Below are 72,089 nucleotides of genomic sequence, written 5' to 3'. Positions count from 1 at the left end.
GTTCTAAGATATTTCCTTCTAAATCGAGTAACGTTTCTATGGAAACGACAGGATTTTCTTTTGGGATACGACAATCACATTTCCGATCCACTAATCCTTCTTTACTGCATCCCTCACTCCCAAACATTGACGAATTCACACGGAAATTGCGTCGCTGTGAAATACGAGTACTATGTGTTCTAAGACATTTCCTTCTAAATCGAGTAACGTTTCTATGGAAAAAACAGGATTTTCTTTTGCGATAGGACAATCTCATTTCCGATCCACTAATCCTTCTTTACTGCATCCCTCACTCCCAAACATTGACGAATTCACACGGAAATTGCGTCGCTGTGAAATACGAGTACTATGTGTTCTAAGACATTTCCTTCTAAATCGAGTAACGTTTCTATGGAAACGACAGGATTTTCTTTTGCGATACGACAATCTCATTTCCGATCCACTAATCCTTTTTTACTGCATCCCTCACACCCAAACATTGACGAATTCACACGGAAATTGCGTCGCTGTGATATACGAGTACTATGTGTTCTAAGACATTTCCTTCTAAATCGAGTAACGTTTCTATGGAAACGACAGGATTTTCTTTTGCGATACGACAATCACATTTCCGATCCACTAATCCTTCTTTATTGCATCCCGCACTCCCACACATTGAAGAAATCACACGGAAATTGCGTCGCTGTGATATACGAGTACTTTGTGTTCTAAGCCATTTCCTTCTAAATCGAGTTACGTTTCTATGGAAACGACAGGATTTTCTTTTGGGGTACGACAATCTCATTTCCGATCCACTAATCCTTCTTTACTGCATCCCTCACTCCCAAACATTGACGAATTCACACGGAAATTCTGTCGCTGTGAAATACGAGTACTATGTGTTTAAAGACATTTCCTTCTAAATCGAGTAACGTTTCTATGGAAACGACAGGATTTTCTTTTGGGATACGACAATCTCATTTCCGATCCACTAATCCTTCTTTAGTGCATCCCTCACTCCCACACATTGAAGAATTCACACGGAAATTGCGTCGCTGTGAAATACGAGTACTATGTGTTCTAAGACATTTCCTTCTTAATCGAGTAACGTTTCTATGGAAACGACAGGATTTTCTTTTGGGATACGACAATCTCATTTCCGATCCACTAATCCTTCTTTACTGCATCCCTCACTCCCAAACATTGACGAATTCACACGGAAATTCCGTCGCTGTGAAATACGAGTACTATGTGTTCTAAGACATTTCCTTCTAAATCGAGTAACGTTTCTATGGAAACGACAGGATTTTCTTTTGGGATACGACAATCACATTTCCGATCCAGTAATCCTTCTTTACTGCATCCCTCACTCCCTCACATTGAAGAATTCACACGGAAATTGCGTCGCTGTGAAATACGAGTACTATGTGTTCTAAGATATTTCCTTCTAAATCGAGTAACGTTTCTATGGAAACGACAGGAATTTCTTTTGGGATACGACAATCACATTTCCGATCCACTAATCCTTCTTTACTGCATCCCTCACGCCCACACATTGAAGAATTCACACGGAAATTGCGTCGCTGTGAAATACGAGTACTATGTGTTCTAAGACAATTCCTTCTAAATCGAGTAACGTTTCTATGGAAACGACAGGATTTTCTTTTGGGATACGACAATCACATTTACGATCCACTAATCCTTCTTTACTGCATCCCTCACTCCCAAACATTGACGAATTCAAACGGAAATTGCGCCGCTGTGAAATACGAGTACTATGTGTTCTAAGACATTTCCTTCTTAATCGAGTAACGTTTCTATGGAAACGACAGGATTTTCTTTTGGGATACGACAATCACATTTCCGATCCACTAATCCTTCTTTACTGCATCCCTCACTCCCACACATTGAAGAATTCTCACGGAAATTGCGTCGCTGTGAAATACGAGTACTATGTGTTCTAAGACATTTCCTTCTAAATCGAGTAACGTTTCTATGGAAACGACAGGATTTTCTTTTGGGATACGACAATCACATTTCCGATCCACTAATCCTTCTTTACTGCATCCCTCACTCCCAAACATTGACGAATTCACACGGAAATTGCGTCGCTGTGAAATACGAGTACTATGTGTTCTAAGACATTTCCTTCTAAATCGAGTAACGTTTCTATGGAAACGACAGGATTTAGTTTTGGGGTACGACAATCTCATTTCCGATCCACTAATCCTTTTTTACTGCATCCCTCACTCCCAAACATTGACGAATTCACACGGAAATTGCGTCGCTGTGAAATACGAGTACTATGTGTTCTAAGACACTTCCTTCTAAATCGAGTAACGTTTCTATGCAAACGACAGGATTTTCTTTTGGGATACGACAATCACATTTCCGATCTACTAATCCTTCTTTACTGCATCCCTCACTCCCACACATTGAAGAATTCACACGGAAATTGCGTCGCTGTGAAATGCGAGTTCTACGTGTTCTAACACATTTCCTTCTAAATCGAGTAACGTTTCTATGGAAACGACAGGATTTTCTTTTGGGATACGACAATCTCATTTCCGATCCACTAATCCTTCTTTACTGCATCCCTCACTCCCAAACATTGACGAATTCACTCGGAATTTCCGTCGCTGTGAAATACGAGTACTATGTGTTCTAAGACATTTCCTTCTAAATTGAGTAACGTTTCTATGGAAACGACAGGATTTTCTATTGGGATACGACAATCACATTTCCGATCCACTAATCCTTATTTACTGCATCCCTCACTCCCACACATTGAAGAATTCTCACGGAAATTGCGTCGCTGTGAAATACGAGTACTATGTGTTCTAAGACATTTCCTTCTAGATCGAGTAACGTTTCTATGGAAACGACAGGATTTTCTTTTGGGATACGACAATCACATTTCCGATCCACTAATCCTTCTTTACTGCATCCCTCACTCCCACACATTGAAGAATTCACACGGAAATTGCGTCGCTGTGAAATACGAGTACTATGTGTTCTAAGACATTTCCTTCTAAATCGAGTAACGTTTCTATGGAAACGACAGGATTTTCTTTTGGGATACGACAATCTCATTTCCGATCCACTAATCCTTCTTTACTGCATCCCTCACTCCCAAACATTGACGAATTCACACGGAAATTGCGTCGCTGTGAAATACGAGTACTATGTGTTCTAAGACATTTCCTTCTAAATCGAGTAACGTTTCTATGGAAACGACAGGATTTTCTTTTGGGATACGACAATCACATTTCCGATCCACTAATCCTCCTTTACTGCATCCCTCACTCCCACACATTGAAGAATTCACACGGAAATTGCGTCGCTGTGAAATACGAGTACTATGTGTTCTAAGACATTTCCTTCTAAATCGAGTAACGTTTCTATGGAAACGACAGGATTTTCTTTTGGGATAGGACAATCTCATTTCCGATCCACTAATCCTTCTTTACTGCATCCCTCACTCCCAAACATTGACGAATTCACACGGAAATTGCGTCGCTGTGAAATACGAGTACTATGTGTTCTAAGACATTTCCTTCTAAATCGAGTAACGTTTCTATGGAAACGACAGGATTTTCTTTTGGGATACGACAATCTCATTTCCGATCCACTAATCCTTTTTTACTGCATCCCTCACACCCAAACATTGACGAATTCACACGGAAATTGCGTCGCTGTGATATACGAGTACTATGTGTTCTAAGACATTTCCTTCTAAATCGAGTAACGTTTCTATGGAAACGACAGGATTTTCTTTTGGGATACGACAATCACATTTCCGATCCACTAATCCTTCTTTATTGCATCCCTCACTCCCACACATTGAAGAATTCACACGGAAATTGCGTCGCTGTGATACACGAGTACTTTGTGTTCTAAGCCATTTCCTTCTAGATCGAGTTACGTTTCTATGGAAACGACAGGATTTTCTTTTGGGATACGACAATCTCATTTCCGATCCACTAATCCTTCTTTACTGCATCCCTCCCTCCCAAACATTGACGAATTCACACGGAAATTCCGTCGCTGTGAAATACGAGTATTATGTGTTTAAAGACATTTCCTTCTAAATCGAGTAACGTTTCTACGGAAACGACAGGATTTTCTTTTGGGATACGACAACCTCATTTCCGATCCACTAATCCTTCTTTAGTGCATCCCTCACTCCCACACATTGAAGAATTCACACGGAAATTGCGTCGCTGTGAAATACGAGTACTATGTGTTCTAAGACATTTCCTACTAAATCGAGTAACGTTTCTATGGAAACGACAGGATTTTCTTTTGGGATACGACAATCACATTTCCGATCCACTAATCCTTCTTTACTGCATCCCTCACTCCCAACATTGAAGAATTCACACGGAAATTGCGTCGCTCTGAAATACGAGTACTATGTGTTCTAAGACATTTCCTTCTAAATCGAGTAACGTTTCTATGGAAACGACAGGATTTTCTTTTGGGATACGACAATCTCATTTCCGATCCACTAATCCTTTTTTACTGCATCCCTCACACCCAAACATTGACGAATTCACACGGAAATTGCGTCGCTGTGATATACGAGTACTATGTGTTCTAAGACATTTCCTTCTAAATCGAGTAACGTTTCTATGGAAACGACAGGATTTTCTTTTGACATACGACAATCACATTTCCGATCCACTAATCCTTCTTTATTGCATCCCGCACTCCCACACATTGAAGAAATCACACGGAAATTGCGTCGCTGTGATATACGAGTACTTTGTGTTCTAAGCCATTTCCTTCTAAATCGAGTTACGTTTCTATGGAAACGACAGGATTTTCTTTTGGGGTACGACAATCTCATTTCCGATCCACTAATCCTTCTTTACTGCATCCCTCACTATCAAACATTGACGAATTCACACGGAAATTCCGTCGCTGTGAAATACGAGTACTATGTGTTTAAAGACATTTCCTTCTAAATGGAGTAACGTTTCTATGGAAACGACAGGATTTTCTTTTGGGATACGACAATCTCATTTCCGATCCACTAATCCTTCTTTAGTGCATCCCTCACTCCCACACATTGAAGAATTCACACGGAAATTGCGTCGCTGTGAAATACGAGTACTATGTGTTCTAAGACATTTCCTTCTTAATCGAGTAACGTTTCTATGGAAACGACAGGATTTTCTTTTGGGATACGACAATCTCATTTCCGATCCACTAATCCTTCTTTACTGCATCCCTCACTCCCAAACATTGACGAATTCACACGGAAATTCCGTCGCTGTGAAATACGAGTACTATGTGTTCTAAGACATTTCCTTCTAAATCGAGTAACGTTTCTATGGAAACGACAGGATTTTCTTTTGGGATACGACAATCACATTTCCGATCCACTAATCCTTCTTTACTGCATCCCTCACTCCCTCACATTGAAGAATTCACACGGAAATTGCGTCGCTGTGAAATACGAGTACTATGTGTTCTAAGATATTTCCTTCTAAATCGAGTAACGTTTCTATGGAAACGACAGGAATTTCTTTTGGGATACGACAATCACATTTCCGATCCACTAATCCTTCTTTACTGCATCCCTCACGCCCACACATTGAAGAATTCACACGGAAATTGCGTCGCTGTGAAATACGAGTACTATGTGTTCTAAGACAATTCCTTCTAAATCGAGTAACGTTTCTATGGAAACGACAGGATTTTCTTTTGGGATACGACAATCACATTTACGATCCACTAATCCTTCTTTACTGCATCCCTCACTCCCAAACATTGACGAATTCAAACGGAAATTGCGCCGCTGTGAAATACGAGTACTATGTGTTCTAAGACATTTCCTTCTTAATCGAGTAACGTTTCTATGGAAACGACAGGATTTTCTTTTGGGATACGACAATCGCATTTCCGATCCACTAATCCTTCTTTACTGCATCCCTCACTCCCACACATTGAAGAATTCTCACGGAAATTGCGTCGCTGTGAAATACGAGTACTATGTGTTCTAAGACATTTCCTTCTAAATCGAGTAACGTTTCTATGGAAACGACAGGATTTTCTTTTGGGATACGACAATCACATTTCCGATCCACTAATCCTTCTTTACTGCATCCCTCACTCCCACACATTGAAGAATTCACATGGAAATTGCGTCGCTGTGAAATACGAGTACTATGTGTTCTAAGACATTTCCTTCTAAATCGAGTAACGTTTCTATGGAAACGACAGGATTTTCTTTTGGGATACGACAATCTCATTTCCGATCCACTAATCCTTCTTTACCGCATCCCTCACTCCCAAACATTGACGAATTCACACGGAAATTGCGTCGCTGTGAAATACGAGTACTATGTGTTCTAAGACATTTCCTTCTAAATCGAGTAACGTTTCTATGGAAACGACAGGATTTTCTTTTGGTATACGACAATTACATTTCCGATCCACTAATCCTTCTTTACTGCATCCCTCACTCCCACACATTGAAGAATTCACACGGAAATTGCGTCGCTGTGAAATACGAGTACTATGTGTTCTAAGACATTTCCTTCTAAATCGAGTAACGTTTCTATGGAAACGACAGGATTTTCTTTTGAGATAGGACAATCTCAATTCCGATCCACTAATCCTTCTTTACTGCATCCCTCACTCCCACACATTGAAGAATTCACACGGAAATTGCGTCGCTGTGAAATACGAGTACTATGTGTTCTAAGACATTTCCTTCTAAATCGAGTAACGTTTCTATGGAAACGACAGGATTTTCTTTTGGGATACGACAATCTCATTTCCGATCCACTAATCCTTCTTTACTGCATCCCTCATACCCAAACATTGACGAATTCACACGGAAATTGCGTCGCTGTGATATACGAGTACTATGTGTTCTAAGACATTTCCTTCTAACTCGAGTAACGTTTCTATGGAAACGACAGGATTTTCTTTTGGGATACGACAATCACATTTCCGATCCACTAATCCTTCTTTATTGCATCCCTCACTCCCACACATTGAAGAATTCACACGGAAATTGCGTCGCTGTGATATACGATTACTATGTGTTCTAAGCCATTTCCTTCTAAATCGAGTTACGTTTCTATGGAAACGACAGGATTTTCTTTTGGGATACGACAATCTCATTTCCGATCCACTAATCCTTCTTTACTGCATCCCTCACTCCCAAACATTGACGAGTTCACACGGAAATTCCGTCGCTGTGAAATACGAGTATTATGTATTTAAAGACATTTCCTTCTAAATGGAGTAATGTTTCTATGGAAACGACAGGATTTTCTTTTGGGATACGACAATCACATTTCCGATCCACTAATCCTTCTTTACTGCATCCCTCACTCCCACACATTGAAGAATTCACACGGAAATTGCGTCGCTGTGAAATACGAGTACTATGTGTTCTAAGATATTTCCTTCTAAATCGAGTAACGTTTCTATGGAAACGACAGGATTTTCTTTTGGGATACGACAATCACATTTCCGATCCACTAATCCTTCTTTACTGCATCCCTCACTCCCACACATTGAAGAATTCACACGGAAATAGCGTCGCTGTGAAATACGAGTACTATGTGTTCTAAGACATTTCCTTCTAAATCGAGTAACGTTTCTATGGAAGCGACAGGATTTTCTTTTGGGATACGACAATCTCATTTCCAATCCACTAATCCTTCTTTACTGCATCCCTCACTCCCAAACATTGACGAATTCACACGGAAATTCCGTCGCTGTGAAATACGAGTACTATGTGTTCTAAGACATTTCCTTCTAAATCGAGTAACGTTTCTATGGAAACGGCAGGATTTTCTATTGGGATACGTCAATCACATTTCCGATCCACTAATCCTTCTTTACTGCATCCCTCACTCCCACACATTGAAGAATTCACACGGAAATTGCGTCGCTGTGAAATACGAGTACTATGTGTTCTAAGACATTTCCTTCTAAATCGAGTAACGTTTCTATGGAAACGACAGGATTTTCTTTTGGGATACGACAATCTCATTTCCGATCCACTAATCCTTCTTTACTGCATCCCTCACTGACACACATTGAAGAATTCACACGGAAATTGCGTCGCTGTGAAATACGAGTACTATGTGTTCTAAGACATTTCCTTCTAAATCGAGTAACGTTTCTATGGAAACGACAGGATTTTCTTTTGGGATACGACAATCTCATTTCCGATCCACTAATCCTTCTTTACTGCATCCCTCATACCCAAACATTGACGAATTCACACGGAAATTGCGTCGCTGTGATATACGAGTACTATGTGTTCTAAGACATTTCCTTCTAACTCGAGTAACGTTTCTATGGAAACGACAGGATTTTCTTTTGGGATACGACAATCACATTTCCGATCCACTAATCCTTCTTTATTGCATCCCTCACTCCCACACATTGAAGAATTCACACGGAAATTGCGTCGCTGTGATATACGATTACTATGTGTTCTAAGCCATTTCCTTCTAAATCGAGTTACGTTTCTATGGAAACGACAGGATTTTCTTTTGGGATACGACAATCTCATTTCCGATCCACTAATCCTTCTTTACTGCATCCCTCACTCCCAAACATTGACGAGTTCACACGGAAATTCCGTCGCTGTGAAATACGAGTATTATGTATTTAAAGACATTTCCTTCTAAATGGAGTAACGTTTCTATGGAAACGACAGGATTTTCTTTTGGGATACGACAATCACATTTCCGATCCACTAATCCTTCTTTACTGCATCCCTCACTCCCACACATTGAAGAATTCACACGGAAATTGCGTCGCTGTGAAATACGAGTACTATGTGTTCTAAGATATTTCCTTCTAAATCGAGTAACGTTTCTATGGAAACGACAGGATTTTCTTTTGGGATACGACAATCACATTTCCGATCCACTAATCCTTCTTTACTGCATCCCTCACTCCCACACATTGAAGAATTCACACGGAAATAGCGTCGCTGTGAAATACGAGTACTATGTGTTCTAAGACATTTCCTTCTAGATCGAGTAACGTTTCTATGGAAACGACAGGATTTTCTTTTGGGATACGACAATCTCATTTCCAATCCACTAATCCTTCTTTACTGCATCCCTCACTCCCAAACATTGACGAATTCACACGGAAATTCCGTCGCTGTGAAATACGAGTACTATGTGTTCTAAGACATTTCCTTCTAAATCGAGTAACGTTTCTATGGAAACGGCAGGATTTTCTATTGGGATACGTCAATCACATTTCCGATCCACTAATCCTTCTTTACTGCATCCCTCACTCCCACACATTGAAGAATTCACACGGAAATTGCGTCGCTGTGAAATACGAGTACTATGTGTTCTAAGACATTTCCTTCTAAATCGAGTAACGTTTCTATGGAAACGACAGGATTTTCTTTTGGGATACGACAATCTCATTTCCGATCCACTAATCCTTCTTTACTGCATCCCTCACTCCCAAACATTGACGAATTCACACGGAAATTGCGTCGCTGTGAAATACGAGTACTATGTGTTCTAAGACATTTCCTTCTAAATCGAGTAACGTTTCTATGGAAACGACAGGATTTTCTTTTGGGATACGACAATCACATTTCCGATCCACTAATCCTTCTTTACTGCATCTCTCACTCCCACACATTGAGGAATTCACACGGAAATTGCGTCGCTGTGAAATACGAGTACTATGTGTTCTAAGACATTTCCTTCTAAATCGAGTAACGTTTCTATGGAAACGAAATAATTTTCTTTTGGGATACGACAATCTCATTTCCGATCCACTAATCCTTTTTTACTGCATCCCTCACTCCCAAACATTGACGAGTTCACACGGAAATTCCGTCGCTGTGAAATACGAGTATTATGTATTTAAAGACATTTCCTTCTAAATGGAGTAACGTTTCTATGGAAACGACAGGATTTTCTTTTGGGATACGACAATCACATTTCCGATCCACTAATCCTTCTTTACTGCATCCCTCACTCCCACACATTGAAGAATTCACACGGAAATTGCGTCGCTGTGAAATACGAGTACTATGTGTTCTAAGATATTTCCTTCTAAATCGAGTAACGTTTCTATGGAAACGACAGGATTTTCTTTTGGGATACGACAATCACATTTCCGATCCACTAATCCTTCTTTACTGCATCCCTCACTCCCACACATTGAAGAATTCACACGGAAATAGCGTCGCTGTGAAATACGAGTACTATGTGTTCTAAGACATTTCCTTCTAGATCGAGTAACGTTTCTATGGAAACGACAGGATTTTCTTTTGGGATACGACAATCTCATTTCCAATCCACTAATCCTTCTTTACTGCATCCCTCACTCCCAAACATTGACGAATTCACACGGAAATTCCGTCGCTGTGAAATACGAGTACTATGTGTTCTAAGACATTTCCTTCTAAATCGAGTAACGTTTCTATGGAAACGGCAGGATTTTCTATTGGGATACGTCAATCACATTTCCGATCCACTAATCCTTCTTTACTGCATCCCTCACTCCCACACATTGAAGAATTCACACGGAAATTGCGTCGCTGTGAAATACGAGTACTATGTGTTCTAAGACATTTCCTTCTAAATCGAGTAACGTTTCTATGGAAACGACAGGATTTTCTTTTGGGATACGACAATCTCATTTCCGATCCACTAATCCTTCTTTACTGCATCCCTCACTCCCAAACATTGACGAATTCACACGGAAATTGCGTCGCTGTGAAATACGAGTACTATGTGTTCTAAGACATTTCCTTCTAAATCGAGTAACGTTTCTATGGAAACGACAGGATTTTCTTTTGGGATACGACAATCACATTTCCGATCCACTAATCCTTCTTTACTGCATCTCTCACTCCCACACATTGAGGAATTCACACGGAAATTGCGTCGCTGTGAAATACGAGTACTATGTGTTCTAAGACATTTCCTTCTAAATCGAGTAACGTTTCTATGGAAACGACATAATTTTCTTTTGGGATACGACAATCTCATTTCCGATCCACTAATCCTTTTTTACTGCATCCCTCACTCCCAAACATTGACGAATTCACACGGAAATTCCGTCGCTGTGAAATATGAGTACTATGTGTTCTAAGACATTTCCTTCTAAATCGAGTAACGTTTCTATGGAAACGACAGGATTTTCTTTTGGGATACGACAATCACATTTCCGATCCACTAATCCTTCTTTACTGCATCCCTCACTCCCAAACATTGACGAATTCACACGGAAATTGCGTCGCTGTGAAATACGAGTACTATGTGTTCTAAGACATTTCCTTCTAAATCGAGTAACGTTTCTATGGAAACGGCAGGATTTTCTATTGGGATACGACAATCACATTTCCGATCCACTAATCCTTCTTTACTGCATCCCTCACTCCCACACATTGAAGAATTCACACGGAAATTGCGTCGCTGTGAAATACGAGTACTATGTGTTCTAAGACATTTCCTTCTAAATCGAGTAACGTTTCTATGGAAACGACAGGATTTTCTTTTGGGATACGACAATCACATTTCCGATCCACTAATCCTTCTTTACTGCATCCCTCACTCCCACACATTGAAGAATTCACACGGAAATTGCGTCGCTGTGAAATACGAGTACTATGTGTTCTAAGACATTTCCTTCTAAATCGAGTAACGTTTCTATGGAAACGACAGGATTTTCTTTTGGGATACGACAATCTCATTTCCGATCCACTAATCCTTCTTTACTGCATCCCTCACTCCCAAACATTGACGAATTCACACGGAAATTGCGTCGCTGTGAAATACGAGTACTATGTGTTCTAAGACATTTCCTTCTAAATCGAGTAACGTTTCAATGGAAACGACAGGATTTTCTTTTGGGATACGTCAATCACATTTCCGATCCACTAATCCTTCTTTACTGCATCCCTCACTCCCACACATTGAAGAATTCACACGGAAATTGCGTCGCTGTGAAATACGAGTACTATGTGTTCTAAGACATTTCCCTCTAAATCGAGTAACGTTTCTATGGAAACGACAGGATTTTCTTTTGGGATACGACAATCACATTTCCGATCCACTAATCCTTCTCTACTGCATCCCTCACTCCCACACATTGGAGAATTCACAAGGAAATTGCGTCGTTGTGAAATACGAGTACTATGTGTTCTAAGACATTTCCTTCTAAATCGAGTAACGTTTCTATGGAAACGACAGGATTTCCTTTTGGGATACGACAATCTCATTTCCGATCCACTAATCCTTCTTTACTGCATCCCTCACTCCCAAACATTGACGAATTCACACGGAAATTCCGTCGCTGTGAAATACGAGTACTATGTGTTCTAAGACATTTCCTTCTAAATCGAGTAACGTTTCTATGGAAACGACAGGATTTTCTTTTGGGATACGACAATCACATTTCCGATCCACTAATCCTTCTTTACTGCATCCCTCACTCCCACACATTGACGAATTCACACGGAAATTGCGTCGCTGTGAAATACGAGTACTATGTGTTCTAAGACATTTCCTTCTAAATCGAGTAACGTTTCTATGGAAACGGCAGGATTTTCTATTGGGATACGACAATCACATTTCCGATCCACTAATCCTTCTTTACTGCATCCCTCACTCCCACACATTGAAGAATTCACACGGAAATTGCGTCGCTGTGAAATACGAGTACTATGTGTTCTAAGACATTTCCTTCTAAATCGAGTAACGTTTCTATGAAACGACACGATTTTCTTTTGGGATACGACAATCACATTTCCGATCCACTAATCCTTCTTTACTGCATCCCTCACTCCCACACATTGAAGAATTCACACGGAAATTGCGTCGCTGTGAAATACGAGTACTATGTTTTCTAAGACATTTCCTTCTAAATCGAGTAACGTTTCTATGGAAACGACAGGATTTTCTTTTGGGATACGACAATCTCATTTCCGATCCACTAATCCTTCTTTACTGCATCCCTCACTCCCAAACATTGACGATTTCACACGGAAATTGCGTCGCTGTGAAATACGAGTACTATGTGTTCTAAGACATTTCCTTCTAAATCGAGTAACGTTTCTATGGAAACGACAGGATTTTCTTTTGGGATACGACAATCACATTTCCGATCCACTAATCCTTCTTTACTGCATCCCTCACTCCCACACATTGAAGAATTCACACGGAAATTGCGTCGCTGTGAAATACGAGTACTATGTGTTCTAAGATATTTCCTTCTAAATCGAGTAACGTTTCTATGGAAACGACAGGATTTTCTTTTGGGATACGACAATCACATTTCCGATCCACTAATCCTTCTTTACTGCATCCCTCACTCCCACACATTGAAGAATTCACACGGAAATAGCGTCGCTGTGAAATACGAGTACTATGTGTTCTAAGACATTTCCTTCTAGATCGAGTAACGTTTCTATGGAAACGACAGGATTTTCTTTTGGGATACGACAATCTCATTTCCAATCCACTAATCCTTCTTTACTGCATCCCTCACTCCCAAACATTGACGAATTCACACGGAAATTCCGTCGCTGTGAAATACGAGTACTATGTGTTCTAAGACATTTCCTTCTAAATCGAGTAACGTTTCTATGGAAACGGCAGGATTTTCTATTGGGATACGTCAATCACATTTCCGATCCACTAATCCTTCTTTACTGCATCCCTCACTCCCACACATTGAAGAATTCACACGGAAATTGCGTCGCTGTGAAATACGAGTACTATGTGTTCTAAGACATTTCCTTCTAAATCGAGTAACGTTTCTATGGAAACGACAGGATTTTCTTTTGGGATACGACAATCTCATTTCCGATCCACTAATCCTTCTTTACTGCATCCCTTACTCCCAAACATTGACGAATTCACACGGAAATTGCGTCGCTGTGAAATACGAGTACTATGTGTTCTAAGACATTTCCTTCTAAATCGAGTAACGTTTCTATGGAAACGACAGGATTTTCTTTTGGGATACGACAATCACATTTCCGATCCACTAATCCTTCTTTACTGCATCTCTCACTCCCACACATTGAGGAATTCACACGGAAATTGCGTCGCTGTGAAATACGAGTACTATGTGTTCTAAGACATTTCCTTCTAAATCGAGTAACGTTTCTATGGAAACGACATAATTTTCTTTTGGGATACGACAATCTCATTTCCGATCCACTAATCCTTTTTTACTGCATCCCTCACTCCCAAACATTGACGAATTCACACGGAAATTCCGTCGCTGTGAAATATGAGTACTATGTGTTCTAAGACATTTCCTTCTAAATCGAGTAACGTTTCTATGAAAACGACAGGATTTTCTTTTGGGATACGACAATCACATTTCCGATCCACTAATCCTTCTTTACTGCATCCCTCACTCCCAAACATTGACGAATTCACACGGAAATTGCGTCGCTGTGAAATACGAGTACTATGTGTTCTAAGACATTTCCTTCTAAATCGAGTAACGTTTCTATGGAAACGGCAGGATTTTCTATTGGGATACGACAATCACATTTCCGATCCACTAATCCTTCTTTACTGCATCCCTCACTCCCACACATTGAAGAATTCACACGGAAATTGCGTCGCTGTGAAATACGAGTACTATGTGTTCTAAGACATTTCCTTCTAAATCGAGTAACGTTTCTATGGAAACGACAGGATTTTCTTTTGGGATACGACAATCACATTTCCGATCCACTAATCCTTCTTTACTGCATCCCTCACTCCCACACATTGAAGAATTCACACGGAAATTGCGTCGCTGTGAAATACGAGTACTATGTGTTCTAAGACATTTCCTTCTAAATCGAGTAACGTTTCTATGGAAACGACAGGATTTTCTTTTGGGATACGACAATCTCATTTCCGATCCACTAATCCTTCTTTACTGCATCCCTCACTCCCAAACATTGACGAATTCACACGGAAATTGCGTCGCTGTGAAATACGAGTACTATGTGTTCTAAGACATTTCCTTCTAAATCGAGTAACGTTTCTATGGAAACGACAGGATTTTCTTTTGGGATACGTCAATCACATTTCCGATCCACTAATCCTTCTTTACTGCATCCCTCACTCCCACACATTGAAGAATTCACACGGAAATTGCGTCGCTGTGAAATACGAGTACTATGTGTTCTAAGACATTTCCCTCTAAATCGAGTAACGTTTCTATGGAAACGACAGGATTTTCTTTTGGGATACGACAATCACATTTCCGATCCACTAATCCTTCTCTACTGCATCCCTCACTCCCACACATTGGAGAATTCACAAGGAAATTGCGTCGTTGTGAAATACGAGTACTATGTGTTCTAAGACATTTCCTTCTAAATCGAGTAACGTTTCTATGGAAACGACAGGATTTCCTTTTGGGATACGACAATCTCATTTCCGATCCACTAATCCTTCTTTACTGCATCCCTCACTCCCAAACATTGACGAATTCACACGGAAATTCCGTCGCTGTGAAATACGAGTACTATGTGTTCTAAGACATTTCCTTCTAAATCGAGTAACGTTTCTATGGAAACGACAGGATTTTCTTTTGGGATACGACAATCACATTTCCGATCCACTAATCCTTCTTTACTGCATCCCTCACTCCCACACATTGACGAATTCACACGGAAATTGCGTCGCTGTGAAATACGAGTACTATGTGTTCTAAGACATTTCCTTCTAAATCGAGTAACGTTTCTATGGAAACGGCAGGATTTTCTATTGGGATACGACAATCACATTTCCGATCCACTAATCCTTCTTTACTGCATCCCTCACTCCCACACATTGAAGAATTCACACGGAAATTGCGTCGCTGTGAAATACGAGTACTATGTGTTCTAAGACATTTCCTTCTAAATCGAGTAACGTTTCTATGAAACGACACGATTTTCTTTTGGGATACGACAATCACATTTCCGATCCACTAATCCTTCTTTACTGCATCCCTCACTCCCACACATTGAAGAATTCACACGGAAATTGCGTCGCTGTGAAATACGAGTACTATGTTTTCTAAGACATTTCCTTCTAAATCGAGTAACGTTTCTATGGAAACGACAGGATTTTCTTTTGGGATACGACAATCTCATTTCCGATCCACTAATTCTTCTTTACTGCATCCCTCACTCCCAAACATTGACGAATTCACACGGAAATTGCGTCGCTGTGAAATACGAGTACTATGTGTTCTAAGACATTTCCTTCTAAATCGAGTAACGTTTCTATGGAAACGACAGGATTTTCTTTTGGGATACGACAATCACATTTCCGATCCACTAATCCTTCTTTACTGCATCCCTCACTCCCACACATTGAAGAATTCACACGGAAATTGCGTCGCTGTGAAATACGAGTACTATGTGTTCTAAGACATTTCCTTCTAAATCGAGTAACGTTTCTATGGAAACGACAGGATTTTCTTTTGGGATACGACAATCACATTTCCGATCCACTAATCCTTCTCTACTGCATCCCTCACTCCCACACATTGGAGAATTCACAAGGAAATTGCGTCGCTGTGAAATACGAGTACTATGTGTTCTAAGACATTTCCTTCTAAATCGAGTAACGTTTCTATGGAAACGACAGGATTTTCTTTCGGGATACGACAATCACATTTCCGATCCACTAATCCTTCTTTACTGCATCCCTCACTCCCACACATTGAGGAATTCACACGGAAATTGCGTCGCTGTGAAATACGAGTACTATGTGTTCTAAGACATTTCCTTCTAAATCGAGTAACGTTTCTATGGAAACGACAGGATTTTCTTTTGGGATACGACAATCACATTTCCGATCCACTAATCCTTCTTTACTGCATCCCTCACTCCCACACATTGAAGAATTCACACGGAAATTGCGTCGCTGTGAAATACGAGTACTATGTGTTCTAAGACATTTCCTTCTAAATCGAGTAACGTTTCTATGGAAACAACAGGATTTTCTTTTGGGATACGACAATCTCATTTCCGATCCACTAATCCTTCTTTACTGCATCCCTCACTCCCAAACATTGACGAATTCACACGGAAATTGCGTCGCTGTGAAATACGAGTACTATGTGTTCTAAGACATTTCCTTCTAAATCGAGTAACGTTTCTATGGAAACGACAGGATTTTCTTTTGGGATACGACAATCACATTTCCGATCCACTAATCCTTCTTTACTGCATCCCTCACTCCCACACATTGAAGAATTCACACGGAAATTGCGTCGCTGTGAAATACGAGTACTATGTGTTCTAAGACATTTCCTTCTAAATCGAGTAACGTTTCTATGGAAACGACAGGATTTTCTTTTGGGATACGACAATCACATTTCCGATCCACTAATCCTTCTCTACTGCATCCCTCACTCCCACACATTGGAGAATTCACAAGGAAATTGCGTCGTTGTGAAATACGAGTACTATGTGTTCTAAGACATTTCCTTCTAAATCGAGTAACGTTTCTATGGAAACGACAGGATTTTCTTTTGGGATACGACAATCTCATTTCCGATCCACTAATCCTTCTTTACTGCATCCCTCACTCCCAAACATTGACGAATTCACACGGAAATTCCGTCGCTGTGAAATACGAGTACTATGTGTTCTAAGACATTTCCTTCTAAATCGAGTAACGTTTCTATGGAAACGACAGGATTTTCTTTTGGGATACGACAATCACATTTCCGATCCACTAATCCTTCTTTACTGCATCCCTCACTCCCACACATTGACGAAATCACACGGAAATTGCGTCGCTGTGAAATACGAGTACTATGTGTTCTAAGACATTTCCTTCTAAATCGAGTAACGTTTCTATGGAAACGGCAGGATTTTCTATTGGGATACGACAATCACATTTCCGATCCACTAATCCTTCTTTACTGCATCCCTCACTCCCACACATTGAAGAATTCACACGGAAATTGCGTCGCTGTGAAATACGAGTACTATGTGTTCTAAGACATTTCCTTCTAAATCGAGTAACGTTTCTATGAAACGACAGGATTTTCTTTTGGGATACGACAATCACATTTCCGATCCACTAATCCTTCTTTACTGCATCCCTCACTCCCACACATTGAAGAATTCACACGGAAATTGCGTCGCTGTGAAATACGAGTACTATGTTTTCTAAGACATTTCCTTCTAAATCGAGTAACGTTTCTATGGAAACGACAGGATTTTCTTTTGGGATACGACAATCACATTTCCGATCCACTAATCCTTCTTTACTGCATCCCTCACTCCCACACATTGAAGAATTCACACGGAAATTGCGTCGCTGTGAAATACGAGTACTATGTGTTCTAAGACATTTCCTTCTAAATCGAGTAACGTTTCAATGGAAACGACAGGATTTTCTTTTGGGATACGACAATCACATTTCCGATCCACTAATCCTTCTCTACTGCATCCCTCACTCCCACACATTGGAGAATTCACAAGGAAATTGCGTCGCTGTGAAATACGAGTACTATGTGTTCTAAGACATTTCCTTCTAAATCGAGTAACGTTTCTATGGAAACGACAGGATTTTCTTTCGGGATACGACAATCTCATTTCCGATCCACTAATCCTTCTTTACTGCATCCCTCACTCCCAAACATTGACGAATTCACACGGAAATTCCGTCGCTGTGAAATACGAGTACTATGTGTTCTAAGACATTTCCTTCTAAATCGAGTAACGTTTCTATGGAAACGACAGGATTTTCTTTTGGGATACGACAATCACATTTCCGATCCACTAATCCTTCTTTACTGCATCCCTCACTCCCACACATTGAGGAATTCACACGGAAATTGCGTCGCTGTGAAATACGAGTACTATGTGTTCTAAGACATTTCCTTCTAAATCGAGTAACGTTTCTATGGAAACGACAGGATTTTCTTTTGGGATACGACAATCTCATTTCCGATCCACTAATCCTTTTTCACTGCATCCCTCACTCCCAAACATTGACGAATTCACACGGAAATTCCGTCGCTGTGAAATACGAGTACTATGTGTTCTAAGACATTTCCTTCTAAATCGAGTAACGTTTCTATGGAAACGACAGGATTTTCTTTTGGGATACGACAATCACATTTCCGATCCACTAATCCTTCTTTACTGCATCCCTCACTCCCAAACATTGACGAATTCACACGGAAATTGCGTCGCTGTGAAATACGAGTACTATGTGTTCTAAGACATTACCTTCTAAATCGAGTAACGTTTCTATGGAAACGACAGGATTTTCTTTTGGGATACGACAATCACATTTCCGATCCACTAATCTTTCTTTACTGCATCCCTCACTCCCACACAATGAAGAATTCACACGGAAATTGCGTCGCTGTGAAATACGAGTACTACGTGTTCTAAGACATTTCCTTCTAAATCGAGTAACGTTCCTATGGAAACGACAGGATTTCCTTTTGGGATATGACAATCTCATTTCCGATCCACTAATCCTTCTTTACTGCATCCCTCACTCCCAAACATTGACGAATTCACTCGGAAATTCCGTCGCTGTGAAATACGAGTACTATGTGTTCTAAGACATTTCCTTCTAAATCGAGTAACGTTTCTATGGAAACGACAGGATTTTCTTTTGGGATACGACAATCACATTTCCGATCCACTAATCCTTCTTTACTGCATCCCTCACTCCCACACATAGAGGAATTCACACGGAAATTGCGTCGCTGTGAAATACGAGTACTATGTGTTCTAAGACATTTCCTTCTAAATCGAGTAACGTTTCTATGGAAACGACAGGATTTTCTTTTGGGATACGACAATCTCATTTCCGATCCACTAATCCTTTTTCACTGCATCCCTCACTCCCAAACATTGACGAATTCACACGGAAATTCCGTCGCTGTGAAATACGAGTACTATGTGTTCTAAGACATTTCCTTCTAAATCGAGTAACGTTTCTATGGAAACGACAGGATTTTCTTTTGGGATACGACAATCACATTTCCGATCCACTAATCCTTCTTTACTGCATCCCTCACTCCCAAACATTGACGAATTCACACGGAAATTGCGTCGCTGTGAAATACGAGTACTATGTGTTCTAAGACATTACCTTCTAAATCGAGTAACGTTTCTATGGAAACGACAGGATTTTCTTTTGGGATACGACAATCACATTTCCGATCCACTAATCTTTCTTTACTGCATCCCTCACTCCCACACAATGAAGAATTCACACGGAAATTGCGTCGCTGTGAAATACGAGTACTACGTGTTCTAAGACATTTCCTTCTAAATCGAGTAACGTTCCTATGGAAACGACAGGATTTTCTTTTGGGATATGACAATCTCATTTCCGATCCACTAATCCTTCTTTACTGCATCCCTCACTCCCAAACATTGACGAATTCACTCGGAAATTCCGTCGCTGTGAAATACGAGTACTATGTGTTCTAAGACATTTCCTTCTAAATCGAGTAACGTTTCTATGGAAACGACAGGATTTTCTTTTGGGATACGACAATCACATTTCCGATCCACTAATCCTTCTTTACTGCATCCCTCACTCCCACACATAGAGGAATTCACACGGAAATTGCGTCGCTGTGAAATACGAGTACTATGTGTTCTAAGACATTTCCTTCTAAATCGAGTAACGTTTCTATGGAAACGACAGGATTTTCTTTTGGGATACGACAATCTCATTTCCGATCCACTAATCCTTTTTCACTGCATCCCTCACTCCCAAACATTGACGAATTCACACGGAAATTCCGTCGCTGTGAAATACGAGTACTATGTGTTCTAAGACATTTCCTTCTAAATCGAGTAACGTTTCTATGGAAACGACAGGATTTTCTTTTGGGATACGACAATCACATTTCCGATCCACTAATCCTTCTTTACTGCATCCCTCACTCCCAAACATTGACGAATTCACACGGAAATTGCGTCGCTGTGAAATACGAGTACTATGTGTTCTAAGACATTACCTTCTAAATCGAGTAACGTTTCTATGGAAACGACAGGATTTTCTTTTGGGATACGACAATCACATTTCCGATCCACTAATCCTTCTTTACTGCATCCCTCACTCCCACACATTGAAGAATTCACACGGAAATTGCGTCGCTGTGAAATACGAGTACTACGTGTTCTAAGACATTTCCTTCTAAATCGAGTAACGTTCCTATGGAAACGACAGGATTTTCTTTTGGGATATGACAATCTCATTTCCGATCCACTAATCCTTCTTTACTGCATCCCTCACTCCCAAACATTGACGAATTCACTCGGAAATTCCGTCGCTGTGAAATACGAGTACTATGTGTTCTAAGACATTTCCTTCTAAATCGAGTAACGTTTCTATGGAAACGACAGGATTTTCTTTTGGGATACGACAATCACATTTCCGATCCACTAATCCATCTTTACTGCATCCCTCACTCCCACACATTGAAGAATTCACACGGAAATTGCGTCGCTGTGAAATACGAGTACTATGTGTTCTAAGACATTTCCTTCTAAATCGAGTAACGTTTCTATGGAAACGACAGGATTTTCTTTTGGGATACGACAATCACATTTCCGATCCACTAATCCTTCTTTACTGCATCCCTCACTCCCACACATTGAAGAATTCACACGGAAATTGCGTCGCTGTGAAATACGAGTACTATGTGTTCTAAGACATTTCCTTCTAAATCGGGTAACGTTTCTATGGAAACGACAGGATTTTCTTTTGGGATAGGACAATCTCATTTCCGATCCACTAATCCTTCTTTACTGCATCCCTCACTCCCAAACATTGACGAATTCTCAGGGAAATTGCGTCGCTGTGAAATACGAGTACTATGTGTTCTAAGACATTTCCTTGTAAATCGAGTAACGTTTCTATGGAAACGACAGGATTTTCTTTTGGGATACGACAATCTCATTTCCGATCCACTAATCCTTTTTTACTGCATCCCTCACACCCAAAGATTGACGAATTCACACGGAAATTGCGTCGCTGTGATATACGAGTACTATGTGTTCTAAGACATTTCCTTCTTAATCGAGTAACGTTTCTATGGAAACGACAGGATTTTCTTTTGGGATACGACAATCACATTTCCGATCCACTAATCCTTCTTTATTGCATCCCTCACTCCCACACATTGAAGAATTCACACGGAAATTGCGTCGCTGTGATATACGAGTACTATGTGTTCTAAGCCATTTCCTTCTAAATCGAGTCACGTTTCTATGGAAACGACAGGATTTTCTTTTGGGATACGACAATCTCATTTCCGATCCACTAATCCTTCTTTACTGCATCCCTCACTCCCAAACATTGACGAATTCACACGGAAATTCCGTCGCTGTGAAATACGAGTACTATGTGTTTAAAGACATTTCCTTCTAAATCGAGCAACGTTTCTATGGAAACGACAGGATTTTCTTTTGGGATACGACAATCTCATTTCCGATCCACTAATCCTTCTTTAGTGCATCCCTCACTCCCACACATTGAAGAATTCACACGGAAATTGCGTCGCTGTGAAATACGAGTACTATGTGTTCTAAGACATTTCCTTCTAAATCGAGTAACGTTTCTATGGAAACGACAGGATTTTCTTTTGGGATACGACAATCTCATTTCCGATCCACTAATCCTTCTTTACTGCATCCCTCACTCCCAAACATTGACGAATTCACACGGAAATTCCGTCGCTGTGAAATACGAGTACTTTGTGTTCTAAGACATTTCCTTCTAAATCGAGTAACGTTTCTATGGAAACGACAGGATTTTCTTTTGGGATACGACAATCACATTTCCGATCCACTAATCCTTGTTTACTGCATCCCTCACTCCCACACATTGAAGAATTCACACGGAAATTGCGTCGCTGTGAAATACGAGTACTATGTGTTCTAAGATATTTCCTTCTAAATCGAGTAACGTTTCTATGGAAACGACAGGAATTTCTTTTGGGATACGACAATCACATATCCGATCCACTAATCCTTCTTTACTGCATCCCTCACTCCCACACATTGAAGAATTCACACGGAAATTGCGTCGCTGTGAAATACGAGTACTATGTGTTCTAAGACATTTCCTTCTAAATCGAGTAACGTTTCTATGGAAACGACAGGATTTTCTTTTGGGATACGACAATCACATTTCCGATCCACTAATCCTTCTTTACTGCATCCCTCACTCCCACACATTGAAGAATTCACACGGAAATTGCGTCGCTGTGAAATACGAGTACTATGTGTTCTAAGACATTTCCTTCTAAATCGGGTAACGTTTCTATGGAAACGACAGGATTTTCTTTTGGGATACGACAATCTCATTTCCGATCCACTAATCCTTCTTTACTGCATCCCTCACTCCCAAACATTGACGAATTCACACGGAAATTGCGTCGCTGTGAAATACGAGTACTATGTGTTCTAAGACATTTCCTTCTAAATCGAGTAACGTTTCTATGGAAACGACAGGATTTTCTTTTGGGATACGACAATCACATTTCCGATCCACTAATCCTTCATTACTGCATCCCTCACTCCCACACATTGAAGAATTCACACGAAAATTGCGTCGCTGTGAAATACGAGTACTATGTGTTCTAAGACATTTCCTTCTAAATCGAGTAACGTTTCTATGGAAACGACAGGATTTTCTTTTGGGATAGGACAATCTCAATTCCGATCCACTAATCCTTCTTTACTGCATCCCTCACTCCCACACATTGAAGAATTCACACGGAAATTCGTCGCTGTGAAATACGAGTACTATGTGTTCTAAGACATTTCCTTCTAAATCGAGTAACGTTTCTATGGAAACGACAGGATTTCCTTTTGGGATACGACAATCTCATTTCCGATCCACTAATCCTTCTTTACTGCATCCCTCACTCCCAAACATTGACGAATTCACACGGAAATTCCGTCGCTGTGAAATACGAGTATTATGTGTTTAAAGACATTTCCTTCTAAATCGAGTAACGTTTCTATGGAAACGACAGGATTTTCTTTTGGGATACGACAATCTCATTTCCGATCCACTAATCCTTTTTCAGTGCATCCCTCACTCCCACACATTGAAGAATTCACACGGAAATTGCGTCGCTGTGAAATACGAGTACTATATGTTCTGAGACATTTCCTTCTAAATCGAGTAACGTTTCTATGGAAACGACAGGATTTTCTTTTGGGATACGACAATCTCATTTCCGATCCACTAATCCTTCATTACTGCATCCCTCACTCCCTAACATTGACGAATTCACACGGAAATTCCGTCGCTGTGAAATACGAGTACTATGTGTTCTAAGACATTTCCTTCTAAATCGAGTAACGTTTCTATGGAAACGACAGGATTTTCTTTTGGGATACGACAATCACATTTCCGATCCACTAATCCTACTTTACTGCATCCCTCACTCCCACACATTGAAGAATTCACACGGAAATTGCGTCGCTGTGAAATACGAGTACTATGTGTTCTAAGACATTTCCTTCTAAATCGAGTAACGTTTCTATGGAAACGACAGGATTTTCTTTGGGATACGACAATCTCATTTCCGATCCACTAATCCTTCATTACTGCATCCCTCACTCCCAAACATTGACGAATTCACACGGAAATTCCGTCGCTGTGAAATACGAGTACTATGTGTTCTAAGACATTTCCTTCTAAATCGAGTAACGTTTCTATGGAAACGACAGGATTTTCTTTTGGGATACGACAATCACATTTCCGATCCACTAATCCTTCTTTACTGCATCCCTCACTCCCACACATTGAAGAATTCACACGGAAATTGCGTCGCTGTGAAATACGAGTACTATGTGTTCTAAGATATTTCCTTCTAAATCGAGTAACGCTTCTATGGAAACGACAGGATTTTCTTTTGGGATACGACAATCACATTTCCGATCCACTAATCCTTCTTTACTGCATCCCTCACTCCCACACATTGAAGAATTCACACGGAAATTGCGTCGCTGTGAAATACGAGTACTATGTGTTCTAAGACATTTCCTTCTAAATCGAGTAACGTTTCTATGGAAACGACAGGATTTTCTTTTGGGATACGACAATCTCATTTCCGATCCACTAATCCTTTTTTACTGCACCCCTCACTCCCAAACATTGACGAATTCACACGGAAATTGCGTCGCTGTGAAATACGAGTACTATGTGTTCTAAGACATTTCCTTCTAAATCGAGTAACGTTTCTATGGAAACGACAGGAATTTCTTTTGGGATACGACAATCACATTTCCGATCCACTAATCCTTCTTTACTGCATCCCTCACTCCCACACATTGACGAATTCACACGGAAATTGCGTCGCTGTGAAATACGAGTACTATGTGTTCTAAGACATTTCCTTCTAAATCGAGTAACGTTTCTAAGGAAACGACATTATTTTCTTTTGGGATACGACAATCACATTTCCGATCCACTAATCCTTCTTTACTGCATCCCTCACTCCCACACATTGAAGAATTCTCACGGAAATTGCGTCGCTGTGAAATACGAGTACTATGTGTTCTAAGACATTTCCTTCTAAATCGAGTAACGTTTCTATGGAAACGACAGGATTTTCTTTTGGGATACGACAATCACATTTCCGATCCACTAATCCTTCTTTACTGCATCCCTCACTCCCACACATTGAGGAATTCACACGGAAATTGCGTCGCTGTGAAATACGAGTACTATGTGTTCTAAGACATTTCCTTCTAAATCGAGTAACGTTTCTATGGAAACGACAGGATTTTCTTTTGGGATACGACAATCTCATTTCCGATCCACTAATCCTTTTTCACTGCATCCCTCACTCCCAAACATTGACGAATTCACACGGAAATTCCGTCGCTGTGAAATACGAGTACTATGTGTTCTAAGACATTTCCTTCTAAATCGAGTAACGTTTCTATGGAAACGACAGGATTTTCTTTTGGGATACGACAATCACATTTCCGATCCACTAATCCTTCTTTACTCCATCCCTCACTCACAAACATTGACGAATTCACACGGAAATTGCGTCGCTGTGAAATACGAGTACTATGTGTTCTAAGACATTACCTTCTAAATCGAGTAACGTTTCTATGGAAACGACAGGATTTTCTTTTGGGATACGACAATCACATTTCCGATCCACTAATCCTTCTTTACTGCATCCCTCACTCCCACACAATGAAGAATTCACACGGAAATTGCGTCGCTGTGAAATACGAGTACTACGTGTTCTAAGACATTTCCTTCTAAATAGAGTAACGTTCCTATGGAAACGACAGGATTTTCTTTTGGGATATGACAATCTCATTTCCGATCCACTAATCCTTCTTTACTGCATCCCTCACTCCCAAACATTGACGAATTCACTCGGAAATTCCGTCGCTGTGAAATACGAGTACTATGTGTTCTAAGACATTTCCTTCTAAATCGAGTAACGTTTCTATGGAAACGACAGGATTTTCTTTTGGGATACGACAATCACATTTCCGATCCACTAATCCTTCTTTACTGCATCCCTCACTCCCACACATAGAGGAATTCACACGGAAATTGCGTCGCTGTGAAATACGAGTACTATGTGTTCTAAGACATTTCCTTCTAAATCGAGTAACGTTTCTATGGAAACGACAGGATTTTCTTTTGGGATACGACAATCTCATTTCCGATCCACTAATCCTTCTTCACTGCATCCCTCACTCCCAAACATTGACGAATTCACACGGAAATTCCGTCGCTGTGAAATACGAGTACTATGTGTTCTAAGACATTTCCTTCTAAATCGAGTAACGTTTCTATGGAAACGACAGGATTTTCTTTCGGGATACGACAATCACATTTCCGATCCACTAATCCTTCTTTAATGCATCCCTCACTCCCAAACATTGACGAATTCACACGGAAATTGCGTCGCTGTGAAATACGAGTACTATGTGTTCTAAGACATTACCTTCTAAATCGAGTAACGTTTCTATGGAAACGACAGGATTTTCTTTTGGGATACGACAATCACATTTCCGATCCACTAATCCTTCTTTACTGCATCCCTCACTCCCACACATTGAAGAATTCACACGGAAATTGCGTCGCTGTGAAATACGAGTACTACGTGTTCTAAGACATTTCCTTCTAAATCGAGTAACGTTCCTATGGAAACGACAGGATTTTCTTTTGGGATATGACAATCTCATTTCCGATCCACTAATCCTTCTTTACTGCATCCCTCACTCCCAAACATTGACGAATTCACTCGGAAATTCCGTCGCTGTGAAATACGAGTACTATGTGTTCTAAGACATTTCCTTCTAAATCGAGTAACGTTTCTATGGAAACGACAGGATTTTCTTTTGGGATACGACAATCACATTTCCGATCCACTAATCCATCTTTACTGCATCCCTCACTCCCACACATTGAAGAATTCACACGGAAATTGCGTCGCTGTGAAATACGAGTACTATGTGTTCTAAGACATTTCCTTCTAAATCGAGTAACGTTTCTATGGAAACGACAGGATTTTCTTTTGGGATACGACAATCACATTTCCGATCCACTAATCCTTCTTTACTGCATCCCTCACTCCCACACATTGAAGAATTCACACGGAAATTGCGTCGCTGTGAAATACGAGTACTATGTGTTCTAAGACATTTCCTTCTAAATCGGGTAACGTTTCTATGGAAACGACAGGATTTTCTTTTGGGATAGGACAATCTCATTTCCGATCCACTAATCCTTCTTTACTGCATCCCACACTCCCAAACATTGACGAATTCTCAGGGAAATTGCGTCGCTGTGAAATACGAGTACTATGTGTTCTAAGACATTTCCTTGTAAATCGAGTAACGTTTCTATGGAAACGACAGGATTTTCTTTTGGGATACGACAATCTCATTTCCGATCCACTAATCCTTTTTTACTGCATCCCTCACACCCAAAGATTGACGAATTCACACGGAAATTGCGTCGCTGTGATATACGAGTACTATGTGTTCTAAGACATTTCCTTCTAAATCGAGTAACGTTTCTATGGAAACGACAGGATTTTCTTTTGGGATACGACAATCACATTTCCGATCCACTAATCCTTCTTTATTGCATCCCTCACTCCCAAACATTGAAGAATTCACACGGAAATTGCGTCGCTGTGATATACGAGTACTATGTGTTCTAAGCCATTTCCTTCTAAATCGAGCAACGTTTCTATGGAAACGACAGGATTTTCTTTTGGGATACGACAATCTCATTTCCGATCCACTAATCCTTCTTTAGTGCATCCCTCACTCCCACACATTGAAGAATTCACACGGAAATTGCGTCGCTGTGAAATACGAGTACTATGTGTTCTAAGACATTTCCTTCTAAATCGAGTAACGTTTCTATGGAAACGACAGGATTTTCTTTTGGGATACGACAATCTCATTTCCGATCCACTAATCCTTCTTTACTGCATCCCTCACTCCCAAACATTGACGAATTCACACGGAAATTCCGTCGCTGTGAAATACGAGTACTTTGTGTTCTAAGACATTTCCTTCTAAATCGAGTAACGTTTCTATGGAAACGACAGGATTTTCTTTTGGGATACGACAATCACATTTCCGATCCACTAATCCTTCTTTACTGCATCCCTCACTCCCACACATTGAAGAATTCACACGGAAATTGCGTCGCTGTGAAATACGAGTACTATGTGTTCTAAGATATTTCCTTCTAAATCGAGTAACGTTTCTATGGAAACGACAGGAATTTCTTTTGGGATACGACAATCACATATCCGATCCACTAATCCTTCTTTACTGCATCCCTCACTCCCACACATTGAAGAATTCACACGGAAATTGCGTCGCTGTGAAATACGAGTACTATGTGTTCTAAGACATTTCCTTCTAAATCGAGTAACGTTTCTATGGAAACGACAGGATTTTCTTTTGGGATACGACAATCACATTTCCGATCCACTAATCCTTCTTTACTGCATCCCTCACTCCCACACATTGAAGAATTCACACGGAAATTGCGTCGCTGTGAAATACGAGTACTATGTGTTCTAAGACATTTCCTTCTAAATCGAGTAACGTTTCTATGGAAACGACAGGATTTTCTTTTGGGATACGACAATCTCATTTCCGATCCACTAATCCTTCTTTACTGCATCCCTCACTCCCAAACATTGACGAATTCACTCGGAAATTCCGTCGCTGTGAAATACGAGTACTATGTGTTCTAAGACATTTCCTTCTAAATCGAGTAACGTTTCTATGGAAACGACAGGATTTTCTTTTGGGATACGACAATCACATTTCCGATCCACTAATCCATCTTTACTGCATCCCTCACTCCCACACATTGAAGAATTCACACGGAAATTGCGTCGCTGTGAAATACGAGTACTATGTGTTCTAAGACATTTCCTTCTAAATCGAGTAACGTTTCTATGGAAACGACAGGATTTTCTTTTGGGATACGACAATCACATTTCCGATCCACTAATCCTTCTTTACTGCATCCCTCACTCCCACACATTGAAGAATTCACACGGAAATTGCGTCGCTGTGAAATACGAGTACTATGTGTTCTAAGACATTTCCTTCTAAATCGGGTAACGTTTCTATGGAAACGACAGGATTTTCTTTTGGGATAGGACAATCTCATTTCCGATCCACTAATCCTTCTTTACTGCATCCCACACTCCCAAACATTGACGAATTCTCAGGGAAATTGCGTCGCTGTGTAATACGAGTACTATGTGTTCTAAGACATTTCCTTGTAAATCGAGTAACGTTTCTATGGAAACGACAGGATTTTCTTTTGGGATACGACAATCTCATTTCCGATCCACTAATCCTTTTTTACTGCATCCCTCACACCCAAAGATTGACGAATTCACACGGAAATTGCGTCGCTGAGATATACGAGTACTATGTGTTCTAAGACATTTCCTTCTAAATCGAGTAACGTTTCTATGGAAACGACAGGATTTTCTTTTGGGATACGACAATCACATTTCCGATCCACTAATCCTTCTTTATTGCATCCCTCACTCCCAAACATTGAAGAATTCACACGGAAATTGCGTCGCTGTGATATACGAGTACTATGTGTTCTAAGCCATTTCCTTCTAAATATAGCAACGTTTCTATGGAAACGACAGGATTTTCTTTTGGGATACGACAATCTCATTTCCGATCCACTAATCCTTCTTTAGTGCATCCCTCACTCCCACACATTGAAGAATTCACACGGAAATTGCGTCGCTGTGAAATACGAGTACTATGTGTTCTAAGACATTTCCTTCTAAATCGAGTAACGTTTCTATGGAAACGACAGGATTTTCTTTTGGGATACGACAATCTCATTTCCGATCCACTAATCCTTCTTTACTGCATCCCTCACTCCCAAACATTGACGAATTCACACGGAAATTCCGTCGCTGTGAAATACGAGTACTTTGTGTTCTAAGACATTTCCTTCTAAATCGAGTAACGTTTCTATGGAAACGACAGGATTTTCTTTTGGGATACGACAATCACATTTCCGATCCACTAATCCTTCTTTACTGCATCCCTCACTCCCACACATTGAAGAATTCACACGGAAATTGCGTCGCTGTGAAATACGAGTACTATGTGTTCTAAGATATTTCCTTCTAAATCGAGTAACGTTTCTATGGAAACGACAGGAATTTCTTTTGGGATACGACAATCACATATCCGATCCACTAATCCTTCTTTACTGCATCCCTCACTCCCACACATTGAAGAATTCACACGGAAATTGCGTCGCTGTGAAATACGAGTACTATGTGTTCTAAGACATTTCCTTCTAAATCGAGTAACGTTTCTATGGAAACGACAGGATTTTCTTTTGGGATACGACAATCACATTTCCGATCCACTAATCCTTCTTTACTGCATCCCTCACTCCCACACATTGAAGAATTCACACGGAAATTGCGTCGCTGTGAAATACGAGTACTATGTGTTCTAAGACATTTCCTTCTAAATCGAGTAACGTTTCTATGGAAACGACAGGATTTTCTTTTGGGATACGACAATCTCATTTCCGATCCACTAATCCTTCTTTACTGCATCCCTCACTCCCAAACATTGACGAATTGACACGGAAATTGCGTCGCTGTGAAATACGAGTACTATGTGTTCTAAGACATTTCCTTCTAAATCGAGTAACGTTTCTATGGAAACGACAGGATTTTCTTTTGGGATACGACAATCTCATTTCCGATCCACTAATCCTTCTTCACTGCATCCCTCACTCCCAAACATTGACGAATTCACACGGAAATTGCGTCGCTGTGAAATACGAGTACTATGTGTTCTAAGACATTTCCTTCTAAATCGAGTAACGTTTCTATGGAAACGACAGGATTTTCTTTTGGGATACGACAATCACATTTCCGATCCACTAATCCTTCTTTAATGCATCCCTCACTCCCAAACATTGACGAATTCACACGGAAATTGCGTCGCTGTGAAATACGAGTACTATGTGTTCTAAGACATTACCTTCTAAATCGAGTAACGTTTCTATGGAAACGACAGGATTTTCTTTTGGGATACGACAATCACATTTCCGATCCACTAATCCTTCTTTACTGCATCCCTCACTCCCACACATTGAAGAATTCACACGGAAATTGCGTCGCTGTGAAATACGAGTACTACGTGTTCTAAGACATTTCCTTCTAATTTCGAGTAACGTTCCTATGGAAACGACAGGATTTTCTTTTGGGATATGACAATCTCATTTCCGATCCACTAATCCTTCTTTACTGCATCCCTCACTCCCAAACATTGACGAATTCACTCGGAAATTCCGTCGCTGTGAAATACGAGTACTATGTGTTCTAAGACATTTCCTTCTAAATCGAGTAACGTTTCTATGGAAACGACAGGATTTTCTTTTGGGATACGACAATCACATTTCCGATCCACTAATCCATCTTTACTGCATCCCTCACTCCCACACATTGAAGAATTCACACGGAAATTGCGTCGCTGTGAAATACGAGTACTATGTGTTCTAAGACATTTCCTTCTAAATCGAGTAACGTTTCTATGGAAACGACAGGATTTTCTTTTGGGATACGACAATCACATTTCCGATCCACTAATCCTTCTTTACTGCATCCCTCACTCCCACACATTGAAGAATTCACACGGAAATTGCGTCGCTGTGAAATACGAGTACTATGTGTTCTAAGACATTTCCTTCTAAATCGGGTAACGTTTCTATGGAAACGACAGGATTTTCTTTTGGGATAGGACAATCTCATTTCCGATCCACTAATCCTTCTTTACTGCATCCCTCACTCCCAAACATTGACGAATTCTCAGGGAAATTGCGTCGCTGTGAAATACGAGTACTATGTGTTCAAGGACATTTCCTTGTAAATCGAGTAACGTTTCTATGGAAACGACAGGATTTTCTTTTGGGATACGACAATCTCATTTCCGATCCACTAATCCTTTTTTACTGCATCCCTCACACCCAAAGATTGACGAATTCACACGGAAATTGCGTCGCTGTGATATACGAGTACTATGTGTTCTAAGACATTTCCTTCTAAATCGAGTAACGTTTCTATGGAAACGACAGGATTTTCTTTTGGGATACGACAATCACATTTCCGATCCACTAATCCTTCTTTATTGCATCCCTCACTCCCACACATTGAAGAATTCACACGGAAATTGCGTCGCTGTGATATACGAGTACTATGTGTTCTAAGCCATTTCCTTCTAAATCGAGTCACGTTTCTATGGAAACGACAGGATTTTCTTTTGGGATACGACAATCTCATTTCCGATCCACTAATCCTTCTTTACTGCATCCCTCACTCCCAAACATTGACGAATTCACACGGAAATTCCGTCGCTGTGAAATACGAGTACTATGTGTTTAAAGACATTTCCTTCTAAATCGAGCAACGTTTCTATGGAAACGACAGGATTTTCTTTTGGGATACGACAATCTCATTTCCGATCCACTAATCCTTCTTTAGTGCATCCCTCACTCCCACACATTGAAGAATTCACACGGAAATTGCGTCGCTGTGAAATACGAGTACTATGTGTTCTAAGACATTTCCTTCTAAATCGAGTAACGTTTCTATGGAAACGACAGGATTTTCTTTTGGGATACGACAATCTCATTTCCGATCCACTAATCCTTCTTTACTGCATCCCTCACTCCCAAACATTGACGAATTCACACGGAAATTCCGTCGCTGTGAAATACGAGTACTTTGTGTTCTAAGACATTTCCTTCTAAATCGAGTAACGTTTCTATGGAAACGACAGGATTTTCTTTTGGGATACGACAATCACATTTCCGATCCACTAATCCTTCTTTACTGCATCCCTCACTCCCACACATTGAAGAATTCACACGGAAATTGCGTCGCTGTGAAATACGAGTACTATGTGTTCTAAGATATTTCCTTCTAAATCGAGTAACGTTTCTATGGAAACGACAGGAATTTCTTTTGGGATACGACAATCACATATCCGATCCACTAATCCTTCTTTACTGCATCCCTCACTCCCACACATTGAAGAATTCACACGGAAATTGCGTCGCTGTGAAATACGAGTACTATGTGTTCTAAGACATTTCCTTCTAAATCGAGTAACGTTTCTATGGAAACGACAGGATTTTCTTTTGGGATACGACAATCACATTTCCGATCCACTAATCCTTCTTTACTGCATCCCTCACTCCCACACATTGAAGAATTCACACGGAAATTGCGTCGCTGTGAAATACGAGTACTATGTGTTCTAAGACATTTCCTTCTAAATCGAGTAACGTTTCTATGGAAACGACAGGATTTTCTTTTGGGATACGACAATCTCATTTCCGATCCACTAATCCTTCTTTACTGCATCCCTCACTCCCAAACATTGACGAATTCACACGGAAATTGCGTCGCTGTGAAATACGAGTACTATGTGTTCTAAGACATTTCCTTCTAAATCGAGTAACGTTTCTATGGAAACGACAGGATTTTCTTTTGGTATACGACAATCACATTTCCGATCCACTAATCCTTCTTTACTGCATCCCTCACTCCCACACATTGAAGAATTCACACGAAAATTGCGTCGCTGTGAAATACGAGTACTATGTGTTCTAAGACATTTCCTTCTAAATCGAGTAACGTTTCTATGGAAACGACAGGATTTTCTTTTGGGATAGGACAATCTCAATTCCGATCCACTAATCCTTCTTTACTGCATCTCTCACTCCCAAACATTGACGAATTCACACGGAAATTCCGTCGCTGTGAAATACGAGTATTATGTGTTTAAAGACATTTCCTTCTAAATCGAGTAACGTTTCTATGGAAACGACAGGATTTTCTTTTGGGATACGACAATCTCATTTCCGATCCACTAATCCTTTTTCAGTGCATCCCTCACTCCCACACATTGAAGAATTCACACGGAAATTGCGTCGCTGTGAAATACGAGTACTATATGTTCTGAGACATTTCCTTCTAAATCGAGTAACGTTTCTATGGAAACGACAGGATTTTCTTTTGGGATACGACAATCTCATTTCCGATCCACTAATCCTTCATTACTGCATCCCTCACTCCCTAACATTGACGAATTCACACGGAAATTCCGTCGCTGTGAAATACGAGTACTATGTGTTCTAAGACATTTCCTTCTAAATCGAGTAACGTTTCTATGGAAACGACAGGATTTTCTTTTGGGATACGACAATCACATTTCCGATCCACTAATCCTTCTTTACTGCATCCCTCACTCCCACACATTGAAGAATTCACACGGAAATTGCGTCGCTGTGAAATACGAGTACTATGTGTTCTAAGACATTTCCTTCTAAATCGAGTAACGTTTCTATGGAAACGACAGGATTTTCTTTGGGATACGACAATCTCATTTCCGATCCACTAATCCTTCATTACTGCATCCCTCACTACCAAACATTGACGAATTCACACGGAAATTCCGTCGCTGTGAAATACGAGTACTATGTGTTCTAAGACATTTCCTTCTAAATCGAGTAACGTTTCTATGGAAATGACAGGATTTTCTTTTGGGATACGACAATCACATTTCCGATCCACTAATCCTTCTTTACTGCATCCCTCACTCCCACACATTGAAGAATTCACACGGAAATTGCGTCGCTGTGAAATACGAGTACTATGTGTTCTAAGATATTTCCTTCTAAATCGAGTAACGCTTCTATGGAAACGACAGGATTTTCTTTTGGGATACGACAATCACATTTCCGATCCACTAATCCTTCTTTACTGCATCCCTCACTCCCACACATTGAAGAATTCACACGGAAATTGCGTCGCTGTGAAATACGAGTACTATGTGTTCTAAGACATTTCCTTCTAAATCGAGTAACGTTTCTATGGAAACGACAGGATTTTCTTTTGGGATACGACAATCTCATTTCCTATCCACTAATCCTTTTTTACTGCACCCCTCACTCCCAAACATTGGCGAATTCACACGGAAATTGCGTCGCTGTGAAATACGAGTACTATGTGTTCTAAGACATTTCCTTCTAAATCGAGTAACGTTTCTATGGAAACGACAGGAATTTCTTTTGGGATACGACAATCACATTTCCGATCCACTAATCCTTCCTTACTGCATCCCTCACTCCCACACATTGAAGAATTCACACGGAAATTGCGTCGCTGTGAAATACGAGTACTATGTGTTCTAAGACATTTCCTTCTAAATCGAGTAACGTTTCTATGGAAACGACATTATTTTCTTTTGGGATACGACAATCACATTTCCGATCCACTAATCCTTCTTTACTGCATCCCTCACTCCCACACATTGAAGAATTCTCACGGAAATTGCGTCGCTGTGAAATACGAGTACTATGTGTTCTAAGACATTTCCTTCTAAATCGAGTAACGTTTCTATGGAAACGACAGGATTTTCTTTTGGGATACGACAATCACATTTCCGATCCACTAATCTTTCTTTACTGCATCCCTCACTCCCACACATTGAAGAATTCACACGGAAATTGCGTCGCTGTGAAATACGAGTACTATGTGTTCTAAGACATTTCCTTCTAAATCGAGTAACGTTTCTATGGAAACGACAGGATTTTCTTTTGGGATACGACAATCTCATTTCCGATCCACTAATCCTTCTTTACTGCATCCCTCACTCCCAAACATTGACGAATTCACACGGAAATTGCGTCGCTGTGAAATACGAGTACTATGTGTTCTAAGACATTTCCTTCTAAATCGAGTAACGTTTCTATGGAAACGACAGGATTTTTTTTTTGGGATACGACAATCTCATTTCCGATCCACTAATCCTTTTTTACTGCATCCCTCACACACAAACATTGACGAATTCACACGAAAATTGCGTCGCTGTTATATACGAGTACTATGTGTTCTAAGAAATTTCCTTCTAACTCGAGTAACGTTTCTATGGAAACGACAGGATTTTCTTTTGGGATACGACAATCACATTTCCGATCCACTAATGCTTCTTTATTGCATCCCTCACTCCCACACATTGAAGATTTCACACGGAAATTGCGTCGCTGTGATATACGATTACTATGTGTTCTAAGCCATTTCCTTCTAAATCGAGTTACGTTTCTATGGAAACGACAGGATTTTCTTTTGGGATACGACAATCTCATTTCCGATCCACTAATCCTTCTTTACTGCATCCCTCACTCCCAAACATTGACGAATTCACACGGAAATTCCGTCGCTGTGAAATACGAGTATTATGTGTTTAAAGACATTTCCTTCTAAATCGAGTAACGTTTCTATGGAAACGACAGGATTTTCTTTTGGGATACGACAATCTCATTTCCGATCCACTAATCCTTTTTCAGTGCATCCCTCACTCCCACACATTGAAGAATTCACACGGAAATTGCGTCGCTGTGAAATACGAGTACTATATGTTCTAAGACATTTCCTTCTAAATCGTGTAACGTTTCTATGGAAACGACAGGATTTTCTTTTGGGATACGACAATCTCATTTCCGATCCACTAATCCTTCTGTACTGCATCCCTCACTCCCTAACGTTGACGAATTCACACGGAAATTCCGTCGCTGTGAAATACGAGTACTATGTGTTCTAAGACATTTCCTTCTAAATCGAGTAACGTTTCTATGGAAACGACAGGATTTTCTTTTGGGATACGACAATCACATTTCCGATCCACTAATCCTTCTTTACTGCATCCCTCACTCCCACACATTGAAGAATTCACACGGAAATTGCGTCGCTGTGAAATACGAGTACTATGTGTTCTAAGACATTTCCTTCTAAATCGAGTAACGTTTCTATGGAAACGACAGGATTTTCTTTTGGGATACGACAATCTCATATCCGATCCACTAATCCTTCATTACTGCATCCCTCACTCCCAAACATTGACGAATTCACACGGAAATTCCGTCGCTGTGAAATACGAGTACTATGTGCTCTAAGACATTTCCTTCTAAATCGAGTAACGTTTCTATGGAAACGACAGGATTTTCTTTTGGGATACGACAATCACATTTCCGATCCACTAATCCTTCTTTACTGCATCCCTCACTCCCAAACATTGACGAATTCACACGGAAATTGCGTCGCTGTGAAATACGAGTACTATGTGTTCTAAGACATTTCCTTCTAAATCGAGTAACGTTTCTATGGAAACGACAGGATTTTCTTTTGGGATACGACAATCACATTTCCGACCCACTAATCCTTCTTTACTGCATCCCTCACTCCCAAACATTGACGAATTCACTCGGAAATTCCGTCGCTGTGAAATACGAGTACTATGTGTTCTAAGACATTTCCTTCTAAATCGAGTAACGTTTCTATGGAAACGACAGGATTTTCTTTTGGGATACGACAATCACATTTCCGATCCACTAATCCTTCTTTACTGCATCCCTCACTCCCACACATAGAGGAATTCACACGGAAATTGCGTCGCTGTGAAATACGAGTACTATGTGTTCTAAGACATTTCCTTCTAAATCGAGTAACGTTTCTATGGAAACGACAGGATTTTCTTTTGGGATACGACAATCTCATTTCCGATCCACTAATCCTTCTTCACTGCATCCCTCACTCCCAAACATTGACGAATTCACACGGAAATTCCGTCGCTGTGAAATACGAGTACTATGTGTTCTAAGACATTTCCTTCTAAATCGAGTAACGTTTCTATGGAAACGACAGGATTTTCTTTTGGGATACGACAATCACATTTCCGATCCACTAATCCTTCTTTAATGCATCCCTCACTCCCAAACATTGACGAATTCACACGGAAATTGCGTCGCTGTGAAATACGAGTACTATGTGTTCTAAGACATTACCTTCTAAATCGAGTAACGTTTCTATGGAAACGACAGGATTTTCTTTTGGGATACGACAATCACATTTCCGATCCACTAATCCTTCTTTACTGCATCCCTCACTCCCACACATTGAAGAATTCACACGGAAATTGCGTCGCTGTGAAATACGAGTACTACGTGTTCTAAGACATTTCCTTCTAAATCGAGTAACGTTCCTATGGAAACGACAGGATTTTCTTTTGGGATATGCCAATCTCATTTCCGATCCACTAATCCTTCTTTACTGCATCCCTCACTCATAAACATTGACGAATTCACTCGGAAATTCCGTCGCTGTGAAATACGAGTACTATGTGTTCTAAGACATTTCCTTCTAAATCGAGTAACGTTTCTATGGAAACGACAGGATTTTCTTTTGGGATACGACAATCACATTTCCGATCCACTAATCCATCTTTACTGCATCCCTCACTCCCACACATTGAAGAATTCACACGGAAATTGCGTCGCTGTGAAATACGAGTACTATGTGTTCTAAGACATTTCCTTCTAAATCGAGTAACGTTTCTATGGAAACGACAGGATTTTCTTTTGGGATACGACAATCACATTTCCGATCCACTAATCCTTCTTTACTGCATCCCTCACTCCCACACATTGAAGAATTCACACGGAAATTGCGTCGCTGTGAAATACGAGTACTATGTGTTCTAAGACATTTCCTTCTAAATCGGGTAACGTTTCTATGGAAACGACAGGATTTCCTTTTGGGATAGGACAATCTCATTTCCGATCCACTAATCCTTCTTTACTGCATCCCTCACTCCCAAACATTGACGAATTCTCAGGGAAATTGCGTCGCTGTGAAATACGAGTACTATGTGTTCTAAGACATTTCCTTGTAAATCGAGTAACGTTTCTATGGAAACGACAGGATTTTCTTTTGGGATACGACAATCTCATTTCCGATCCACTAATCCTTTTTTACTGCATCCCTCACACCCAAAGATTGACGAATTCACACGGAAATTGCGTCGCTGTGATATACGAGTACTATGTGTTCTAAGACATTTCCTTCTAAATCGAGTAACGTTTCTATGGAAACGACAGGATTTTCTTTTGGGATACGACAATCACATTTCCGATCCACTAATCCTTCTTTAATGCATCCCTCACTCCCAAACATTGACGAATTCACACGGAAATTGCGTCGCTGTGAAATACGAGTACTATGTGTTCTAAGACATTACCTTCTAAATCGAGTAACGTTTCTATGGAAACGACAGGATTTTCTTTTGGGATACGACAATCACATTTCCGATCCACTAATCCTTCTTTACTGCATCCCTCACTCCCACACATTGAAGAATTCACACGGAAATTGCGTCGCTGTGAAATACGAGTACTACGTGTTCTAAGACATTTCCTTCTAAATCGAGTAACGTTCCTATGGAAACGACAGGATTTTCTTTTGGGATATGCCAATCTCATTTCCGATCCACTAATCCTTCTTTACTGCATCCCTCACTCCCAAACATTGACGAATTCACTCGGAAATTCCGTCGCTGTGAAATACGAGTACTATGTGTTCTAAGACATTTCCTTCTAAATCGAGTAACGTTTCTATGGAAACGACAGGATTTTCTTTTGGGATACGACAATCACATTTCCGATCCACTAATCCATCTTTACTGCATCCCTCACTCCCACACATTGAAGAATTCACACGGAAATTGCGTCGCTGTGAAATACGAGTACTATGTGTTCTAAGACATTTCCTTCTAAATCGAGTAACGTTTCTATGGAAACGACAGGATTTTCTTTTGGGATACGACAATCACATTTCCGATCCACTAATCCTTCTTTACTGCATCCCTCACTCCCACACATTGAAGAATTCACACGGAAATTGCGTCGCTGTGAAATACGAGTACTATGTGTTCTAAGACATTTCCTTCTAAATCGGGTAACGTTTCTATGGAAACGACAGGATTTTCTTTTGGGATAGGACAATCTCATTTCCGATCCACTAATCCTTCTTTACTGCATCCCTCACTCCCAAACATTGACGAATTCTCAGGGAAATTGCGTCGCTGTGAAATACGAGTACTATGTGTTCTAAGACATTTCCTTGTAAATCGAGTAACGTTTCTATGGAAACGACAGGATTTTCTTTTGGGATACGACAATCTCATTTCCGATCCACTAATCCTTTTTTACTGCATCCCTCACACCCAAAGATTGACGAATTCACACGGAAATTGCGTCGCTGTGATATACGAGTACTATGTGTTCTAAGACATTTCCTTCTAAATCGAGTAACGTTTCTATGGAAACGACAGGATTTTCTTTTGGGATACGACAATCTCATTTCCGATCCACTAATCCTTTTTCAGTGCATCCCTCACTCCCACACATTGAAGAATTCACACGGAAATTGCGTCGCTGTGAAATACGAGTACTATATGTTCTGAGACATTTCCTTCTAAATCGAGTAACGTTTCTATGGAAACGACAGGATTTTCTTTTGGGATACGACAATCTCATTTCCGATCCACTAATCCTTCATTACTGCATCCCTCACTCCCTAACATTGACGAATTCACACGGAAATTCCGTCGCTGTGAAATACGAGTACTATGTGTTCTAAGACATTTCCTTCTAAATCGAGTAACGTTTCTATGGAAACGACAGGATTTTCTTTTGGGATACGACAATCACATTTCCGATCCACTAATCCTTCTTTACTGCATCCCTCACTCCCACACATTGAAGAATTCACACGGAAATTGCGTCGCTGTGAAATACGAGTACTATGTGTTCTAAGACATTTCCTTCTAAATCGAGTAACGTTTCTATGGAAACGACAGGATTTTCTTTGGGATACGACAATCTCATTTCCGATCCACTAATCCTTCATTACTGCATCCCTCACTACCAAACATTGACGAATTCACACGGAAATTCCGTCGCTGTGAAATACGAGTACTATGTGTTCTAAGACATTTCCTTCTAAATCGAGTAACGTTTCTATGGAAATGACAGGATTTTCTTTTGGGATACGACAATCACATTTCCGATCCACTAATCCTTCTTTACTGCATCCCTCACTCCCACACATTGAAGAATTCACACGGAAATTGCGTCGCTGTGAAATACGAGTACTATGTGTTCTAAGATATTTCCTTCTAAATCGAGTAACGCTTCTATGGAAACGACAGGATTTTCTTTTGGGATACGACAATCACATTTCCGATCCACTAATCCTTCTTTACTGCATCCCTCACTCCCACACATTGAAGAATTCACACGGAAATTGCGTCGCTGTGAAATACGAGTACTATGTGTTCTAAGACATTTCCTTCTAAATCGAGTAACGTTTCTATGGAAACGACAGGATTTTCTTTTGGGATACGACAATCTCATTTCCTATCCACTAATCCTTTTTTACTGCACCCCTCACTCCCAAACATTGGCGAATTCACACGGAAATTGCGTCGCTGTGAAATACGAGTACTATGTGTTCTAAGACATTTCCTTCTAAATCGAGTAACGTTTCTATGGAAACGACAGGAATTTCTTTTGGGATACGACAATCACATTTCCGATCCACTAATCCTTCCTTACTGCATCCCTCACTCCCACACATTGAAGAATTCACACGGAAATTGCGTCGCTGTGAAATACGAGTACTATGTGTTCTAAGACATTTCCTTCTAAATCGAGTAACGTTTCTATGGAAACGACATTATTTTCTTTTGGGATACGACAATCACATTTCCGATCCACTAATCCTTCTTTACTGCATCCCTCACTCCCACACATTGAAGAATTCTCACGGAAATTGCGTCGCTGTGAAATACGAGTACTATGTGTTCTAAGACATTTCCTTCTAAATCGAGTAACGTTTCTATGGAAACGACAGGATTTTCTTTTGGGATACGACAATCACATTTCCGATCCACTAATCTTTCTTTACTGCATCCCTCACTCCCACACATTGAAGAATTCACACGGAAATTGCGTCGCTGTGAAATACGAGTACTATGTGTTCTAAGACATTTCCTTCTAAATCGAGTAACGTTTCTATGGAAACGACAGGATTTTCTTTTGGGATACGACAATCTCATTTCCGATCCACTAATCCTTCTTTACTGCATCCCTCACTCCCAAACATTGACGAATTCACACGGAAATTGCGTCGCTGTGAAATACGAGTACTATGTGTTCTAAGACATTTCCTTCTAAATCGAGTAACGTTTCTATGGAAACGACAGGATTTTTTTTTTGGGATACGACAATCTCATTTCCGATCCACTAATCCTTTTTTACTGCATCCCTCACACACAAACATTGACGAATTCACACGAAAATTGCGTCGCTGTTATATACGAGTACTATGTGTTCTAAGAAATTTCCTTCTAACTCGAGTAACGTTTCTATGGAAACGACAGGATTTTCTTTTGGGATACGACAATCACATTTCCGATCCACTAATGCTTCTTTATTGCATCCCTCACTCCCACACATTGAAGATTTCACACGGAAATTGCGTCGCTGTGATATACGATTACTATGTGTTCTAAGCCATTTCCTTCTAAATCGAGTTACGTTTCTATGGAAACGACAGGATTATCTTTTGGGATACGACAATCTCATTTCCGATCCACTAATCCTTCTTTACTGCATCCCTCACTCCCAAACATTGACGAATTCACACGGAAATTCCGTCGCTGTGAAATACGAGTATTATGTGTTTAAAGACATTTCCTTCTAAATCGAGTAACGTTTCTATGGAAACGACAGGATTTTCTTTTGGGATACGACAATCTCATTTCCGATCCACTAATCCTTTTTCAGTGCATCCCTCACTCCCACACATTGAAGAATTCACACGGAAATTGCGTCGCTGTGAAATACGAGTACTATATGTTCTAAGACATTTCCTTCTAAATCGTGTAACGTTTCTATGGAAACGACAGGATTTTCTTTTGGGATACGACAATCTCATTTCCGATCCACTAATCCTTCTTTACTGCATCCCTCACTCCCTAACGTTGACGAATTCACACGGAAATTCCGTCGCTGTGAAATACGAGTACTATGTGTTCTAAGACATTTCCTTCTAAATCGAGTAACGTTTCTATGGAAACGACAGGATTTTCTTTTGGGATACGACAATCACATTTCCGATCCACTAATCCTTCTTTACTGCATCCCTCACTCCCACACATTGAAGAATTCACACGGAAATTGCGTCGCTGTGAAATACGAGTACTATGTGTTCTAAGACATTTCCTTCTAAATCGAGTAACGTTTCTATGGAAACGACAGGATTTTCTTTTGGGATACGACAATCTCATATCCGATCCACTAATCCTTCATTACTGCATCCCTCACTCCCAAACATTGACGAATTCACACGGAAATTCCGTCGCTGTGAAATACGAGTACTATGTGCTCTAAGACATTTCCTTCTAAATCGAGTAACGTTTCTATGGAAACGACAGGATTTTCTTTTGGGATACGACAATCACATTTCCGATCCACTAATCCTTCTTTACTGCATCCCTCACTCCCAAACATTGACGAATTCACACGGAAATTGCGTCGCTGTGAAATACGAGTACTATGTGTTCTAAGACATTTCCTTCTAAATCGAGTAACGTTTCTATGGAAACGACAGGATTTTCTTTTGGGATACGACAATCACATTTCCGACCCACTAATCCTTCTTTACTGCATCCCTCACTCCCAAACATTGACGAATTCACTCGGAAATTCCGTCGCTGTGAAATACGAGTACTATGTGTTCTAAGACATTTCCTTCTAAATCGAGTAACGTTTCTATGGAAACGACAGGATTTTCTTTTGGGATACGACAATCACATTTCCGATCCACTAATCCTTCTTTACTGCATCCCTCACTCCCACACATAGAGGAATTCACACGGAAATTGCGTCGCTGTGAAATACGAGTACTATGTGTTCTAAGACATTTCCTTCTAAATCGAGTAACATTTCTATGGAAACGACAGGATTTTCTTTTGGGATACGACAATCTCATTTCCGATCCACTAATCCTTCTTCACTGCATCCCTCACTCCCAAACATTGACGAATTCACACGGAAATTCCGTCGCTGTGAAATACGAGTACTATGTGTTCTAAGACATTTCCTTCTAAATCGAGTAACGTTTCTATGGAAACGACAGGATTTTCTTTTGGGATACGACAATCACATTTCCGATCCACTAATCCTTCTTTAATGCATCCCTCACTCCCAAACATTGACGAATTCACACGGAAATTGCGTCGCTGTGAAATACGAGTACTATGTGTTCTAAGACATTACCTTCTAAATCGAGTAACGTTTCTATGGAAACGACAGGATTTTCTTTTGGGATACGACAATCACATTTCCGATCCACTAATCCTTCTTTACTGCATCCCTCACTCCCACACATTGAAGAATTCACACGGAAATTGCGTCGCTGTGAAATACGAGTACTACGTGTTCTAAGACATTTCCTTCTAAATCGAGTAACGTTCCTATGGAAACGACAGGATTTTCTTTTGGGATATGCCAATCTCATTTCCGATCCACTAATCCTTCTTTACTGCATCCCTCACTCCCAAACATTGACGAATTCACTCGGAAATTCCGTCGCTGTGAAATACGAGTACTATGTGTTCTAAGACATTTCCTTCTAAATCGAGTAACGTTTCTATGGAAACGACAGGATTTTCTTTTGGGATACGACAATCACATTTCCGATCCACTAATCCATCTTTACTGCATCCCTCACTCCCACACATTGAAGAATTCACACGGAAATTGCGTCGCTGTGAAATACGAGTACTATGTGTTCTAAGACATTTCCTTCTAAATCGAGTAACGTTTCTATGGAAACGACAGGATTTTCTTTTGGGATACGACAATCACATTTCCGATCCACTAATCCTTCTTTACTGCATCCCTCACTCCCACACATTGAAGAATTCACACGGAAATTGCGTCGCTGTGAAATACGAGTACTATGTGTTCTAAGACATTTCCTTCTAAATCGGGTAACGTTTCTATGGAAACGACAGGATTTTCTTTTGGGATAGGACAATCTCATTTCCGATCCACTAATCCTTCTTTACTGCATCCCTCACTCCCAAACATTGACGAATTCTCAGGGAAATTGCGTCGCTGTGAAATACGAGTACTATGTGTTCTAAGACATTTCCTTGTAAATCGAGTAACGTTTCTATGGAAACGACAGGATTTTCTTTTGGGATACGACAATCTCATTTCCGATCCACTAATCCTTTTTTACTGCATCCCTCACACCCAAAGATTGACGAATTCACACGGAAATTGCGTCGCTGTGATATACGAGTACTATGTGTTCTAAGACATTTCCTTCTAAATCGAGTAACGTTTCTATGGAAACGACAGGATTTTCTTTTGGGATACGACAATCACATTTCCGATCCACTAATCCTTCTTTATTGCATCCCTCACTCCCACACATTGAAGAATTCACACGGACATTGCGTCGCTGTGATATACGAGTACTATGTGTTCTAAGCCATTTCCTTCTAAATCGAGTCACGTTTCTATGGAAACGACAGGATTTTCTTTTGGGATACGACAATCTCATTTCCGATCCACTAATCCTTCTTTACTGCATCCCTCACTCCCAAACATTGACGAATTCACACGGAAATTCCGTCGCTGTGAAATACGAGTACTATGTGTTTAAAGACATTTCCTTCTAAATCGAGCAACGTTTCTATGGAAACGACAGGATTTTCTTTTGGGATACGACAATCTCATTTCCGATCCACTAATCCTACTTTAGTGCATCCCTCACTCCCACACATTGAAGAATTCACACGGAAATTGCGTCGCTGTGAAATACGAATACTATGTGTTCTAAGACATTTCCTTCTAAATCGAGTAACGTTTCTATGGAAACGACAGGATTTTCTTTTGGGATACGACAATCTCATTTCCGATCCACTAATCCTTCTTTACTGCATCCCTCACTCCCAAACATTTACGAATTCACACGGAAATTCCGTCGCTGTGAAATACGAGTACTTTGTGTTCTAAGACATTTCCTTCTAAATCGAGTAACGTTTCTATGGAAACGACAGGATTTTCTTTTGGGATACGACAATCACATTTCCGATCCACTAATCCTTCTTTACTGCATCCCTCACTCCCACACATTGAAGAATTCACACGGAAATTGCGTCGCTGTGAAATACGAGTACTATGTGTTCTAAGATATTTCCTTCTAAATCGAGTAACGTTTCTATGGAAACGACAGGAATTTCTTTTGGGATACGACAATCACATATCCGATCCACTAATCCTTCTTTACTGCATCCCTCACTCCCACACATTGAAGAATTCACACGGAAATTGCGTCGCTGTGAAATACGAGTACTATGTGTTCTAAGACATTTCCTTCTAAATCGAGTAACGTTTCTATGGAAACGACAGGATTTTCTTTTGGGATACGACAATCACATTTCCGATCCACTAATCCTTCTTTACTGCATCCCTCACTCCCATACATTGAAGAATTCACACGGAAATTGCGTCGCTGTGAAATACGAGTACTATGTGTTCTAAGACATTTCCTTCTAAATCGAGTAACGTTTCTATGGAAACGACAGGATTTTCTTTTGGGATACGACAATCTCATTTCCGATCCACTAATCCTTCTTTACTGCATCCCTCACTCCCAAACATTGACGAATTCACACGGAAATTGCGTCGCTGTGAAATACGAGTACTATGTGTTCTAAGACATTTCCTTCTAAATCGAGTAACGTTTCTATGGAAACGACAGGATTTTCTTTTGGGATACGACAATCACATTTCCGATCCACTAATCCTTCTTTACTGCATCCCTCACTCCCACACATTGAAGAATTCACACGAAAATTGCGTCGCTGTGAAATACGAGTACTATGTGTTCTAAGACATTTCCTTCTAAATCGAGTAACGTTTCTATGGAAACGACAGGATTTTCTTTTGGGATAGGACAATCTCAATTCCGATCCACTAATCCTTCTTTACTGCATCCCTCACTCCCAAACATTGACGAATTCACACGGAAATTCCGTCGCTGTGAAATACGAGTATTATGTGTTTAAAGACATTTCCTTCTAAATCGAGTGACGTTTCTATGGAAACGACAGGATTTTCTTTTGGGATACGACAATCTCATTTCCGATCCACTAATCCTTTTTCAGTGCATCCCTCACTCCCACACATTGAAGAATTCACACGGAAATTGCGTCGCTGTGAAATACGAGTACTATATGTTCTGAGACATTTCCTTCTAAATCGAGTAACGTTTCTATGGAAACGACAGGATTTTCTTTTGGGATACGACAATCTCATTTCCGATCCACTAATCCTTCATTACTGCATCCCTCACTCCCTAACATTGACGAATTCACACGGAAATTCCGTCGCTGTGAAATACGAGTACTATGTGTTCTAAGACATTTCCTTCTAAATCGAGTAACGTTTCTATGGAAACGACAGGATTTTCTTTTGGGATACGACAATCACATTTCCGATCCACTAATCCTTCTTTACTGCATCCCTCACTCCCACACATTGAAGAATTCACACGGAAATTGCGTCGCTGTGAAATACGAGTACTATGTGTTCTAAGACATTTCCTTCTAAATCGAGTAACGTTTCTATGGAAACGACAGGATTTTCTTTGGGATACGACAATCTCATTTCCGATCCACTAATCCTTCATTACTGCATCCCTCACTCCCAAACATTGACGAATTCACACGGAAATTCCGTCGCTGTGAAATACGAGTACTATGTGTTCTAAGACATTTCCTTCTAAATCGAGTAACGTTTCTATGGAAACGACAGGATTTTCTTTTGGGATACGACAATCACATTTCCGATCCACTAATCCTTCTTTACTGCATCCCTCACTCCCACACATTGAAGAATTCACACGGAAATTGCGTCGCTGTGAAATACGAGTACTATGTGTTCTAAGATATTTCCTTCTAAATCGAGTAACGCTTCTATGGAAACGACAGGATTTTCTTTTGGGATACGACAATCACATTTCCGATCCACTAATCCTTCTTTACTGCATCCCTCACTCCCACACATTGAAGAATTCACACGGAAATTGCGTCGCTGTGAAATACGAGTACTATGTGTTCTAAGACATTTCCTTCTAAATCGAGTAACGTTTCTATGGAAACGACAGGATTTTCTTTTGGGATACGACAATCTCATTTCCTATCCACTAATCCTTTTTTACTGCACCCCTCACTCCCAAACATTGACGAATTCACACGGAAATTGCGTCGCTGTGAAATACGAGTACTATGTGTTCTAAGACATTTCCTTCTAAATCGAGTAACGTTTCTATGGAAACGACAGGAATTTCTTTTGGGATACGACAATCACATTTCCGATCCACTAATCCTTCTTTACTGCATCCCTCACTCCCACACATTGAAGAATTCACACGGAAATTGCGTCGCTGTGAAATACAAGTACTATGTGTTCTAAGACATTTCCTTCTAAATCGAGTAACGTTTCTATGGAAACGACATTATTTTCTTTTGGGATACGACAATCACATTTCCGATCCACTAATCCTTCTTTACTGCATCCCTCACTCGGACACATTGAAGAATTCTCACGGAAATTGCGTCGCTGTGAAATACGAGTACTATGTGTTCTAAGACATTTCCTTCTAAATCGAGTAACGTTTCTATGGAAACGACAGGATTTTCTTTTGGGATACGACAATCACATTTCCGATCCACTAATCTTTCTTTACTGCATCCCTCACTCCCACACATTGAAGAATTCACACGGAAATTGCGTCGCTGTGAAATACGAGTACTATGTGTTCTAAGACATTTCCTTCTAAATCGAGTAACGTTTCTATGGAAACGACAGGGTTTTCTTTTGGGATACGACAATCGCATTTCCGATCCACTAATCCTTCTTTACTGCATCCCTCACTCCCAAACATTGACGAATTCACACGGAAATTGCGTCGCTGTGATATACGAGTACTATGTGTTCTAAGACATTTCCTTCTAAATCGAGTAACGTTTCTATGGAAACGACAGGATTTTTTTTTTGGGATACGACAATCTCATTTCCGATCCACTAATCCTTTTTTACTGCATCCCTCACACACAAACATTGACGAATTCACACGAAAATTGCGTCGCTGTTATATACGAGTACTATGTGTTCTAAGAAATTTCCTTCTAACTCGAGTAACGTTTCTATGGAAACGACAGGATTTTCTTTTGGGATACGACAATCACATTTCCGATCCACTAATCCTTCTTTATTGCATCCCTCACTCCCACACATTGAAGATTTCACACGGAAATTGCGTCGCTGTGATATACGATTACTATGTGTTCTAAGCCATTTCCTTCTAAATCGAGCTACGTTTCTATGGAAACGACAGGATTTTCTTTTGGGATACGACAATCTCATTTCCGATCCACTAATCCTTCTTTACTGCATCCCTCACTCCCAAACATTGACGAATTCACACGGAAATTCCGTCGCTGTGAAATACGAGTATTATGTGTTTAAAGACATTTCCTTCTAAATCGAGTAACGTTTCTATGGAAACGACAGGATTTTCTTTTGGGATACGACAATCTCATTTCCGATCCACTAATCCTTTTTCAGTGCATCCCTCACTCCCACACATTGAAGAATTCACACGGAAATTGCGTCGCTGTGAAATACGAGTACTATATGTTCTAAGACATTTCCTTCTAAATCGTGTAACGTTTCTATGGAAACGACAGGATTTTCTTTTGGGATACGACAATCTCATTTCCGATCCACTAATCCTTCTTTACTGCATCCCTCACTCCCTAACGTTGACGAATTCACACGGAAATTCCGTCGCTGTGAAATACGAGTACTATGTGTTCTAAGACATTTCCTTCTAAATCGAGTAACGTTTCTATGGAAACGACAGGATTTTCTTTTGGGATACGACAATCACATTTCCGATCCACTAATCCTTCTTTACTGCATCCCTCACTCCCACACATTGAAGAATTCACACGGAAATTGCGTCGCTGTGAAATACGAGTACTATGTGTTCTAAGACATTTCCTTCTAAATCGAGTAACGTTTCTATGGAAACGACAGGATTTTCTTTTGGGATACGACAATCTCATATCCGATCCACTAATCCTTCGTTACTGCATCCCTCACTCCCAAACATTGACGAATTCACACGGAAATTCCGTCGCTGTGAAATACGAGTACTATGTGTTCTAAGACATTTCCTTCTAAATCGAGTAACGTTTCTATGGAAACGACAGGATTTTCTTTTGGGATACGACAATCTCATTTCCGATCCACTAATCCTTTTTTACTGCACCCCTCACTCCCAAACATTGACGAATTCACACGGAAATTGCGTCGCTGTGAAATACGAGTACTATGTGTTCTAAAACATTTCCTTCTAAATCGAGTAACGTTTCTATGGAAACGACAGGAATTTCTTTTGGGATACGACAATCACATTTCCGATCCACTAATCCTTCTTTACTGCATCCCTCACTCCCACACATTGAAGAATTCACACGGAAATTGCGTCGCTGTGAAATACGAGTACTATGTGTTCTAAGACATTTCCTTCTAAATCGAGTAACGTGTCTATGGAAACGACAGGATTTTCTTTTGGGATACGAAACTCACATTTCCGATCCACTAATCCTTCTTTACTGCATCCCTCACTCCCACACATTGAAGAATTCTCACGGAAATTGCGTCGCTGTGAAATACGAGTACTATGTGTTCTAAGACATTTCCTTCTAAATCGAGTAACGTTTCTATGGAAACGACAGGATTTTCTTTTGGGATACGACAATCACATTTCCGATCCACTAATCCTTCTTTACTGCATCCCTCACTCCCACACATTGAAGAATTCACACGGAAATTGCGTCGCTGTGAAATACGAGTACTATGTGTTCTAAGACATTTCCTTCTAAATCGAGTAACGTTTCTATGGAAACGAGAGGATTTTCTTTTGGGATACGACAATCTAATTTCCGATCCACTAATCCTTCTTTACTGCATCCCTGACTCCCAAACATTGACGAATTCACACGGAAATTGCGTCGCTGTGAAAAACGAGTACTATGTGTTCTAAGACATTTCCTTCTAAATCGAGTAACGTTTCTATGGAAACGACAGGAATTTCTTTCGGGATACGACAATCACATTTCCGATCCACTAATCCTTCTTTACTGCATCCCTCACTCCCACACATTGAAGAATTCACACGGAAATTGCGTCGCTGTGAAATACGAGTACTATGTGTTCTAAGACATTTCCTTCTAAATCGAGTAACGTTTCTATGAAAACGACAGGATTTTCTTTTGGGATACGACAATCACATTTCCGATCCACTAATCCTTCTTTACTGCATCCCTCACTCCCACACATTGAAGAATTCTCACGGAAATTGCGTCGCTGTGAAATACGAGTACTATGTGTTCTAAGACATTTCCTTCTAAATCGAGTAACGTTTCTATGGAAACGACAGGATTTTCTTTTGGGATACGACAATCACATTTCCGATCCACTAATCCTTCTTTACTGCATCCCTCACTCCCACACATTGAAGAATTCACACGGAAATTGCGTCGCTGTGAAATACGAGTACTATGTGTTCTAAGACATTTCCTTCTAAATCGAGTAACGTTTCTATGGAAACGACAGGATTTTCTTTTGGGATACGACAATCTCATTTCCGACCCACTAATCCTTCTTTACTGCATCCCTCACTCCCAAACATTGACGAATTCACACGGAAATTGCGTCGCTGTGAAATACGAGTACTATGTGTTCTAAGACATTTCCTTCTAAATCGAGTAACGTTTCTATGGAAACGACAGGATTTTCGTTTGGGATACGACAATCACATTTCCGATCCACTAATCCTTCTTTACTGCATCCCTCACTCCCACACATTGAAGAATTCACACGGAAATTGCGTCGCTGTGAAATACGAGTACTATGTGTTCTAAGACATTTCCTTCTAAATCGAGTAACGTTTCTATGGAAACGACAGGATTTTCTTTTGGGATACGACAATCTCATATCCGATCCACTAATCCTTCATTACTGCATCCCTCACTCCCAAACATTGACGAATTCACACGGAAATTCCGTCGCTGTGAAATACGAGTACTATGTGTTCTAAGACATTTCCTTCTAAATCGAGTAACGTTTCTATGGAAACGACAGGATTTTCTTTTGGGATACGACAATCACATTTCCGATCCACTAATCCTTCTTTACTGCATCCCTCACTCCCACACATTGAAGAATTCACACGGAAATTGCGTCGCTGTGAAATACGAGTACTATGTGTTCTAAGACATTTCCTTCTAAATCGAGTAACGTTTCTATGGAAACGACAGGATTTTCTTTTGGGATACGACAATCTCATATCCGATCCACTAATCCTTCATTACTGCATCCCTCACTCCCAAACATTGACGAATTCACACGGAAATTCCGTCGCTGTGAAATACGAGTATTATGTGTTTAAAGACATTTCCTTCTAAATCGAGTAACGTTTCTATGGAAACGACAGGATTTTCTTTTGGGATACGACAATCTCATTTCCGATCCACTAATCCTTTTTCAGTGCATCCCTCACTCCCACACATTGAAGAATTCACACGGAAATTGCGTCGCTGTGAAATACGAGTACTATATGTTCTAAGACATTTCCTTCTAAATCGTGTAACGTTTCTATGGAAACGACAGGATTTTCTTTTGGGATACGACAATCTCATTTCCGATCCACTAATCCTTCTTTACTGCATCCCTCACTCCCTAACGTTGACGAATTCACACGGAAATTCCGTCGCTGTGAAATACGAGTACTATGTGTTCTAAGACATTTCCTTCTAAATCGAGTAACGTTTCTATGGAAACGACAGGATTTTCTTTTGGGATACGACAATCACATTTCCGATCCACTAATCCTTCTTTACTGCATCCCTCACTCCCACACATTGAAGAATTCACACGGAAATTGCGTCGCTGTGAAATACGAGTACTATGTGTTCTAAGACATTTCCTTCTAAATCGAGTAACGTTTCTATGGAAACGACAGGATTTTCTTTTGGGATACGACAATCTCATATCCGATCCACTAATCCTTCATTACTGCATCCCTCACTCCCAAACATTGACGAATTCACACGGAAATTCCGTCGCTGTGAAATACGAGTACTATGTGTTCTAAGACATTTCCTTCTAAATCGAGTAACGTTTCTATGGAAACGACAGGATTTTCTTTTGGGATACGACAATCACATTTCCGATCCACTAATCCTTCTTTACTGCATCCCTCACTCCCACACATTGAAGAATTCACACGGAAATTGCGTCGCTGTGAAATACGAGTACTATGTGTTCTAAGATATTTCCTTCTAATTCGAGTAACGCTTCTATGGAAACGACAGGATTTTCTTTTGGGATACGACAATCACATTTCCGATCCACTAATCCTTCTTTACTGCATCCCTCACTCCCACACATTGAAGAATTCACACGGAAATTGCGTCGCTGTGAAATACGAGTACTATGTGTTCTAAGACATTTCCTTCTAAATCGAGTAACGTTTCTATGGAAACGACAGGATTTTCTTTTGGGATACGACAATCTCATTTCCGATCCACTAATCCTTTTTTACTGCACCCCTCACTCCCAAACATTGACGAATTCACACGGAAATTGCGTCGCTGTGAAATACGAGTACTATGTGTTCTAAAACATTTCCTTCTAAATCGAGTAACGTTTCTATGGAAACGACAGGAATTTCTTTTGGGATACGACAATCACATTTCCGATCCACTAATCCTTCTTTACTGCATCCCTCACTCCCACACATTGAAGAATTCACACGGAAATTGCGTCGCTGTGAAATACGAGTACTATGTGTTCTAAGACATTTCCTTCTAAATCGAGTAACGTGTCTATGGAAACGACAGGATTTTCTTTTGGGATACGAAAATCACATTTCCGATCCACTAATCCTTCTTTACTGCATCCCTCACTCCCACACATTGAAGAATTCTCACGGAAATTGCGTCGCTGTGAAATACGAGTACTATGTGTTCTAAGACATTTCCTTCTAAATCGAGTAACGTTTCTATGGAAACGACAGGATTTTCTTTTGGGATACGACAATCACATTTCCGATCCACTAATCCTTCTTTACTGCATCCCTCACTCCCACACATTGAAGAATTCACACGGAAATTGCGTCGCTGTGAAATACGAGTACTATGTGTTCTAAGACATTTCCTTCTAAATCGAGTAACGTTTCTATGGAAACGAGAGGATTTTCTTTTGGGATACGACAATCTAATTTCCGATCCACTAATCCTTCTTTACTGCATCCCTGACTCCCAAACATTGACGAATTCACACGGAAATTGCGTCGCTGTGAAAAACGAGTACTATGTGTTCTAAGACATTTCCTTCTAAATCGAGTAACGTTTCTATGGAAACGACAGGAATTTCTTTCGGGATACGACAATCACATTTCCGATCCACTAATCCTTCTTTACTGCATCCCTCACTCCCACACATTGAAGAATTCACACGGAAATTGCGTCGCTGTGAAATACGAGTACTATGTGTTCTAAGACATTTCCTTCTAAATCGAGTAACGTTTCTATGAAAACGACAGGATTTTCTTTTGGGATACGACAATCACATTTCCGATCCACTAATCCTTCTTTACTGCATCCCTCACTCCCACACATTGAAGAATTCTCACGGAAATTGCGTCGCTGTGAAATACGAGTACTATGTGTTCTAAGACATTTCCTTCTAAATCGAGTAACGTTTCTATGGAAACGACAGGATTTTCTTTTGGGATACGACAATCACATTTCCGATCCACTAATCCTTCTTTACTGCATCCCTCACTCCCACACATTGAAGAATTCACACGGAAATTGCGTCGCTGTGAAATACGAGTACTATGTGTTCTAAGACATTTCCTTCTAAATCGAGTAACGTTTCTATGGAAACGACAGGATTTTCTTTTGGGATACGACAATCTCATTTCCGACCCACTAATCCTTCTTTACTGCATCCCTCACTCCCAAACATTGACGAATTCACACGGAAATTGCGTCGCTGTGAAATACGAGTACTATGTGTTCTAAGACATTTCCTTCTAAATCGAGTAACGTTTCTATGGAAACGACAGGATTTTCGTTTGGGATACGACAATCACATTTCCGATCCACTAATCCTTCTTTACTGCATCCCTCACTCCCACACATTGAAGAATTCACACGGAAATTGCGTCGCTGTGAAATACGAGTACTATGTGTTCTAAGACATTTCCTTCTAAATCGAGTAACGTTTCTATGGAAACGATAGCATTTTCTTTTGGGATAGGACGATCTCAATTCCGATCCACTAATCCTTCTTTACTGCATCCCTCACTCCCACACATTGAAGAATTCACACGGAAATTGCGTCGCTGTGAAATACGAGTACTATGTGTTCTAAGACATTTCCTTCTAAATCGAGTAACGTTTCTATGGAAACGACAGGATTTTCTTTTGGGATACGACAATCTCATTTCCGATCCACTAATCCTTCTTTACTGCATCCCTCACTCCCAAACATTGACGAATTCACACGGAAATTGCGTCGCTGTGAAATACGAGTACTATGTGTTCTAAGACATTTCCTTCTAAATCGAGTAACGTTTCTATGGAGACGACAGGAATTTCTTTTGGGATACGACAATCTCATTTCCGATCCACTAATCCTTCTTTACTGCATCCCTCACTCCCAAACATTGACGAATTCACACGGAAATTCCGTCGCTGTGAAATACGAGTACTATGTGTATTAAGACATTTCCTTCTAAATCGAGGAACGTTTCTATGGAAACGACAGGATTTTCTTTTGGGATACGACAATCTCATTTCCGATCCACTAATCCTTCTTTACTGCATCCCTCACTCCCAAACATTGACGAATTCACACGGAAATTCCGTCGCTGTGAAATACGAGTACTATGTGTTCTAAGACATTTCCTTCTAAATCGAGTAACGTTTCTATGGAAACGAGAGGATTTTCTTTTGGGATACGACAATCTAATTTCCGATCCACTAATCCTTCTTTACTGCATCCCTGACTCCCAAACATTGACGAATTCACACGGAAATTGCGTCGCTGTGAAAAACGAGTACTATGTGTTCTAAGACATTTCCTTCTAAATCGAGTAACGTTTCTATGGAAACGACAGGATTTTCTTTTGGGATACGAAACTCACATTTCCGATCCACTAATCCTTCTTTACTGCATCCCTCACTCCCACACATTGAAGAATTCTCACGGAAATTGCGTCGCTGTGAAATACGAGTACTATGTGTTCTAAGACATTTCCTTCTAAATCGAGTAACGTTTCTATGGAAACGACAGGATTTTCTTTTGGGATACGACAATCACATTTCCGATCCACTAATCCTTCTTTACTGCATCCCTCACTCCCACACATTGAAGAATTCACACGGAAATTGCGTCGCTGTGAAATACGAGTACTATGTGTTCTAAGACATTTCCTTCTAAATCGAGTAACGTTTCTATGGAAACGAGAGGATTTTCTTTTGGGATACGACAATCTAATTTCCGATCCACTAATCCTTCTTTACTGCATCCCTGACTCCCAAACATTGACGAATTCACACGGAAATTGCGTCGCTGTGAAAAACGAGTACTATGTGTTCTAAGACATTTCCTTCTAAATCGAGTAACGTTTCTATGGAAACGACAGGAATTTCTTTCGGGATACGACAATCACATTTCCGATCCACTAATCCTTCTTTACTGCATCCCTCACTCCCACACATTGAAGAATTCACACGGAAATTGCGTCGCTGTGAAATACGAGTACTATGTGTTCTAAGACATTTCCTTCTAAATCGAGTAACGTTTCTATGAAAACGACAGGATTTTCTTTTGGGATACGACAATCACATTTCCGATCCACTAATCCTTCTTTACTGCATCCCTCACTCCCACACATTGAAGAATTCTCACGGAAATTGCGTCGCTGTGAAATACGAGTACTATGTGTTCTAAGACATTTCCTTCTAAATCGAGTAACGTTTCTATGGAAACGACAGGATTTTCTTTTGGGATACGACAATCACATTTCCGATCCACTAATCCTTCTTTACTGCATCCCTCACTCCCACACATTGAAGAATTCACACGGAAATTGCGTCGCTGTGAAATACGAGTACTATGTGTTCTAAGACATTTCCTTCTAAATCGAGTAACGTTTCTATGGAAACGACAGGATTTTCTTTTGGGATACGACAATCTCATTTCCGACCCACTAATCCTTCTTTACTGCATCCCTCACTCCCAAACATTGACGAATTCACACGGAAATTGCGTCGCTGTGAAATACGAGTACTATGTGTTCTAAGACATTTCCTTCTAAATCGAGTAACGTTTCTATGGAAACGACAGGATTTTCGTTTGGGATACGACAATCACATTTCCGATCCACTAATCCTTCTTTACTGCATCCCTCACTCCCACACATTGAAGAATTCACACGGAAATTGCGTCGCTGTGAAATACGAGTACTATGTGTTCTAAGACATTTCCTTCTAAATCGAGTAACGTTTCTATGGAAACGACAGGATTTTCTTTTGGGATACGACAATCTCATATCCGATCCACTAATCCTTCATTACTGCATCCCTCACTCCCAAACATTGACGAATTCACACGGAAATTCCGTCGCTGTGAAATACGAGTACTATGTGTTCTAAGACATTTCCTTCTAAATCGAGTAACGTTTCTATGGAAACGACAGGATTTTCTTTTGGGATACGACAATCACATTTCCGATCCACTAATCCTTCTTTACTGCATCCCTCACTCCCACACATTGAAGAATTCACACGGAAATTGCGTCGCTGTGAAATACGAGTACTATGTGTTCTAAGACATTTCCTTCTAAATCGAGTAACGTTTCTATGGAAACGACAGGATTTTCTTTTGGGATACGACAATCTCATATCCGATCCACTAATCCTTCATTACTGCATCCCTCACTCCCAAACATTGACGAATTCACACGGAAATTCCGTCGCTGTGAAATACGAGTATTATGTGTTTAAAGACATTTCCTTCTAAATCGAGTAACGTTTCTATGGAAACGACAGGATTTTCTTTTGGGATACGACAATCTCATTTCCGATCCACTAATCCTTTTTCAGTGCATCCCTCACTCCCACACATTGAAGAATTCACACGGAAATTGCGTCGCTGTGAAATACGAGTACTATATGTTCTAAGACATTTCCTTCTAAATCGTGTAACGTTTCTATGGAAACGACAGGATTTTCTTTTGGGATACGACAATCTCATTTCCGATCCACTAATCCTTCTTTACTGCATCCCTCACTCCCTAACGTTGACGAATTCACACGGAAATTCCGTCGCTGTGAAATACGAGTACTATGTGTTCTAAGACATTTCCTTCTAAATCGAGTAACGTTTCTATGGAAACGACAGGATTTTCTTTTGGGATACGACAATCACATTTCCGATCCACTAATCCTTCTTTACTGCATCCCTCACTCCCACACATTGAAGAATTCACACGGAAATTGCGTCGCTGTGAAATACGAGTACTATGTGTTCTAAGACATTTCCTTCTAAATCGAGTAACGTTTCTATGGAAACGACAGGATTTTCTTTTGGGATACGACAATCTCATATCCGATCCACTAATCCTTCATTACTGCATCCCTCACTCCCAAACATTGACGAATTCACACGGAAATTCCGTCGCTGTGAAATACGAGTACTATGTGTTCTAAGACATTTCCTTCTAAATCGAGTAACGTTTCTATGGAAACGACAGGATTTTCTTTTGGGATACGACAATCACATTTCCGATCCACTAATCCTTCTTTACTGCATCCCTCACTCCCACACATTGAAGAATTCACACGGAAATTGCGTCGCTGTGAAATACGAGTACTATGTGTTCTAAGATATTTCCTTCTAATTCGAGTAACGCTTCTATGGAAACGACAGGATTTTCTTTTGGGATACGACAATCACATTTCCGATCCACTAATCCTTCTTTACTGCATCCCTCACTCCCACACATTGAAGAATTCACACGGAAATTGCGTCGCTGTGAAATACGAGTACTATGTGTTCTAAGACATTTCCTTCTAAATCGAGTAACGTTTCTATGGAAACGACAGGATTTTCTTTTGGGATACGACAATCTCATTTCCGATCCACTAATCCTTTTTTACTGCACCCCTCACTCCCAAACATTGACGAATTCACACGGAAATTGCGTCGCTGTGAAATACGAGTACTATGTGTTCTAAAACATTTCCTTCTAAATCGAGTAACGTTTCTATGGAAACGACAGGAATTTCTTTTGGGATACGACAATCACATTTCCGATCCACTAATCCTTCTTTACTGCATCCCTCACTCCCACACATTGAAGAATTCACACGGAAATTGCGTCGCTGTGAAATACGAGTACTATGTGTTCTAAGACATTTCCTTCTAAATCGAGTAACGTGTCTATGGAAACGACAGGATTTTCTTTTGGGATACGAAAATCACATTTCCGATCCACTAATCCTTCTTTACTGCATCCCTCACTCCCACACATTGAAGAATTCTCACGGAAATTGCGTCGCTGTGAAATACGAGTACTATGTGTTCTAAGACATTTCCTTCTAAATCGAGTAACGTTTCTATGGAAACGACAGGATTTTCTTTTGGGATACGACAATCACATTTCCGATCCACTAATCCTTCTTTACTGCATCCCTCACTCCCACACATTGAAGAATTCACACGGAAATTGCGTCGCTGTGAAATACGAGTACTATGTGTTCTAAGACATTTCCTTCTAAATCGAGTAACGTTTCTATGGAAACGAGAGGATTTTCTTTTGGGATACGACAATCTAATTTCCGATCCACTAATCCTTCTTTACTGCATCCCTGACTCCCAAACATTGACGAATTCACACGGAAATTGCGTCGCTGTGAAAAACGAGTACTATGTGTTCTAAGACATTTCCTTCTAAATCGAGTAACGTTTCTATGGAAACGACAGGAATTTCTTTCGGGATACGACAATCACATTTCCGATCCACTAATCCTTCTTTACTGCATCCCTCACTCCCACACATTGAAGAATTCACACGGAAATTGCGTCGCTGTGAAATACGAGTACTATGTGTTCTAAGACATTTCCTTCTAAATCGAGTAACGTTTCTATGAAAACGACAGGATTTTCTTTTGGGATACGACAATCACATTTCCGATCCACTAATCCTTCTTTACTGCATCCCTCACTCCCACACATTGAAGAATTCTCACGGAAATTGCGTCGCTGTGAAATACGAGTACTATGTGTTCTAAGACATTTCCTTCTAAATCGAGTAACGTTTCTATGGAAACGACAGGATTTTCTTTTGGGATACGACAATCACATTTCCGATCCACTAATCCTTCTTTACTGCATCCCTCACTCCCACACATTGAAGAATTCACACGGAAATTGCGTCGCTGTGAAATACGAGTACTATGTGTTCTAAGACATTTCCTTCTAAATCGAGTAACGTTTCTATGGAAACGACAGGATTTTCTTTTGGGATACGACAATCTCATTTCCGACCCACTAATCCTTCTTTACTGCATCCCTCACTCCCAAACATTGACGAATTCACACGGAAATTGCGTCGCTGTGAAATACGAGTACTATGTGTTCTAAGACATTTCCTTCTAAATCGAGTAACGTTTCTATGGAAACGACAGGATTTTCGTTTGGGATACGACAATCACATTTCCGATCCACTAATCCTTCTTTACTGCATCCCTCACTCCCACACATTGAAGAATTCACACGGAAATTGCGTCGCTGTGAAATACGAGTACTATGTGTTCTAAGACATTTCCTTCTAAATCGAGTAACGTTTCTATGGAAACGATAGCATTTTCTTTTGGGATAGGACGATCTCAATTCCGATCCACTAATCCTTCTTTACTGCATCCCTCACTCCCACACATTGAAGAATTCACACGGAAATTGCGTCGCTGTGAAATACGAGTACTATGTGTTCTAAGACATTTCCTTCTAAATCGAGTAACGTTTCTATGGAAACGACAGGATTTTCTTTTGGGATACGACAATCTCATTTCCGATCCACTAATCCTTCTTTACTGCATCCCTCACTCCCAAACATTGACGAATTCACACGGAAATTGCGTCGCTGTGAAATACGAGTACTATGTGTTCTAAGACATTTCCTTCTAAATCGAGTAACGTTTCTATGGAGACGACAGGAATTTCTTTTGGGATACGACAATCTCATTTCCGATCCACTAATCCTTCTTTACTGCATCCCTCACTCCCAAACATTGACGAATTCACACGGAAATTCCGTCGCTGTGAAATACGAGTACTATGTGTATTAAGACATTTCCTTCTAAATCGAGGAACGTTTCTATGGAAACGACAGGATTTTCTTTTGGGATACGACAATCTCATTTCCGATCCACTAATCCTTCTTTACTGCATCCCTCACTCCCAAACATTGACGAATTCACACGGAAATTCCGTCGCTGTGAAATACGAGTACTATGTGTTCTAAGACATTTCCTTCTAAATCGAGTAACGTTTCCATGGAAACGACAGGATTTTCTTTTGGGATACGACAATCACATTTCCGATCCACTAATCCTTCTTTACTGCATCCCTCACTCCCACACATTGAAGAATTCACACGGAAATTGCGTCGCTGTGATATACGAGTACTATGTGTTCTAAGATATTTCCTTCTAAATCGAGTAACGTTTCTATGGAAACGACAGGATTTTCTTTTGGGATACGACAATCTCATTTCCGATCCATTAATCCTTTTTTACTGCATCCCTCACTCCCAAACATTGACGAATTCACACGGAAGTTGCGTCGCTGTGAAATACGAGTACTATGTGTTCTAAGACATTTCCTTCTAAATCGAGTAACGTTTCTATGGAAACGACAGGATTTTCTTTTGGGATACGACAATCACATTTCCGATCCACTAATCCTTCTTTACTGCATCCCTCACTCCCACACATTGAAGAATTCACACAGAAATTGCGTCGCTGTGAAATACGAGTACTACGTGTTCTAAGACATTTCCTTCTAAATCGAGTAACGTTTCTATGGAAACGACCGGATTTTCTTTTGGGATACGACAATCTCATTTCCGATCCACTAATCCTTCTTTACTGCATCCCTCACTCCCAAACATTGACGAATTCACACGGAAATTTCGTCGCTGTGAAATACGAGTACTATGTGTTCTAAGACATTTCCTTCTAAATCGAGTAACGTTTCTATGGAAACGGCAGGATTTTCTATTGGGATACGACAATCACATTTCCGATCCACTAATCCTTCTTTACTGCATCCCTCACTCCCACACATTGAAGAATTCACACGGAAATTGCGTCGCTGTGAAATACGAGTACTATGTGTTCTAAGACATTTCCTTCTAAATCGAGTAACGTTTCTATGGAAACGACAGGATTTTCTTTTGGGATACGACAATCACATTTCCGATCCACTAATCCTTCTTTACTGCATCCCTCACTCCCACACATTGAAGAATTCACACGGAAATTGCGTCGCTGTGAAATACGAGTACTATGTGTTCTAAGACATTTCCTTCTAAATCGAGTAACGTTTCTATGGAAACGACAGGATTTTCTTTTGGGATACGACAATCTCAATTCCGATCCACTAATCCTTCTTTACTGCATCTCTCACTCCCAAACATTGACGAATTCACACGGAAATTGCGTCGCTGTGAAATACGAGTACTATGTGTTCTAAGACATTTCCTTCTAAATCGAGTAACGTTTCTATGGAAACGACAGGATTTTCCTTTGGGATACGACAATCACATTTCCGATCCACTAATCCTTCTTTACTGCATCCCTCACTCCCACACATTGAAGAATTCACACGGAAATTGCGTCGCTGTGAAATACGAGTACTATGTGTTCTAAGACATTTCCTTCTAAATCGAGTAACGTTTCTATGGAAACGACAGGATTTTCTTTTGGGATACGACAATCACATTTCCGATCCACTAATCCTTCTTTACTGCATCCCTCACTCCCACACATTGAAGAATTCACACGGAAATTGCGTCGCTGTGAAATACGAGTACTATGTGTTCTAAGACATTTCCTTCTAAATCGAGTAACGTTTCTATGGAAACGACAGGATTTTCTTTTGGGATACGACAATCTCATTTCCGATCCACTAATCCTTCTGTACTGCATCCCTCACTCCCAAACATTGACGAATTCACACGGAAATTCCGTCGCTGTGAAATACGAGTACTATGTGTTCTAAGACATTTCCTTCTAAATCGAGTAACGTTTCTATGGAAACGACAGGATTTTCTTTTGGGATACGACAATCACATTTCCGATCCACTAATCCTTCTTTACTGCATCCCTCACTCCCACACATTGAAGAATTCACACGGAAATTGCGTCGCTGTGAAATACGAGTACTATGTGTTCTAAGACATTTCCTTCTAAATCGAGTAACGTTTCTATGGAAACGACAGGATTTTCTTTTGGGATACGACAAGCTCATTTCCGATCCACTAATCCTTTTTTACTGCATCCCTCACTCCCAAACATTGACGAATTCACACGGAAATTCCGTCGCTGTGAAATACGAGTACTATGTGTTCTAAGACATTTCCTTCTAAATCGAGTAACGTTTCTACGGAAACGACAGGATTTTCTTTTGGGATACGACAATCACATTTCCGATCCACTAATCCTTCTTTACTGATCCCTCACTCCCACACATTGAAGAATTCACACGGAAATTGCGTCGCTGTGAAATACGAGTACTATGTGTTCTAAGACATTTCCATCTAAATCGAGTAACGTTTCTATGGAAACGACAGGATTTTCTTTTGGGATACGACAATCTCATTTCCGATCCACTAATCCTTTTTTACTGCTTCCCTCACTCCCAAACATTGACGAATTCACACGGAAATTCCGTCGCTGTGAAATACGAGTACTATGTGATCTAAGACATTTCCTTCTAAATCGAGGAACGTTTCTATGGAAACGACAGGATTTTCTTTTGGGATACGACAATCACATTTCCGATCCACTAATCCTTCTTTACTGCATCCCTCACTCCCAAACATTGACGAATTCACACGGAAATTGCGTCGCTGTGAAATACGAGTACTATGTGTTCTAAGACATTTCCTTCTAAATCGAGTAACGTTTCTATGGAAACGACAGGATTTTCTTTTGGGATACGACAATCTCATTTCCGATCCACTAATCCTTTTTTACTGCATCCCTCACTCCCACACATTGAAGAATTCACACGGAAATTGCGTCGCTGTGAAATACGAGTACTATGTGTTCTAAGACATTTCCTTCTAAATCGAGTAACGTTTCTATGGAAACGACAGGATTTTCTTTTGGGATACGACAATCTCATTTCCGATCCACTAATCCTTTTTTACTGCATCCCTCACACCCAAACATTGACGAATTCACACGGAAATTCCGTCGCTGTGAAATACGAGTACTATGTGATCTAAGACATTTCCTTCTAAATCGAGTAACGTTTCTATGGAAACGACAGGATTTTCTTTTGGGATACGACAATCACATTTCCGATCCACTAATCCTTCTTTACTGCATCCCTCACTCCCAAACATTGACGAATTCACACGGAAATTGCGTCGCTGTGAAATACGAGTACTATGTGTTCTAAGACATTTCCTTCTAAATCGAGTAACGTTTCTATGGAAACGACAGGATTTTCTTTTGGGATACGACAATCACATTTCCGATCCAATAATCCTTCTTTACTGCATCCCTCACTCCCAAACATTGACGAATTCACACGGAAATTGCGTCGCTGTGAAATACGAGTACTATGTGTTCTAAGACATTTCCTTCTAAATCGAGTAACGTTTCTATGGAAACGACAGGATTTTCTTTTGGGATACGACAATCACATTTCCGATCCACTAATCCTTCTTTACTGCATCCCTGACTCCTACACATTGAAAAATTCACACGGAAATTGCGTCGCTGTGAAATACGAGTACTATGTGTTCTAAGACATTTCCTTCTAAATCGAGTAACGTTTCTATGGAAACGACAGGATTTTCTTTTGGGATACGACAATCTCATTTCCGATCCACTAATCCTTCTGTACTGCATCCCTCACTCCCAAACATTGACGAATTCACACGGAAATTCCGTCGCTGTGAAATACGAGTACTATGTGTTCTAAGACATTTCCTTCTAAATCGAGTAACGTTTCTATGGAAACGACAGGATTTTCTTTTGGGATACGACAATCACATTTCCGATCCACTAATCCTTCTTTACTGCATCCCTCACTCCCACACATTGAAGAATTCACACGGAAATTGCGTCGCTGTGAAATACGAGTACTATGTGTTCTAAGACATTTCCTTCTAAATCGAGCAACGTTTCTATGGAAACGACAGGATTTTCTTTTGGGATACGACTATCTCATTTCCGATCCACTAATCCTTTTTTACTGCATCCCTCACTCCCAAACATTGACGAATTCACACGGAAATTCCGTCGCTGTGAAATACGAGTACTATGTGTTCTAAGACATTTCCTTCTAAATCGAGTAACGTTTCTATGGAAACGACAGGATTTTCTTTTGGGATACGACAATCACATTTCCGATCCACTAATCCTTCTTTACTGCATCCCTCACTCCCACACATTGAAGAATTCACACGGAAATTGCGTCGCTGTGAAGTACGAGTACTATGTGTTCTAAGACATTTCCATCTAAATCGAGTAACGTTTCTATGGAAACGACAGGATTTTCTTTTGGGATACGACAATCTCATTTCCGATCCACTAATCCTTTTTTACTGCATCCCTCACTCCCAAACATTGACGAATTCACACGGAAATTCCGTCGCTGTGAAATACGAGTACTATGTGTTCTAAGACATTTCCTTCTAAATCGAGTAACGTTTCTATGGAAACGACAGGATTTTCTTTTGGGATACGACAATCACATTTCCGATCCACTAATCCTTCTTTACTGCATCCGTCACTCCCACACATTGAAGAATTCACACGGAAATTGCGTCGCTGTGAAATACGAGTACTATGTGTTCTAAGACATTTCCTTCTAAATCGAGCAACGTTTCTATGGAAACGACAGGATTTTCTTTTGGGATACGACAATCTCATTTCCGATCCACTAATCCTTTTTTACTGCATCCCTCACTCCCAAACATTGACGAATTCACACGGAAATTCCGTCGCTGTGAAATACGAGTACTATGTGTTCTAAGACATTTCCTTCTAAATCGAGTAACGTTTCTATGGAAACGACAGGATTTTCTTTTGGGATACGACAATCACAACTCCGATCCACTAATCCTTCTTTACTGATCCCTCACTCCCACACATTGAAGAATTCACACGGAAATTGCGTCGCTGTGAAATACGAGTACTAAGTGTTCTAAGACATTTCCATCTAAATCGAGTAACGTTTCTATGGAAACGACAGGATTTTCTTTTGGGATACGACAATCTCATTTCCGATCCACTAATCCTTTTTTACTGCTTCCCTCACTCCCAAACATTGACGAATTCACACGGAAATTCCGTCGCTGTGAAATACGAGTACTATGTGATCTAAGACATTTCCTTCTAAATCGAGTAACGTTTCTATGGAAACGACAGGATTTTCTTTTGGGATACGACAATCACATTTCCGATGCACTAATCCTTCTTTACTGCATCCCTCACTCCCAAACATTGACGAATTCACACGGAAATTGCGTCGCTGTGAAATACGAGTACTATGTGTTCTAAGACATTTCCTTCTAAATCGAGTAACGTTTCTATGGAAACGACAGGATTTTCTTTTGGGATACGACAATCTCATTTCCGATCCACTAATCCTTTTTTACTGCATCCCTCACTCCCACACATTGAAGAATTCACACGGAAATTGCGTCGCTGTGAAATACGAGTACTATGTGTTCTAAGACATTTCCTTCTAAATCGAGTAACGTTTCTATGGAAACGACAGGATTTTCTTTTGGGATACGACAATCTCATTTCCGATCCACTAATCCTTTTTTACTGCATCCCTCACTCCCAAACATTGACGAATTCACACGGAAATTCCGTCGCTGTGAAATACGAGTACTATGTGATCTAAGACATTTCCTTCTAAATCGAGTAACGTTTCTATGGAAACGACAGGATTTTCTTTTGGGATACGACAATCACATTTCCGATCCACTAATCCTTCTTTACTGCATCCCTCACTCCCAAACATTGACGAATTCACACGGAAATTGCGTCGCTGTGAAATACGAGTACTATGTGTTCTAAGACATTTCCTTCTAAATCGAGTAACGTTTCTATGGAAACGACAGGATTTTCTTTTGGGATACGACAATCACATTTCCGATCCACTAATCCTTCTTTACTGCATCCCTCACTCCCAAACATTGACGAATTCACACGGAAATTGCGTCGCTGTGAAATACGAGTACTATGTGTTCTAAGACATTTCCTTCTAAATCGAGTAACGTTTCTATGGAAACGACAGGATTTTCTTTTGGGATACGACAATCACATTTCCGATCCACTAATCCTTCTTTACTGCATCCCTCACTCCTACACATTGAAGAATTCACACGGAAATTGCGTCGCTGTGAAATACGAGTACTATGTGTTCTAAGACATTTCCTTCTAAATCGAGTAACGTTTCTATGGAAACGACAGGATTTTCTTTTGGGATACGACAATCTCATTTCCGATCCACTAATCCTTCTGTACTGCATCCCTCACTCCCAAACATTGACGAATTCACACGGAAATTCCGTCGCTGTGAAATACGAGTACTATGTGTTCTAAGACATTTCCTTCTAAATCGAGTAACGTTTCTATGGAAACGACAGGATTTTCTTTTGGGATACGACAATCACATTTCCGATCCACTAATCCTTCTTTACTGCATCCCTCACTCCCACACATTGAAGAATTCACACGGAAATTGCGTCGCTGTGAAATACGAGTACTATGTGTTCTAAGACATTTCCTTCTAAATCGAGCAACGTTTCTATGGAAACGACAGGATTTTCTTTTGGGATACGACTATCTCATTTCCGATCCACTAATCCTTTTTTACTGCATCCCTCACTCCCAAACATTGACGAATTCACACGGAAATTCCGTCGCTGTGAAATACGAGTACTATGTGTTCTAAGACATTTCCTTCTAAATCGAGTAACGTTTCTATGGAAACGACAGGATTTTCTTTTGGGATACGACAATCACATTTCCGATCCACTAATCCTTCTTTACTGCATCCCTCACTCCCACACATTGAAGAATTCACACGGAAATTGCGTCGCTGTGAAATACGAGTACTATGTGTTCTAAGACATTTCCATCTAAATCGAGTAACGTTTCTATGGAAACGACAGGATTTTCTTTTGGGATACGACAATCTCATTTCCGATCCACTAATCCTTTTTTACTGCATCCCTCACTCCCAAACATTGACGAATTCACACGGAAATTCCGTCGCTGTGAAATACGAGTACTATGTGTATTAAGACATTTCCTTCTAAATCGAGTAACGTTTCTATGGAAACGACAGGATTTTCTTTTGGGATACGACAATCTCATTTCCGATCCACTAATCCTTTTTTACTGCACCCCTCACTCCCAAACATTGACGAATTCACACGGAAATTGCGTCGCTGTGAAATACGAGTACTATGTGTTCTAAGACATTTCCTTCTAAATCGAGTAACGTTTCTATGGAAACGACAGGAATTTCTTTTGGGATACGTCAATCACATTTCCGATCCACTAATCCTTCTTTACTGCATCCCTCACTCCCACACATTGAAGAATTCTCACGGAAATTGCGTCGCTGTGAAATACGAGTACTATGTGTTCTAAGACATTTCCTTCTAAATCGAGTAACGTTTCTATGGAAACGACAGGATTTTCTTTTGGGATACGACAATCACATTTCCGATCCACTAATCTTTCTTTACTGCATCCCTCACTCCCACACATTGAAGAATTCACACGGAAATTGCGTCGCTGTGAAATACGAGTACTATGTGTTCTAAGACATTTCCTTCTAAATCGAGTAACGTTTCTATGGAAACGACAGGATTTTCTTTTGGGATACGACAATCTCATTTCCGATCCACTAATCCTTCTTTACTGCATCCCTCACTCCCAAACATTGACGAATTCACACGGAAATTGCGTCGCTGTGAAATACGAGTACTATGTGTTCTAAGACATTTCCTTCTAAATCGAGTAACGTTTCTATGGAAACGACAGGATTTTTTTTTTGGGATACGACAATCTCATTTCCGATCCACTAATCCTTTTTTACTGCATCCCTCACACACAAACATTGACGAATTCACACGAAAATTGCGTCGCTGTTATATACGAGTACTATGTGTTCTAAGAAATTTCCTTCTAACTCGAGTAACGTTTCTATGGAAACGACAGGATTTTCTTTTGGGATACGACAATCACATTTCCGATCCACTAATCCTTCTTTATTGCATCCCTCACTCCCACACATTGAAGATTTCACACGGAGATTGCGTCGCTGTGATATACGATTACTATGTGTTCTAAGCCATTTCCTTCTAAATCGAGTTACGTTTCTATGGAAACGACAGGATTTTCTTTTGGGATACGACAATCTCATTTCCGATCCACTAATCCTTCTTTACTGCATCCCTCACTCCCAAACATTGACGAATTCACACGGAAATTCCGTCGCTGTGAAATACGAGTATTATGTGTTTAAAGACATTTCCTTCTAAATCGAGTAACGTTTCTATGGAAACGACAGGATTTTCTTTTGGGATACGACAATCTCTTTTCCGATCCACTAATCCTTTTTCAGTGCATCCCTCTATCCCACACATTGAAGAATTCACACGGAAATTGCGTCGCTGTGAAATACGAGTACTATATGTTCTAAGACATTTCCTTCTAAATCGTGTAACGTTTCTATGGAAACGACAGGATTTTCTTTTGGGATACGACAATCTCATTTCCGATCCACTAATCCTTCTTTACTGCATCCCTCACTCCCTAACGTTGACGAATTCACACGGAAATTCCGTCGCTGTGAAATACGAGTACTATGTGTTCTAAGACATTTCCTTCTAAATCGAGTAACGTTTCTATGGAAACGACAGGATTTTCTTTTGGGATACGACAATCACATTTCCGATCCACTAATCCTTCTTTACTGCATCCCTCACTCCCACACATTGAAGAATTCACACGGAAATTGCGTCGCTGTGAAATACGAGTACTATGTGTTCTAAGACATTTCCTTCTAAATCGAGTAACGTTTCTATGGAAACGACAGGATTTTCTTTTGGGATATGACAATCTCATATCCGATCCACTAATCCTTCATTACTGCATCCCTCACTCCCAAACATTGACGAATTCACACGGAAATTCCGTCGCTGTGAAATACGAGTACTATGTGTTCTAAGACATTTCCTTCTAAATCGAGTAACGTTTCTATGGAAACGACAGGATTTTCTTTTGGGATACGACAATCACATTTCCGATCCACTAATCCTTCTTTACTGCATCCCTCACTCCCACACATTGAAGAATTCACACGGAAATTGCGTCGCTGTGAAATACGAGTACTATGTGTTCTAAGATATTTCCTTCTAAATCGAGTAACGCTTCTATGGAAACGACAGGATTTTCTTTTGGGATACGACAATCACATTTCCGATCCACTAATCCTTCTTTACTGCATCCCTCACTCCCACACATTGAAGAATTCACACGGAAATTGCGTCGCTGTGAAATACGAGTACTATGTGTTTTAAGACATTTCCTTCTAAATCGAGTAACGTTTCTATGGAAACGACAGGATTTTCTTTTGGGATACGACAATCTCATTTCCGATCCACTAATCCTTTTTTACTGCACCCCTCACTCCCAAACATTGACGAATTCACACGGAAATTGCGTCGCTGTGAAATACGAGTACTATGTGTTCTAAAACATTTCCTTCTAAATCGAGTAACGTTTCTATGGAAACGACAGGAATTTCTTTTGGGATACGACAATCACATTTCCGATCCACTATTCCTTCTTTACTGCATCCCTCACTCCCACACATTGAAGAATTCACACGGAAATTGCGTCGCTGTGAAATACGAGTACTATGTGTTCTAAGACATTTCCTTCTAAATCGAGTAACGTTTCTATGGAAACGACAGGATTTTCTTTTGGGATACGAAAATCACATTTCCGATCCACTAATCCTTCTTTACTGCATCCCTCACTCCCACACATTGAAGAATTCTCACGGAAATTGCGTCGCTGTGAAATACGAGTACTATGTGTTCTAAGACATTTCCTTCTAAATCGAGTAACGTTTCTATGGAAACGACAGGATTTTCTTTTGGGATACGACAATCACATTTCCGATCCACTAATCCTTCTTTACTGCATC

This window comes from Schistocerca piceifrons, chromosome 7 (assembly GCF_021461385.2).
Source record: "Schistocerca piceifrons isolate TAMUIC-IGC-003096 chromosome 7, iqSchPice1.1, whole genome shotgun sequence".
NCBI lineage: Eukaryota > Metazoa > Arthropoda > Insecta > Orthoptera > Acrididae > Schistocerca > Schistocerca piceifrons.
This window is presented reverse-complemented; position numbering follows the sequence as displayed.